The sequence below is a fragment of the Lithobates pipiens genome, unplaced genomic scaffold (genome assembly GCF_037356315.1).
Source record: "Lithobates pipiens isolate NorthernLeopardFrog02 unplaced genomic scaffold, aLitPip1_a1.2 Scaffold_22, whole genome shotgun sequence".
Taxonomy (NCBI): Eukaryota; Metazoa; Chordata; class Amphibia; order Anura; family Ranidae; genus Lithobates; species Lithobates pipiens.
This window is the reverse complement of record NW_027507784.1, coordinates 271733986-271806074: the sequence shown is the minus strand read 5'-3', so window position 1 is coordinate 271806074 and position 72089 is coordinate 271733986.

Sequence of the window (72089 nt, the reverse complement as noted above, 5' to 3'; positions counted from 1 at the left end):
CGCTATCGGTCCACAATACATAGGGTTGACGTGCACTACTGCTGACCGCTGCCCTATACTGCAGCAGTCCTTCAGCGGTATAGGGACTGACGCACAGTCTGCTAAACACTAACACACAACCTGCTTGGTCCACAAAAGTTCTTATAAGGACTGGTAACTTGGTATAGGGTGCTACGGTACATAGGCCTGAGTGCAGTACAGTCTGCTGTTCTGTAAGGACCGCTATCGGTCCACAATACATAGGGTTGCCGTGCACTACTGCTGACCGCTGCCCTATACTGCAGCAGTCCTTCATTGGTATAGGGACTGACGTACAGTCTGCTAATCACTAACACACAACCTGCTTGGTCCACAAAAGTTCTTATAAGGACTGGTAACTTGGTATAGGGTGCTACGGTACATAGGCCTGAGTGCGTTACAGTCTGCTGTTCTGTAAGGACCGCTATCGGTCCACAATACATAGGGTTGCCGTGCACTACTGCTGACCGCTGCCCTATACTGCAGCAGTCCTTCATTGGTATAGGGACTGACGTACAGTCTGCTAATCACTAACACACAACCTGCTTGGTCCACAAAAGTTCTTATAAGGACTGGTAACTTGGTATAGGGTGCTACGGTACATAGGCCTGAGTGCGTTACAGTCTGCTGTTCTGTAAGGACCGCTATCGGTCCACAATACATAGGGTTGCCGTGCACTACTGCTGACCGCTGCCCTATACTGCAGCAGTCCTTCATTGGTATAGGGACTGACGTACAGTCTGCTAATCACTAACACACAACCTGCTTGGTCCACAAAAGTTCTTATAAGGACTGGTAACTTGGTATAGGGTGCTACGGTACATAGGCCTGAGTGCAGTACAGTCTGCTGTTCTGTAAGGACCGCTATCGGTCCACAATACATAGGGTTGCCGTGCACTACTGCTGACCGCTGCCCTATACTGCAGCAGTCCTTCAGCGGTATAGGGACTGACGCACAGTCTGCTAAACACTAACACACAACCTGCTTGGTCCACAAAAGTTCTTATAAGGACTGGTAACTTGGTATAGGGTGCTACGGTACATAGGCCTGAGTGCAGTACAGTCTGCTGTTCTGTAAGGACCGCTATCGGTCCACAATACATAGGGTTGACGTGCACTACTGCTGACCGCTGCCCTATACTGCAGCAGTCCTTCAGCGGTATAGGGACTGACGCACAGTCTGCTAAACACTAACACACAACCTGCTTGGTCCACAAAAGTTCTTATAAGGACTGGTAACTTGGTATAGGGTGCTACGGTACATAGGCCTGAGTGCAGTACAGTCTGCTGTTCTGTAAGGACCGCTATCGGTCCACAATACATAGGGTTGCCGTGCACTACTGCTGACCGCTGCCCTATACTGCAGCAGTCCTTCATTGGTATAGGGACTGACGTACAGTCTGCTAATCACTAACACACAACCTGCTTGGTCCACAAAAGTTCTTATAAGGACTGGTAACTTGGTATAGGGTGCTACGGTACATAGGCCTGAGTGCGTTACAGTCTGCTGTTCTGTAAGGACCGCTATCGGTCCACAATACATAGGGTTGCCGTGCACTACTGCTGACCGCTGCCCTATACTGCAGCAGTCCTTCATTGGTATAGGGACTGACGTACAGTCTGCTAATCACTAACACACAACCTGCTTGGTCCACAAAAGTTCTTATAAGGACTGGTAACTTGGTATAGGGTGCTACGGTACATAGGCCTGAGTGCGTTACAGTCTGCTGTTCTGTAAGGACCGCTATCGGTCCACAATACATAGGGTTGCCGTGCACTACTGCTGACCGCTGCCCTATACTGCAGCAGTCCTTCATTGGTATAGGGACTGACGTACAGTCTGCTAATCACTAACACACAACCTGCTTGGTCCACAAAAGTTCTTATAAGGACTGGTAACTTGGTATAGGGTGCTACGGTACATAGGCCTGAGTGCAGTACAGTCTGCTGTTCTGTAAGGACCGCTATCGGTCCACAATACATAGGGTTGCCGTGCACTACTGCTGACCGCTGCCCTATACTGCAGCAGTCCTTCAGCGGTATAGGGACTGACGCACAGTCTGCTAAACACTAACACACAACCTGCTTGGTCCACAAAAGTTCTTATAAGGACTGGTAACTTGGTATAGGGTGCTACGGTACATAGGCCTGAGTGCAGTACAGTCTGCTGTTCTGTAAGGACCGCTATCGGTCCACAATACATAGGGTTGCCGTGCACTACTGCTGACCGCTGCCCTATACTGCAGCAGTCCTTCAGCGGTATAGGGACTGACGCACAGTCTGCTAAACACTAACACACAACCTGCTTGGTCCACAAAAGTTCTTATAAGGACTGGTAACTTGGTATAGGGTGCTACGGTACATAGGCCTGAGTGCAGTACAGTCTGCTGTTCTGTAAGGACCGCTATCGGTCCACAATACATAGGGTTGCCGTGCACTACTGCTGACCGCTGCCCTATACTGCAGCAGTCCTTCATTGGTATAGGGACTGACGTACAGTCTGCTAATCACTAACACACAACCTGCTTGGTCCACAAAAGTTCTTATAAGGACTGGTAACTTGGTATAGGGTGCTACGGTACATAGGCCTGAGTGCAGTACAGTCTGCTGTTCTGTAAGGACCGCTATCGGTCCACAATACATAGGGTTGCCGTGCACTACTGCTGACCGCTGCCCTATACTGCAGCAGTCCTTCAGCGGTATAGGGACTGACGCACAGTCTGCTAAACACTAACACACAACCTGCTTGGTCCACAAAAGTTCTTATAAGGACTGGTAACTTGGTATAGGGTGCTACGGTACATAGGCCTGAGTGCAGTACAGTCTGCTGTTCTGTAAGGACCGCTATCGGTCCACAATACATAGGGTTGCCGTGCACTACTGCTGACCGCTGCCCTATACTGCAGCAGTCCTTCATTGGTATAGGGACTGACGTACAGTCTGCTAATCACTAACACACAACCTGCTTGGTCCACAAAAGTTCTTATAAGGACTGGTAACTTGGTATAGGGTGCTACGGTACATAGGCCTGAGTGCGTTACAGTCTGCTGTTCTGTAAGGACCGCTATCGGTCCACAATACATAGGGTTGCCGTGCACTACTGCTGACCGCTGCCCTATACTGCAGCAGTCCTTCATTGGTATAGGGACTGACGTACAGTCTGCTAATCACTAACACACAACCTGCTTGGTCCACAAAAGTTCTTATAAGGACTGGTAACTTGGTATAGGGTGCTACGGTACATAGGCCTGAGTGCAGTACAGTCTGCTGTTCTGTAAGGACCGCTATCGGTCCACAATACATAGGGTTGACGTGCACTACTGCTGACCGCTGCCCTATACTGCAGCAGTCCTTCAGCGGTATAGGGACTGACGCACAGTCTGCTAAACACTAACACACAACCTGCTTGGTCCACAAAAGTTCTTATAAGGACTGGTAACTTGGTATAGGGTGCTACGGTACATAGGCCTGAGTGCAGTACAGTCTGCTGTTCTGTAAGGACCGCTATCGGTCCACAATACATAGGGTTGCCGTGCACTACTGCTGACCGCTGCCCTATACTGCAGCAGTCCTTCAGCGGTATAGGGACTGACGCACAGTCTGCTAAACACTAACACACAACCTGCTTGGTCCACAAAAGTTCTTATAAGGACTGGTAACTTGGTATAGGGTGCTACGGTACATAGGCCTGAGTGCAGTACAGTCTGCTGTTCTGTAAGGACCGCTATCGGTCCACAATACATAGGGTTGCCGTGCACTACTGCTGACCGCTGCCCTATACTGCAGCAGTCCTTCATTGGTATAGGGACTGACGTACAGTCTGCTAATCACTAACACACAACCTGCTTGGTCCACAAAAGTTCTTATAAGGACTGGTAACTTGGTATAGGGTGCTACGGTACATAGGCCTGAGTGCGTTACAGTCTGCTGTTCTGTAAGGACCGCTATCGGTCCACAATACATAGGGTTGCCGTGCACTACTGCTGACCGCTGCCCTATACTGCAGCAGTCCTTCATTGGTATAGGGACTGACGTACAGTCTGCTAATCACTAACACACAACCTGCTTGGTCCACAAAAGTTTTTATAAGGACTGGTAACTTGGTATAGGGTGCTACGGTACATAGGCCTGAGTGCAGTACAGTCTGCTGTTCTGTAAGGACCGCTATCGGTCCACAATACATAGGGTTGCCGTGCACTACTGCTGACCGCTGCCCTATACTGCAGCAGTCCTTCATTGGTATAGGGACTGACGTACAGTCTGCTAATCACTAACACACAACCTGCTTGGTCCACAAAAGTTTTTATAAGGACTGGTAACTTGGTATAGGGTGCTACGGTACATAGGCCTGAGTGCAGTACAGTCTGCTGTTCTGTAAGGACCGCTATCGGTCCACAATACATAGGGTTGCCGTGCACTACTGCTGACCGCTGCCCTATACTGCAGCAGTCCTTCATTGGTATAGGGACTGACGTACAGTCTGCTAATCACTAACACACAACCTGCTTGGTCCACAAAAGTTTTTATAAGGACTGGTAACTTGGTATAGGGTGCTACGGTACATAGGCCTGAGTGCAGTACAGTCTGCTGTTCTGTAAGGACCGCTATCGGTCCACAATACATAGGGTTGCCGTGCACTACTGCTGACCGCTGCCCTATACTGCAGCAGTCCTTCATTGGTATAGGGACTGACGTACAGTCTGCTAATCACTAACACACAACCTGCTTGGTCCACAAAAGTTTTTATAAGGACTGGTAACTTGGTATAGGGTGCTACGGTACATAGGCCTGAGTGCAGTACAGTCTGCTGTTCTGTAAGGACCGCTATCGGTCCACAATACATAGGGTTGACGTGCACTACTGCTGACCGCTGCCCTATACTGCAGCAGTCCTTCAGCGGTATAGGGACTAAGAGTTTTGTCACAGGGTGATTTAAAAAATGACAGGCAGAGGAAGAGGCAGGCCCTTCCGCAGGGGTGGTAGGGGTAGGGCAGGAGCAACAGCCTTGAGCCAAAGTGGGAAGTTGCAGAAGGTGCGTTCAATTACTTTAAAGGACGCACCAGACTTGGTTGAGTGGCTCACTCAGCCTTATTCTTCTGCACCCTCCTCATCCTCTCGATCTGCACCCTCTTCTTCACTCTCTGCTATGTGCACCCCCAAAGACACTACCACCAACAACACGACCACCACCACCACCACCACATACCTTCCGCTTGAGTCACTGGAATTATTTTCCGATCCATATCAAGAGGACATTTCTGATGCGCAGCCACTCTTGGTATTGGATCAGGAAGAGGAGGTAGCAACAAGCGCTACTCAGCAGTCTGACGCCAGTACCCAGATCAGCCCAAGGAGGAGGTTGGTCCCCGGTGTTGCTGCCTACTCTACTTATAGCGGTGGGGAAGGTGACGTTGATGATGACGTGTCTAGTGATGTCACGTGGGTGCCCACAAGAGAGGAAGAGGAGGGGAGTTCAGAGGGAGATATGGACCAGCAGATAGGGAGGAGAAGCAGCAATGACTTACATTGCACAGCAGGGACAAAGCAGACTGCAAATGTATCAGGAGCGAGTCATCGACCATGTACGGTCACATCTGGCGCTCCCAGGACACCGGCACATGGCTCCGCAGTGTGGGCTTTTTTTAACGTGTCCGCTGCTGACAATAGCGTTGCCATCTGCAATCTTTGCAGTCAACGCGTTAGTCGCGGTAAGCCCAATACTCACCTAGGGACGACCGCCTTAAGAAGGCACATGAGCAGCCATCACCGAGCCCAGTGGGAGCAACGGAACACACAAAGCCACACTGCAGGCTCTCACCGTCCAGCCTCGTCTTCTACTTCTCCTTCTCCTCTCTCCTCACAATTGTCCTCCACTCCACCTTCCATCACGCCAAGCTCACATTTTTCTGCAAAAAGGCAGGCTTCCGTGGGCCTAATGTTTGAGCGTAAAAAAATGATGACGCCGGATAACCCTCTTGCCCAACGGTTGGCGGCTGGCTTGTCAGAACTCATAGCCCGCCAACTACTGCCATATAAACTGGTGGACTCGGAGGCCTTTCGCAAATTTGTGGCCATTGGAACACCACAATGGAAGGTCCCAGGAAGGAAGTATTTCTCAGAGAAGGGCATCCCAGAGCTATATGGCCATGTTCAGCGGCAAGTGAATGTATCTCTGGCACACAGTGTCGGTGCCAAGATACATCTGACCACAGACACGTGGTCTAGCAAACACGGGCAGGGAAGGTATATCAGTTTTACTGCCCACTGGGTGAACCTTCTGACGGCCGTCAAGCATGTAACCCGTGGCACCCGTGTAGATTTGGTTTTACCGCCACGGATTGCATGCAGGCCTGACTCTTCTTCTCCTCCTCCTACTCCATCCTCCTCCCTCTCCTCCTCAGCTGCCTCCTCCTTTTCCGCTGCTAGCGTCTCTTCCACTGCACCGCCCAAGCTCCCCAGAACCTATTCCACATGCCAGGTGAGACGTTGCCATGCCGTGCTGCGTCTGTTGTGCCTGGAAGCAAAGAGCCACACTGGCCCGGCACTCCTTTCAGCTTTGCGTTCACAGGCAGATGAGTGGCTAACACCGCTCAATTTGACAGTTGGTAAAGTGGTGTGTGACAACGGTGCCAATCTGCTTAGCGCATTGAAACAGGGCAAAATCACGCACGTGCCGTGCATGGCACACGTCTTAAACTTGGTCGTGCAGCGATTCCTTGTCAAATACCCTGGGGTCCAGGACATCTTGCGGCAGGCAAGGAAAATCTCGGCCCATTTCAGAAGATCTTACACGGCCATGGCTCGCCTTGCTGACATTCAGCGGCGACACCATCTGCCGGTCAGACGTCTTATTTGCGATTGCCCGACGCGATGGAACTCAACCTTCTATATGCTTGATAGGCTGCTCCAGCAGAAACGTGCAGTTAACGTCTACCTGTATGAACTCTGCGAAAGAAACGGTTCTGGGGAGCTGGGTTTTTTTTCACCGCGCCAGTGGCTGCTCATGCGCGACACATGCAGACTTCTGCGGCCATTTGAGGAGATCACCAAACTGGTCAGTCGCAGCCATGGCGCCATCAGTGACATGGTACCTTATGCCTTCTTTCTGGAGCGTGCATTGCGTCGTGTCATTGATCAGGCTGTGGAGGAGCAGGAGCGGGAAGATGAGGAAGTCGCAATGCTGGATGAATTCCCAGGGGGGGCTACTCTATCTGAGACAAGTCAACAACAGGAGTCTGATGAGGAGTCAGAGGAGGATGGTGCCGGGGCGGATGAGCAGGAGCAAGAAGAGCATGCTTTAAACCTTTCTGGGATCCCTGTTGTGCGAGGATGGGGAGAGGAGAATGAAGAGGACGACATTATCCTGGATGATGAGCAGGAGCCAGGCCACCACACCGCTTCCACTTTAGTGCAAATGGGGGCCTTCATGCTCCAGTGTTTTAATAGGGACCCCCGTATAAAAAGCATGAGGGTCAAGGACCAGTACTGGGTGGCAACGTACTTAGACCCCCGGTACAAACACAAAATGGCGGAAATGTTACCGCCGTCGCAGAGGGCTGTCAGAATGCAGCACTTCCAGGCCTTGCTTCGAGAAATGCTGCATTCTGCTTTTGCGTGCGCTGGCAGAGGAGCAATTCCCACTCCCAGAGAAGGATTTGCGGGTACCAATCCAACAGCGCCTGCAAGAAGAGGCCGGTTTGAAGATGTGTTGGTGACTTCGGATATGAGGTCATTCTTTCAGCCGACCCATCGACAGGTGTCATCCGGATCCAGCATCAGGGAACGCCTAGACCGTCAGGTGTCCGACTACATTGGGTTAACGGCCGATGTGGACGCTCTGAGGAGTGATGAACCCCTAGACTACTGGGTGGGCAGGCTTGACCTCTGGCCAGAGCTTGCCCAATTTGCAATCGAACTGTTGGCTTGCCCCTCATCCAGTGTCCTGTCCGAAAGGACGTTCAGCGCAGCAGGGGGGATTGTGACCGATAAGCGTACTCGCCTAGCTCACCACAGTGTTAACTACCTCACATTTCTAAAAATGAATGAGGCATGGATCTCGGAGGAATTCAACACATGTGATCAGTAGACCATGTATATGTCTATAAACAATTTTTGGAATCAAGCACACAGACCTTCTTAATTCATTTGGCTCACTTCCCTGACCCAAAAAAGCACACCGTACTATATGCCCCTACCCTCCTCTTTGAAGAGGTTGAGCGGTGTCATATTTCTACTGGGGCTGCTTATTATGAGGGGTTCCCACCATCCCTGTGCTGTGCTGACTTCCTCCTGGGTGTTCTTATTATGAGGGGCTCCCACCATCCCTGTGCTGTGCTGACTTCCTCCTGGGGGTTCTTATTATGAGGGGATCACACCATCCCTGTGCTGTGCTGACTTCCTCCTGGGGGTTCTTATTATGAGGGGATCACACCATCCCTGTGCTGTGCTGACTTCCTCCTGGGGGTTCTTATTATGAGGGGATCACACCATCCCTGTGCTGTGCTGACTTCCTCCTGGGGCTGCTTACGGTGCTGCTGTCAGCGCTGTATGTCACGGAGCTGCTGTCAGCGCTGTATGTCACGGAGCTGCTGTCAGCGCTGTATGTCACGGAGCTGCTGTCAGCGCTGTATGTCACGGAGCTGCTGTCAGCGCTGTATGTCACGGAGCTGCTGTCAGCGCTGTATGTCACGGAGCTGCTGTCAGCGCTGTATGTCACGGAGCTGCTGTCAGCGCTGTATGTCACGGTGCTGCTGTCAGCGCTGTATGTCACGGAGCTGCTGTCAGCGCTGTATGTCACGGAGCTGCTGTCAGCGCTGTATGTCACGGAGCTGCTGTCAGCGCTGTATGTCACGGAGCTGCTGTCAGCGCTGTATGTCACGGAGCTGCTGTCAGCGCTGTATGTCACGGTGCTGCTGTCAGCGCTGTATGTCACGGAGCTGCTGTCAGCGCTGTATGTCACGGAGCTGCTGTCAGCGCTGTATGTCACGGTGCTGCTGTCAGCGCTGTATGTCACGGAGCTGCTGTCAGCGCTGTATGTCACGGTGCTGCTGTCAGCGCTGTATGTCACGGAGCTGCTGTCAGCGCTGTATGTCACGGAGCTGCTGTCAGTGCTGTATGTCACGGAGCTGCTGTCAGCGCTGTATGTCACGGAGCTGCTGTCAGCACTGTATGTCACGGAGCTGCTGTCAGCGCTGTATGTCACGGTGCTGCTGTCAGCGCTGTATGTCACGGAGCTGCTGTCAGCGCTGTATGTCACGGAGCTGCTGTCAGTGCTGTATGTCACGGAGCTGCTGTCAGCGCTGTATGTCACGGAGCTGCTGTCAGCGCTGTATGTCACGGAGCTGCTGTCAGCGCTGTATGTCACGGTGCTGCTGTCAGCGCTGTATGTCACGGAGCTGCTGTCAGCGCTGTATGTCACGGAGCTGCTGTCAGCGCTGTATGTCACGGAGCTGCTGTCAGCGCTGTATGTCACGGAGCTGCTGTCAGCGCTGTATGTCACGGAGCTGCTGTCAGCGCTGTATGTCACGGTGCTGATGTCAGTGCTCTGTATTACGGTGCTGCTGTCAGTGCTCTGTATCTCCTGCACCCTCTTGTTTGCCTACCCTGGTCCCTGACCTTCCCTCTCCTCCATTGCCTTCATTAGCTCCATAGTCCTGAATTGTCAGAACAATTTCCCAAATAAAAAAAAAATGCTTGTAGTTATCGATCCCAAATTCACCTCATACATGTATTATGCTATTGTCCAGGTGGTGGGACTACGTGCTACCCCCTAATAATTACCCCGTGGCCGCAAATTCGACCTAAAGGTTTGCGAAATTCGCCTCCCATTGAAGTCAATGGAGCCCGCGGCGAACGGTCGTTTTCGCGAACGTTTGTGCCCGTTCGCGTTTCGCGTTCGCGAAACGTCCCGTCGGAAGTTCGTCCATCACTACTCTTGGACACTACTTTATTTTAAAATTGAACAATATTTTTAAATTGTTTTTAATTATCTTTCCTGTTTCCCAAATACAGCTGTTTATGTATAGCTTTTTATACCCACTAATATAAGACATTTTTCCTTAGCCATTCTCTACCTCTCTTTGCTGGCCCAATAAGATATACTGATATCTATTGAGGTTCCCGTGTCTGGTGCGGTTCCGTACCTTATTTTTTTAATTTTAGCTTTATGGCTATTTAATTCAATGCTCCAGACGTTATTAAACCACCAAAAACATGGCCACTTGCATATCCAAAATTGAGCTCCAACAAAATGGCCGCCGGACGTGCTCTATTGCTTTTCAGCAGTCTAGTAACATATAGCAGGATCTATGACATAGCGCAGTCCGCAGTTATAACTCAAGCAGTTCGCCACACTCAGCATAATGTCCGGTCAAACCTCCCCCTCCCCCGCTCTTCCGTTTTGCCCCTGTATTCACTCTCCCCGCTGCGCTGTTGTTTAATGTTTTATTGAGATGGGAGGTCACCCAGAACATCTAAACTCATTCGGCCCGCCCCCCATTAGCATTACTATGGCTACACAGCGTTGCATCAGCATATTAATGAAATGGGCGGCGTAGCCCCGCCCAGTACACCTATAAGTCACTTCCTGTACCCTGTGTAACTATCCCAGTTGAAGTCTCCAAGACGTAACGCGTAGGAACCCGGAAGTGACGTCCATATCCGGTTTTACTCTAATGCTGTCTGTCTGATGTGTGTATATCAGCTTCGTTTGTGAGTAGTTTTAAAACTTGTTTAATAAAACTTAGATGTTTTAAATACTACACTATGGCGGTCTCCTTTAATCTATTCCTTTGAGTTTACCTGCCATTCACGAGGAAGTTAGAGAAGTCTCCTAAAGTTTGGTTTTCTGCAATCATCCTGGTGTTCATCATTTATATTGCTGTTTACTCACAGCAGTGAGGTAATTGCATATTATTTGCACTCTATTGCACGGATCATCACGGATGGATTGATTGCCCAGCACGTTGCACGTTTTACTTAGTGCATTTACCGAATTGCATGATCTGACTGTGTATGGGACATTTTATCTTCAATCACGCTGGTCACTTGAATTGAACATTTCATATTTGTTTAATTTTTTTAGTACCTGGTTTTGCTTCATTTTATACACTTTTTAAGTATATCCACTCTTTATATGTTTTTGTTTTTTAGGTTTTATATGACAAATCTGCGTTTTTTGCACATTTAGTCACTTTATGGTCCTTGCACTAGCTATCACTTCAACGTATACCCCGAACTTGTCTTTGTTTCACTATATACATTTTGCAATAAGTTTACGCACTTTATATATGTATGTATTTTAGTCTATATGACAAATTTGCGTTTGTTTGCACATAGAGTCACCTTATGGTTTATGCACTAGCTATCACTTTTATATATGCACAGAAGCATTATCTGACTAATTTATGCACAGTTGCACTTTGTATTTTATAATTGCATATTTGTGGCTTATCACGATTATTTATGGTTTGAAATTAGCGCAACACATTTTTATTTTTATTTTTCCAGTAGTGAGAGACAACTCATTTTAGTGATTGCTGCTTTTTTCTATTAGTTACTTTCCATTTTTCCATAGAGCGCAGAAGTTTTTAGATATACATACTAGACCTTCTACTACATGGTTTTGGTAAATCTGAAGGAAAAACTCAGCAGACAATCTGATAGTGTGTACGGGGCTTTAGATTCCAGAACCTTCTAAAATTTGTTCTGCGGGTGTCTGCCTCTTTCATGTATTTTATAACCCTATGCAAAAAAAGTAGGCAAAACAAATAAGAAAAGAAAAAATGAATTACCCCTTTAGATGGAGTGACCCCATCTATTTGTCAGATAACCCTGAATTTACCATTCTATGCCTTCAGAAACTTAAACAAGATTATTTTTCTATTTTCTGTTCCTTATGGCTGAAATAAAAGTAGCTTTCTCACAAATTGGATCAATTTTGATGAAACAAAGTCAATCGCTCTGCTAGTCTGGCAGTATAAATGTATCAACAGTTTATGACTTTTAAATTTTCTTTTCCAAATGAAGAACTATAAGATTTTATGACATTTGCAGCCATAATGACAGAAGAGCTTTAACACAGTCCATAAACCCTGAGAAATCGGCTCCTCCATAGTTTTCAGCCTCCTAAAGCTGCACGAGTGATAAGTGCAGTCAGTTCACATTATTGCACATCTATAATGAATGATTTAGCTTTCGGGGCGGTGTGAATTATATGAATATGTATTGTGAGTGTCAGGCCCCTTGTCTCGGTACAGACACTCTGCTCCTTGTGGTCTTTGTGGACTGATTTGAACTGCCCAAGTTTTATCCCACAAGAAATATTCTACTCTAAGTTTTTTAGAGTTGGTTTCTGAATTGTCCTTAACAAGAGGTGAATTCAGCGGATCATATAAGTTATGTGGTACTGTGATTAATGTTTAATCCTTCATTGCTTCATTTGATATTTCACATCTCTGCTAGCATAGTCATATATTTCTTTCTATATGATTGCTCTTTTTTCATAGAACGGTAAACTACACTGCAATCCTTCCTCTGGTGTAATTATTCATGGGAAATATTGGCATAGGGTTAACAATAAAGTTTGTTTCTTGTACTTATATCTGGAATATTGCTAGACACCAGGAGGAATCTGAAACCTTGAGTAAAAGATCATAAGGGGAATACAAATCTGATCTACTAAAATGGTTGAGAATCTTCACTCAATAAACTGGATGAAGAATTACTTTTGTTATCCAACCTTGTGAAAAACAATTGCATATTTATTCATTTCTACTGCACATAATTGAATATTTGAGGTGAACACAGCTAGAAATTATTAGGGGGAGTTCATACAGTGGCTGTAAAGGCTAAAGGTTTTTTTTTTACCTGAATTAATTTTCTGCATTCAGGTAAAAAACCTTTTAGGTGCAGTTCCCCCCAAACCCCCCTAAATACTTATATGAGGCAGATCTCGGTCCAGTGCTGTGTCCAAGAGTGCCCATTGCACAGAGCAGGTAAGTATTTGTTTGTTATCATTTTTAAAAATTAGCCTTCACAATCACTTTAACTCCTTGTAATCAGTAAATCAGTCTCATCACTCCATGGAAACCTTGAAGAACCCTTTCATTCATGGTACACAATAAAGTGTAATATGCATCTCTTAAGAAGCGTAGTTTAGCAAAAACAGGGTTGCAGAAAAGGAAAGTTATACAATGGTTGAAAGTTAACAAAGATGGATCTTCATAAATACAGAAACAAATAGCTTTTACGCCATCTCAACATTTTTGTAGCAATATACTCTGCAGCACTCTGCAGTGCTGTTGATGGTAAGACACGCAACAAAATTATTCAAGCACTTTTCTCGAGGAGGTGGCTAGTCTGACTCCTGATGCAAAATGTTTTGACCACTGTGTAACCCCATCTAGGAAACTATTTTTGTGTATGCCTAGGCTGAACCACACTTTTTAGAAACCCCTTTACTTTGCTCCCTGTATTTGCTCTTCTCTTGATTCAATCTATCCTCCCTATTAATATTAGTTATAAGAATGAGTTGAATTAAGTGAACAAAGATCTATATCAGTGGTCTCCAAATTGCCGACTGTCTTCCGCCCTTTGCTTGCCTATATCCAGCCTTTGGGGTACTGTTCCTCTCACTAATATTTGGCACTATTAATTCCACTGATACTAGGTACTATTCCTCACACGGATATCAATAATGTGGCACCATTCCTTTCACTAATTTAAACATTGAGGCATCATCATAGAAGAAGACTGACACCAACAGTGTGGCACTATTCATCCTACTGACACTAATGATGTTGAATAATTCCTCTCATTTATATAAATGGATGGGCACTATTCTTCCCACTGACTATTCTCCCTGACACCAGCAATAAAGCACCATTCCTTTCACTGACTTATGATAGGAGGCACCTTCATGGAAGGCCACTGACACCAACAGTGGGTTACAATTCCTCCCACTAATACCAATAATGTGGCATAATTCCTCCCACTTATATAAATGGCAGGGCACTATTTTTCCCACTGATACCAACAAAGGGGACACTATTCCTCCCACTAACACCATGATTGGGCTATATTCCTCCTCCTACTGACCACAAGTGCTATGTCATTTATTTTTACTCCTACTGATTACAAGACTAAAACATTGTATATTTCCACTGATGCTGGGGCATTTTCTACTTCCACTTGCCACAGGCCAGCCCTCCTAAAGTCTGAAGGACAATAAACTGATCCGTTATTTAGAAAGTTTTTTGAGACCCCTGTTGTATATCATAAGCACTAGCTATTCACAGGTATGATGTTTAATTTTAGACCTTTGCACAAACCAGTTCAGTTTTCTTTATCTGTTTTTTTTTAAAAACAGCTTTAAAAAATAATGCAATCTCTCCCTAGAATGCAATCTCTCCCACCCTAAAGCCCCATACACACGATCAGAAATTCTGCCAGCAAAAGTCAGATGTGAGCTTTTAGTCAGAAATTCCAACCGTGTGTATGCTCCAGTGGACTTTTGCTGAGTGCAGGTTCTCTATTTTCTGGTCAGAACAAGTTTTGATCTGAAATTCTGATCATCTGAAATTCCGATGCTCAAAATTCCTACTCATGCTCGGAAACAATTTGTCGCATGCTCGGAAGCATTGAACTTAATTTTCTCGGCTTTAAAGCTGTCTTTGAAAAAAGGGATAAAGAAAACTGAACTGGTTTGTGCAAATGTCGTAGTGTTGTATGTCACCGTGTTCTTGAAGGTCGAAAGTTCAGAGAACTTTTGTGTGACCGTGTGTATGCAAGCCAAGCTTGAATGGAATTCTGTTGGAAAAACCATTGAAGGTTTTTTCCGACTGAAAATGTGCTTGCGTGTATGGGGCATTAGATTACTATCAACCTGAAGACTCAATTATACAATACCCAGGGTTTACACACTATTTATTTTATTTTATTATTTACAGAAACAAAAACAATCCAAACTCTTGGTTGCACACAGTGGAAACCCCAGTGGAGTTAATTTTAGAACTTTGCTCATCTCTTAATACAAAGTGTGAACATTTCTTACCTGGACGGCAAATATGTGTTCTTAAATTGTTCTATCATATTCCTCGCATATATTGTTGAAATGACTTCTGACCCTAATTTAAAAAGTATTCGTAATATAAATGAATGTTCTGCTGATTAATGTTTCCAAGTTAATTTTGTTACGTTCTTTTTTATGCTACATCCGAAGTGGAAAACATAATTACACTCAGTACAGTTGCATAAGTTTATTTCTATGGAAATAACCTGCTGGCACTACTGTTTTTTTGTATAAGTACTAAAGTAAAAAAACGTAAAATTTTTAAAATACCTGCCTGAGAGAAGACCATTGTATCATATAGAATGCTAAAAGCAATGTTTATATAAGCACCTATTGACATCTTCATCTATTTTCCTGCTTGAAAATACATTTCAAGTTGAATTCCATTCATTTATCTATGACTAGTTGAAGTGATATTAAGCTGTCAGTTTTTTTAAGTATGCAGCTTCTTTATCTTTTACTCCTTGCCTACGATCTAGTTCCATACCTCTGAATGACATATGACATCCTGGGCTTTCAGTGGAGATATCTGAATGATGCCTGCAGCTACAAGCATCATTCAGATATATTTATTTTTCTGTCGGCGCAACATCATCTTTCACGTTATACAAAAAAATAATAATAATATTGGGCTAACTTTACTGTTTTTATTATTATTATTTTTTTATTCGTGAAAATGTTTTTTTTTCCAAATAATTACGTTTGAATAATTGCTGTGCAAATACTGTGTGACATAAAAAATTGCCATTTTAGTCCCTAGGGTCTTTGCTAAAAAAAAAAAAAAAAAAAAAAAAAATATATATATATATATATATATATATATATATATATATATATATATATATATATATATATATATATATATATGTATATATATATATATATATATATATATATGTATGTATATATATATATATATATATATTTGGGAGGAGCAACTTACTGACGTCACCGCGCACTATGTCACTATGTCCGTTGTTTGCAAGCACAGGTGTGTGTACTGCAGCCGGCCGGCCGCAATTTTTACTTATTGTTCCGGTTTTTAGACACCTACTGCGTTAGTTTTTTATAATAATAAATGTCCTATGGGTTTTACCTATGGTCATCTTATTTCTCTTTATTTGAGCCACTTTGCACCACCAATTTTTTGCAATGCTATTGGTTGCCAGTGGAGGATGTGTGTGCAGACACAGATCAGCCCAGGCTGACCCTCCCACAGATGCGACAACAAGATTGTGCACTGAAAAGGCCCTGGCTGGTAATAGCCATAGGCAACAAACATCGTATAGCTGGTAAGCACGCACTTCACTTGGTGGTGGGATTCATCCAGCAAAGTCACTTCAACTGTGGATTTATCACAAGCTGTCACTAAATATTGCACAAATAAATATTGGACACTGCTTAGAGCATTTTTTTTGGACATTAATTTAATATCACTATCACAAATTTTTCACAAGAATCTGTTATTTCTATTTAGAATATGAGATCATTATATTGACTTTTGTCCACAATAACATATTCACTGAATATCTTTACGGCTTAGTTTGGAGTGCAACCTTTTTTGATTTCTGTTGTATTTTTTTGTGTATTACACCTTGTGTTGCTGCTATTTAGTTTAATTTGTAATTTTTTTTGTCCAGCACAGTTTTTTCTTTGCTCTCTCTCTCTCTCTCTCTCTCTATATATATATATATATATATATATATATATATATATAGAGAGAGAGAATGTTTGGGGGTTCTGAATCATTTTCCTGCAAAAAAAATATGATTTTTACATGTAGGAGAGGAATGCCAAAATTCGCCCAGTATGGAAGCGGTTAAGCTGGTGCTATGTTCACTCTCCCAGGTGTTCTGTTTCAAGGCATCTCTTTTTACTTGTAGAATCCTATGGAGTCACCCTTGCTTGAATGGACTAGAAGTATATCTCCCTACATTGAGGGCATCAATAGAAAAACAGAGCCCCGTAGCCTAGAGTAGCAAGGCATCCTCTGCTCCCCCCCCCTCCTCTCCCTTTGCCAAGCTAACAGACGGGCTTGAGACTGCACTACCCACTGCTTCATGTGAAGACAGGAAGTTTAGGGAAGCAGCACCAAGAGGGCAGGATTCAAAGATGTAATCCACAAGTGCTGGGGTAAGAATTTTAACAAATAGTTCACTTTGAAATGTTTATTTTATTATGTTTAATATGTTAAGCATAAAACACACGGAGGGTTTAATAGTACTTGAAACTGTAGAATGTGTAGCTGAATCTTTTATATATTTTTTGGGATACTATAGGGGTAGGTGAAACTTCGGTTTATTTTTTGCTGTCTGTGTTCTGTTGGGAAGATTGATTTCCCCTCAATACATTACTAATAGATTACTGGATCTCAAGCACCCTGCTTTCCTGGGAGGCAGCATTGAGACACTGTGTATTGTGTTACTCGAGCACTATCACTTTAAATACGTGTAAGGAATAGAAAACAGAACAGCTACTATCACTAATAGCTTATCTGTGGCTAATATAACAAGCAATAAAATAATTTTTTTGCAGTGTTGAGACAAGTTTACATAACAATCGGCTCTAGGAAATGGAATTCGAGGCATTTAAGGTTTTCTTGAAGAGCTGCTTTTTGGCACCTTTTTTTTAATTTAATATTTAGGGGCTATCATTAAAGCAGGCCTTGCTTAAAAAAAAACATACTATATTTTCTGGAGGGAGCCTGATTGTTCCTACTGAACCTAGTATTCCTTTTCTTTGAGTGTGTTATTCAAAAAGATCATGAAAGCTTTATTCCTAAAAGTCAGGCTGGATATAACATCTGAATATTTATTTATTTGATACTTTCACTCAGAAATAGAAAGAAGTTGTTTGGATCTTTATTTAGATCTCATTCATTGCGTTTCTCTGCTAAGGATATGTTCATAACAGTTTGACATTATAAATATACCAAGGTTGGGCAGGATGATTGGTGAAGCAGGGTAGAAGGTCATAAACAGATTGATTAGATGGTATTTAGCACAAAATTGTATCATCTCACTAAACCCCACCTTATTATATTTTTTCATTAGGGCTTCATATACACGGGATGTTTTTACAACCTCTCCTGAACGATTTAACTTGACAGATAGTTACTCACATTTAAAACGTCCATTTTGCCACGTTTACATGCTGCGTTTAGCTGCGTTTTGTAGCATTTCACCGTGTTTGCATTTAGAAACTTTTTTTATTACATTTTTTTTAAATAGCCAAAAATGAAAAATGTCTGTAAATGAAATGCGTCTAAATGCAAGTTACCGCGTTTAGCCATGTTTAGAAGCAGTTGGTGCTTGAAATGCCTCTAAACTCTAAAGAGTTCAGGAGCAGTTGAAAAAAATGCCCAACTGCTCTTAAACATCTGTTTAGCAGCAGCAGTGTACATGAGGCCTTATGCCCCATACACACGATAGGACTTTCCGATAACAAAACAGTGGGTTTTTGCTCAAAGGGAGTTGGCTCCAACTTGTCTTGCATGCACACGGTCACACAAATGTTGGTCAACAATTACGAACGTAGTGACATACAAGACGTACATGGTATCTCCATTACAAGCGCTAGTTTTACAAGACCGAGCGCTTCCGGCTTCTACTTGATTACGAACATGCATGTTTGTACTTTGGACTTTTGTCCGACGGACTTGTGTACACACATCGGAAAGTCCTACAATGCACATTTGTTGGCGGAAAATTTGAGAGCATCTCTAACAAGCCCCACAGGATACTAGTAAACAAACTTAAACCTAGACCCTTCCAAGCATATCCTGATTCCCTTAAACAACCTGATGGTTCCCCCTCTTACTGCCCTCTCACCATGTCCAAAATATTTGGCCAATTCTACCATAAGTTGTATAACTGTTTACTCACTGATGATCAATACGCTTTCACAAAGGAGAAATTCAACTCCTTCGTGGAGTCATTGCCCCTTCCCAAGCTCTCTCCTGACCACCTCCCATCCCTGAACTCCGCTATCTCCCCTGAGGAATTAGCTGAGGTGGTGGAGAATCTTCCCAACCAAAAAGCCCCTGGCCCTGATGGCCTACCATATTCCTACTACAAAACCTTTCTTCCGTTTCTGAGTCCACACCTACTTTCCCTATTCTCCTCCTTACTGAAAGGCACCATTCCTGACCCCCAGTTTCTTCATGCCCACGTTTCTGTGATTCCGAAACCGGGTAAAGACCCCTCCCTCCCGGATAATTACAGGCCTATTGCCCTGCTAAATTCCGATTACAAAATCTTCACCAAAATCTTGGCAAATAGACTATCCCGTTTAATCCCACAGCTCATCCACAAGGACCAAGTAGGTTTTGTACTGGCTAGACATGCAGGGGACAATACTAGATGCACCATAGATTTGATTGACTTACTAAATAAAACGAACCGCCCGGCTGTGATACTGAGCCTTGACGATCAAAAGGTGTTCGATAGACTCAGCTGGCCTTTTATGTTTGCCACGCTCTCCCACTTTGGCATTGAAGGTCCCTTTATTGCTGCCCTTAGGACACTGTATTCCAGACCCTCTTCGCAAGTCCAGCTATCCTCCTACCTATCACCTTCCTTCTCCCTCAGTAATGGCACTAGGCAGGGCTGTCCATTGTCCCCCTTGCTCTTTATTCTTTGTTTAGAACCTCTGGCAGCTGCTATTCGTAGTCACCCTGATATTCGAGGGGTGCAACTACGCCAAACAGAGTATAAATTGTCTCTATATGCTGACGATATTCTGCTGACCTTGACCAGACCCCATATCTCCCTTCCCTCTCTCCATGCCCTCTTACACCAATTTAGCTCACTCTCTGGATATAAAATCAACACCAACAAGACAGAAGCTTTACCTATCCTTATTCCCCCCGCAGACCTTGTCCCTTTGAAGCGCAACTACACCTATCATTGGTGTACAGATTCCCTCAAATACCTAGGGGTCAACCTTACATCTTCCTACTCTAGTCTGTATCAAGCTAATTTCCCACCACTCTTTCGAGACATTGACCGACTCTTGCGACAATGGGACTCATATCCCATATCTCTCTTGGGTCGCATCAATGTCTTGAAGATGTCTATTATGCCACGACTCTTATACCTATTTGAAACGTTACCGATCCCCGTTCCCATGTCCCAATTTAAAGCGACCCAGAGGTCCTTCCTTAACTTCATCTGGCGCTATAAGGCTCACAGGATAGCTAGTTCCGTAGTGCTCACTCCCAGAGCTGGAGGTGGACTGGGGGCCCCGGACCTCCTTAAATATTATTTTGCTACACACTTGAAACCGATCATAGTATGGTCACATAGAATGTCGTCCAGTGTGTGGTCTGACATTGAAATGGGCATTACTACCCCGGTCCACCCCTGCTCGATGATTTGGGCAGGATTGGAAACCTCCATACACCAGCTTAAGAACCTTTGTCTGCACCCCATGCTCTTTACTCTTTCTATATGGAAGAAATGTGCCCAGCGTTTCTCCCTTGCCTCTTCCTGTTCACCTCTATTAAACATATTGTTTAACCCTGACATTTTAGACAGCCTGTCTTACTCGCGCATGCTCCCTTGGACACGTGCGGGTATCTTCCAACTTCGTAATTTGGTACACCCACTTACACATTCGCTCCTGTCCTTCGCTGATATCCAACGTAAATTTCAGGTCCCCAAAGGTCTATTTTACTCCTATCTTCAAATCAGACACTACTTTAGCTCCAAAAACCCCACCCTTACACTGAACAATCCTACCCCTTTTGAACTTCTTTGTTCCCAAGGTCCATACCAAACGCGACTCATCTCCGAGATTTACAAATACCTACAGGCCTCCCCCTCTCTTTCTGGCCCAGGTCACCTCTATATGCACAAATGGTCTCGGCTTCTTGGCCAGACCATTACCACCCCCCAATGGCTGAAAATTTGGGAGACAGCCTCTAAATCGTCTCGATGTGTAGAACAAAAAGAGACAATCTATAAAATTCTAATGTTTTGGTACAGGACCCCGGAGATCCTACATAAATAGGATCCCGGGGTTTCCCCACTCTGCTGGAGATGTCGGAAGGCTACTGGATCTCTTTTTCACATTTTCTGGGAATGTTCGGTCATCCAACCTTTTTGGTCCGCTGTCCATGCATATTTGCAAGACCTTTTCGACATTACCCTCCCTCTAACCCCAATCCACTTTCTTTTAGGCTTACCCTTTCCTGACCTGCCTGCAAACGTCCAGAAACTTTTAGGTTTTATTCTGCTGGCAGCGAGACGGGCCATACCAGTCAGATGGTTATCGCAGTCTCCGCCAACGCTCCCACAGGTATTACAAACTCTGGAACAGATCCGTAGAATGGAGCACCTTACCGCTGTTATTCACGACACACTACCTAGGTTCTTCCGAGTTTGGGACTTATGGGACCATTCCCAGCTTAATCCAGGACTCCCTACAGCCCCCCCCTAACATTGCTGACCCTCTTGAGCGGAGGTAGGAGAGGGCAGTCCCATTACCCCCCTACCTATAGACCGTTCAAGATTACTTGATGTTTTCCCTTACCCTCCCGCCTGTATATGTCTCTCCCCAAGGCTGCCTCAGTCTGGTATAGGCTCCTCCGGGAAATGAGCGTACCCCAGATCCGGTGGTTGGCTATGCTTCCTTTGCAGACACGTAGGTATCTGGCCTACCCACCCATTGGACCCTTTCCTACCCCCCCCCTCCTCCTGACACTTCCCCCCCGTCCTCCCTGTTATTGGGTGAATTACTGCTTTAATTGTGCCTGTGACTAGATATTGCCTGACCATCACATTTTTTGTGTTTATTTTCTTTTTCTTGCTCTTTGGCCTTTTGTCTGTAACATGGTTGACCCTGACAATTATTTGTTGTTGTACTTCCCTTTGTATATTCTCTCAGAAAAATTTTTCAATAAAAATACAATTGAAAAAAAAAAAAATTTGAGAGCATGCTAGCCAACATTTGTTGGCGGAAAGTCCAACAACAAATGTTCAGTGAAGCATACACACGGTCGGACTTACTGCCAACAAGCTCACATCCAACATTTTCCATCATAGAAAATCTGATCGTATGTACGCAGCATTACTGTCAATATTTGCCTAAATAATTCACATGTAGTATTCCAATATACCCAAAGTGCACAGTTTATTTGCTTTTAGTAAATCCACCCCAGTACAAATTCCATATTCGTAAATATGCAAAGCCATTAGGACATATTCCATTGGACATATTCCATTCAATGTCAGTAGCATGAATCCATGCTGCAGAAGTGACTCTTTGGAACAAGCATTTGTCCCTCACCACCCTGAAAACAGGCTAATCAATGTGGCATACAAATGGTTGTCTTTCATAAACTTCCATTCTGCAGGGTGAAATAGCGTTTTCACTGCTTCTGCTTGTGGTATTCTGAATTTGTATTTTTTTTTTCTGACTTATTTTTAATTTTATTTTCACCTGGTGAAACTGCTAATAGCACACTTGCTGTATTAAGGTCTCTCTACTCTCGATGCAGGAGCAATGAGACACCTTTGGATAGTAAAATTGTCAATCCAGGGAGAGGGTAATGTTAGATTAACTAGCAGATTTTGATGAACTTGACCAACAAATTAAAGTGGAACTCCAGCTAGCACTTTTTAGACATTTACAGCAACCATTTTTTTTTCCTTCTGGGATAAAGGTTTTACATAAATGAATAAAAGCTGACCATTATAAGCACCCTTGTCAGTGGTAAATAACTTGTCCCAACCCTTAACTGTCACTTTTCCTGTACAACTTGGTCTGTTAAAGAAAGTTGTAAAATAGCAGACTTAAGCCTTGTACACATGATTGGATTTTCAGCAGGGAATTGTTTGATGACAGACTGTTTGCCTACCATTAGTACACTCCATCAGACAATTGTTGTCCAATTTTCGGCCAACAAATTTTGGATGGCAGGCTAGTAAATTTTCGCCGGACAACAGTCTGTTGTCAGATTTTCGTCTCGTCTGTACACATGTCCGTCACACAAAAGTCCAAAGTCCAAATACGCATGCTCGGAAGCAAGGACGAACTGGAAGCGGTCGGTCTTGTAAACTAGCATTCTTAGGCCGCGTACACACGGGCGGACTGTTCGCCCAACCTTGTTCGGCAAACAGTTTCATCAAACAGTCCGCTCAAAATTAGCATGAGCGGACTTGCCCACACACGAGCGGACTGTTTGACGAACAAGGTTGGGCAAACAGTTCGCTCAACTTTTGAAATGAACGGACTCGCCCACGTAAGGCGGAGGCAAATCCGCCCATTTCGAGCGCGTGTACAGGTAGGCGGGGCCCGCGAAGGAGACGTCGCGGGCTCCGCCGCCTGGAATGGGCTTAAAGGGGAACCCCAACGCCGAAAAAAATCGGCGTGGGGGTTCCCCCCAAGTCCACACCAGACCCTTGTCCGAGCACGCTACCCGGCCGGCCAGGAAAGGGGGGCGAGCGAGCGCGCCCCCCCTCCTGAGCCGTACCAGGCCGCGTGCCCTCAACATGGGGGGTGCCTTGGGGAAGGGGGGGCCGCGCGGCCCCCCCACCCCAAAGCACCTTGTCCCCATGTTGATGAGGACAAGGGCCTCTTCCCGACAACCCTGGCCGTTGGTTGTCGGGGTCTGCGGGCGGGGGGCTTATCGGAATCCGGGAGCCCCCTTTAAGAAGGGGGCCCCCGGATACCGGCCCCCCACCCTATGTGAATGAGTATGGGGTACAATGTACCCCTACCCATTCACCTGTGAACTAAAGTACAATAAAAAACACAACACAGAGAAAAAATATTTTATTGCACAGCTCCGGGGGTCTTCCGTCTTCGGGGGTCTTCTCGCCGGACTCCTCCGCTATGTGTGTGTAGCTCTTTTGCTAGCGGAGGAGTCCGGCTTTCTTCCTCCCCGCCGCCGGCCTCTTCTCCCGACTTCGGGGGTCTTGTCCCCCTCTTCGGTTCTTCTGCCGGGCCACCGCGCCTGGTCCGGTGGCCCGGTCTTCTGTCGCCGTCTTCCGTTCTTCTGTCGCCGCCTTCGGTTCTTCTGCCGGGCCACCGCGCCTTCTTGTAGCTCTTTTACAGGCGGTGGCCCGGTCTTCTGTCGCCGCCGCCGCCTTCCGTTCTTGTTCTTCTTCTTGTTCTTCTTCTTCTCCTGGAGATGTTGACTCGACGAGCTCTCCGGCCGGAATGCCAGAGCCGCGCTGTGCGGTCACTTATATAGTGACAATGGGGCGGTGTCACATGGTATATGTCACATGGGTTGGTCACATGGTGTCCCCGCCCCCTTACGATGTCATAGTCCCCATGTGACATCAACCCATGTGACATATACCATGTGACACCGCCCCATTGTCACTATATAAGTGGCAGCGGAGCGTGTCCCTGGCATTCCGGCCAGAGAGCTCGTCGAGTCAACATCTCCAGGAGAAGAAGAAGAACAAGAAGAAGAACAAGAACGGAAGGCGGCGGCGGCGACAGAAGACCGGGCCACCGCCTGTAAAAGAGCTACAAGAAGGCGCGGTGGCCCGGCAGAAGAACCGAAGGCGGCGACAGAAGAACGGAAGACGGCGACAGAAGACCGGGCCACCGGACCAGGCGCGGTGGCCCGGCAGAAGAACCGAAGAGGGGGACAAGACCCCCGAAGTCGGGAGAAGAGGCCGGCGGCGGGGAGGAAGAAAGCCGGACTCCTCCGCTAGCAAAAGAGCTACACACACATAGCGGAGGAGTCCGGCGAGAAGACCCCCGAAGACGGAAGACCCCCGGAGCTGTGCAATAAAATATTTTTTCTCTGTGTTGTGTTTTTTATTGTACTTTAGTTCACAGGTGAATGGGTAGGGGTACATTGTACCCCATACTCATTCACATAGGGTGGGGGGCCGGTATCCGGGGGCCCCCTTCTTAAAGGGGGCTCCCGGATTCCGATAAGCCCCCCGCCCGCAGACCCCGACAACCAACGGCCAGGGTTGTCGGGAAGAGGCCCTTGTCCTCATCAACATGGGGACAAGGTGCTTTGGGGTGGGGGGGCCGCGCGGCCCCCCTTCCCCAAGGCACCCCCCATGTTGAGGGCACGCGGCCTGGTACGGCTCAGGAGGGGGGGCGCGCTCGCTCGCCCCCCTTTCCTGGCCGGCCGGGTAGCGTGCTCGGACAAGGGTCTGGTGTGGACTTGGGGGGAACCCCCACGCCGATTTTTTTCGGCGTTGGGGTTCCCCTTTAAGCCCATTCCAGGCGGCGGAGCCCGCGACGTCTCCTTCGTGGGCCCCGCCTACCTGTACACGCGCTCGAAATGGGCGGACTTTCCGAGCGGGAACAGTCCGCTCATTTCGAAAGTACAGCGGACAAGCCCACACACGGGCGGACTGTTCGCTCAAACACAGTTTCAGCGGACAGTTTTTCGGAATTTCCGAAAGACTTTGTCCGTCCAACTGTCCGCTGAAACTGTCCGCTGAAAGCCCACACACGAGCGGACTGTCCGCCCAAACACTGTTCAGCGGACAAGGTTGGGCGAACAGTCCGCCCGTGTGTACGCGGCCTAAATGGAGAATTAACATTCGTGACGCGGCAAATTATGAAATGTCGAAATGCAGAGCATATTCTCTCCTTCTATAATAGGATTAAAAATGAAGCTGCTTTTCTGGTGATACTGATGGAGTTCTGCCAAACATATTTTTTTTTTCTAGTGATATCAAGAATGATATTATTATGCTTGTTTTTTTTGGGCAAGTTACCACAACATCATTATCCTGGAGTTTTTAAGATCAAAGATGCAACTATGTTGGTGTCTCTTGATAATTTTACATTGTATTTTTTTAAATGTAATTGCCTACTCTCAAACTGTCATTTGAAGTAAAACACAAAGCCAAGTATTATTCTACATTTTTTTTAACCAAAAAGTGCATGCTATGCATACAAAAATATAGAATATACAACAAATAAAATCATTATTCCAAAACCAAAAGAAAAAGGAAATTGGTAATTGGCGAAGGGCTTAAAATCCCCAGTCCAGTGGCCTTGTAGAGGGTCTTGTGGCTGGTATTGCCAATGTCCGCCATACTGCTGTGGTGGGTGGGGTGGCTGTGAAAGTGGTGGGGGTGGGGCCTCAAAATCCAAAATGTATGTTTTTTCCAAAATTTGGCTCCTCCCCCCCTTGTTGAGGAGCTGAAGGATGAGTTCCTCACACCTTCTCCTTTGCTCAACATCCATCTCCATGAATTTGTTTGCCGTCAGACACCTATATGCCTCAGCCGCATCTGGGTCTGTCCAGATGGCAGTAGTGGCGTGGCTAAGGAAGGCAACTGAGTCTTTGTCCTAATTCCTGCTCTTCCTGGCCCTTTTAGCAGGAGGGCTAAGGGGGGGGGGGGGGGGATCTGGGACTGCGTCTGGCTGCTGGCCACAGGCTCCTCCTGACTGACACTTTCCTGTTTTTGAAAATGGGACATAAAAGCTTCACCGACTCAAGTAAATGGAAAAAGTCACACTAGTAAAGGTGCACAAACTCTAAATTAAAAAACAAAACAAACACATTATAATTCATTGACGAAATATAGTGTATAAATAATATAATAAAAAGTGACTCATAAAGCAATGTTTCTGAAAGGTGAAAACGTGAATAAAAGTAACCCACGAAATACTGTTTCTGAAAAATGGCAAGTAAGTCAGATTCTGCAGTGATATGGATCTGGAAAGAGGGGAAGAATTTTCGGAATTTTAACCGCCACCAAAGGAAAGTGATGGGTCCCTGTCAGGAACAGTGTTATTGCTTGGATCGCCTGCTGGTGTCACTGTTTCTTTCGTCATCAAAGGGTGCAGTTCTGGTGGCCACCAGCGGATGTCTCCCAGTAGACGGAAATTCTAGTGATCAAGCTGCACCTGATGTGAAATTGCTGGGAGTATATAAGCCGGCCCTTCACTGAGGCTCAGTGCTTCAGAATTCCTTCCTGAAAGCCTTGTCCCTGCCTGATCTGATGTGTTGGCAGAAACCTGTTCCTGATCCGCTTCCTGCACTGTCCTGGACTGTCCTGGACTCTGTTTCCTGTACCTGGTTCCTGAGGCTTGTACCCTGATTCCTGCCTTGACTCCCCCTTGCTTCTGCTTCCTCCATCTGGCCTCCTTTTCCCCTTGTCTCTCATCCCTGCCTTGTTGTTATATATGTGTTCCCTTTCCGTGTGTGTGTGTGTGTGTGTGTATGTATGTATATATATATATATATATATATATATATATATATATATATATATATATAGATAGTTAGGTAGATTAGGGTTTTGTGGTTTCTGTGTATTATTTGAATTCTTGCTTGTTCATGGTTTGCTGTGTTTGGTTTGCACGTGTGTCTTTATCTTTAACCACTTGGGATCCGCGCTATTGCCAAATGACGGCATTAGCGCGGATCTACTTTTCCGGGACGACGTCTATTGACGTCGTCCCGGGTACGAGCGGCCTGCGCGCGCCCTGAGGGGCGCGCGCGGCGCGCTCTGTGAACGGCGAGTCCGTGAGACTCGCCTGATCACCGATCCGTGTAAGGGGCAATACAGCTGACCACCTGCCCCCTGCCAGTGCCCACCTGCCCACCGCAGTGCCATCCTGAATAAAAGTAAGTGCCCCCCATCAGTGCCACCCAGCAGTGCCCATAGTGCCCACAGTGCCACCCACAGTGCCATCCAGCAGCGCCACCAACAGTGCCACCCACAGTGCCCACAATGTGCCTCAAAGGTGCTGCACCCCAGTGCCGCCCATCAGTGCCCAGCAGTGCCGCCCATCAGTGCCCAGCAGTGCCACCTATCAGAGCCACCTATCAGTGCCACCTATCAGTGCCCATCAGTCCCATCTATCAGTGGTACCTATCAGTGCCCATCCGTGCCACCCATCCGTGCCACTTATCCGTGCCACCCATCCATGCCATCTTATCTGTGCCCATCTTTGCCCATCAGTGCCGCCTTATCTGTGCCCATCGGTGCCGCCTTATCTGTGCCTATTAGTGCCGCCTTAACTATGCCTATCAGTGCCCACCAGTGCAGCCTATCAGTGCCCACCAATGCAGCCTATCAGTGCCCACCAATGCAGCCCATCAGTGCCCACCAATGCAGCCATCAGTGCCGCCTAATCAGCGCACTTCAATGAAGGAGAAAAATGACCCGTTTGCAAAATTTTATAACAAACTATTAAAACCTGATTTTTTTTTTTTTTTTTTGCATCTTTTTTTGTTTGTTTAGCAAAAAATAAAACTCCGAGCTGTAACTAAATACCACCAAAAGAAAGCTCTATTTGTGGGAAAAAAATGATAAAAATTTCATTTGGGTACAGTGTTGTATGCCCGCGCAATTGTCATTCAAAGTGCATCAGCGCTGAAAGCTGAAAATTGGTCTGGGACTGAGGGGGGTTTAAGTGCCCAGTAAGCAAGTGGTTAATAATGAATTAATTTAATAATATATATATTTTCACTTACCTTTCAGCCTGATTCCTTTAGTGCAGCCCATTGATCTGTTTACTCTGTGCTGGATGCATGTGTTAGGCATCCCGCCCATGAACGTCCCTCCTGAGGCAAGCACCGGAAGAAATAAAAACTCTTACCAGAAGGTGTCCTATCGTAGCAAGGTCACATACATCAGCAGATATAGCCCTCTGCGGGGTCTGATATGGATCCCGGTTCCAGATTATCGATGAGCCTTGGACATCATCCTCACTCAATAGGCCGCCATCCATCCAATTTCTTCAAAAGTTCAATCTCCCAAAAGGAGCATGGAGTAAGTAGAGAGAATAGAGGCTCCAAAAGTGCATTATTGGTTTTTCAAACACAGCTCATTTATTGTAAAAACGTTTCCATTGGGTATACAAAAACATCATAAAAGTACTTGCCGGCAATAAAAAATTCAAATGAACACCCGCACTTCCGGGGTCACGTGAGGCATGATGACAGCAGCGCATAGCTCCAGCCAATATGTTTCGTCATACGTGACGTTTTCCAGGGGCACGGGCGTGGTGCTGAGCCATCACCTTATATACAACCAATCCTCATTTTCGTACAGCGGACATATTGGGAAAAGGGGGGTGGATTCGAGCCTCACTTAGAGAGGAAACCAAACGTCTCTTTCACATGGCGGCCATATATAAAGATAGAAAGAGAACATTCAAGCCTCACTTTCAATTAATGGCCAGCTATCTAGTAAACAGAAACAGATCACTAAGCCCCATTCACCAATGGCAGCCATATTGAAAAGAAGTGAAAAGGGACATTCAAGCCCCACTTACACTTAACTACTTCCGGACAGCTGCAAGCCGATGTACGTCCCTACTTTATGGACGGATATTGTTTTTATGGCAGCAGTAAGCTGCCATAACCCTGGTATCCCCATGTTTGGCCGGTGGTCCGGTACAAGATAAAAGTGGTCTCTCTGGCGGATTCACCGTGAGATCACTTTTATCTCTCTGCGATCCGGTGCCCTCCGCCGCTTTCCGGGGGGATCGGCAGCGGCGGAGGCGATCGCGTCTGTCCCCTGGGCTGACATGGAGACGAGTGAGGGGAAGATGGCCCCCACCTGTCTCCATGACGCTGCAGGGCGGAAGCGACATCATAACATCACTTCTGCCTATAACTCTTAAAGGGCATTTCATTTTTAATTTTTTTTTTAAATTACACTTTTTTCTTATTGCATTTTAGTGTAAATATGATATCTGAGGTCTTTTTGACCCTAGATCTATTTAAGAGGTCCTGTCATGCTTTTTTTTTCTATTACAAGGGATGTTTACATTTCTTGTAATAGGAATAAAAGTGACAGTGTAAAAATAAAAAGTAAATGCTCCCCGTCCCGTCGAACTCGCACGCAGAAGTGAACGCATATGAGAGTAATGCCCAAATATGAAAACAGTGTTCAAACCACACATGTGAGGTATCACCGCGATCGGTAGAGTGAGAGCATAATTCTAGCCCTAGACCTCAAAATATGCAACTGGTAGAATTTTTTGTCAGGGTAAAAGTTTGTCACCATTCCATGAGCGGGCGCAATTTTGAAGCGTGACATGTTGGGTTTACTCGGCGTAACATTATCTTTCACAATATAAAAAGAAATGGGCTAACTTTACTGTTGTCTTATTTTTTAATTAAAAAAAGTAGATTTTTTTTTAAAAAGTGCGCTTGTAAGACTGCTACGCAAATACGATGTGACAGAAAGTATTGCAACAACCGCCATTTTATTCTCTCGGATGTTAGAAAAAAATGTATAATGTTTTGGGGTTCTAAGTAATTTTCTAGCAACAAAAACCCCTGTTTTTAACTTGTAAAGGACACATCTAAAAAAGAGGCCCGGTCTTAAAGTGGTTAATAACCAACTTCCAAGTTACGTGTGTAAATAATTTTCTATACACAAGAAGCGTATCTCACGTATCTCAATTTGGAGTGGTCTCACTGTACACCATATGTACTGTAATCCACAAGTTAAGAGGTAAACGGCATGGGTGGTAGAACATGTGATAAAGGACTTTATTTGAAATGCCTAATGCCCCGTACACACGAGCGGACTTTTCAACATCCAAACTCCGACGGACTGAGTCCGTCAGACTATTCGATCGTGTGTGGGCTGCAACGGACTTTTGATTCGCCAAAGTCTGACGGACTTTAGAAATGAAGCATGCTTCAAATTTTCCCGACGGAACTCCGCCGGACCCGGTCCCCTTCGAAAAATCCGCTCGTGTGTATGCTACTCCGACGGACTAAAACCGACGCTAGGGCAGCTATTGGCTACTGGCTATGAACTTCCTTATTCGAATCCAGTCGTACGTCATCACGTTCGACTCCGTCGGAGTTTGGTGTGATGGTGTGTGTCCAAGTCCGTTCGGTCGAAAAGTCCGCCAGAACTCCGCCAGAACTCCGTCGGAACTCCGGCGGAACTCCTTTGGAGGTCTGTCGGACATAAGTGCGGTACTGTTGGAGACAAATTTTTTGGTTTTCTTATCTCAAATGTTATTGATACTACATATAGCACATCTTTTACATTTATGGTATCCTACCAAATTTTGAAAGAACATCAATTTGGTAGATGGAGGATCACAAGCACCAGGGGCCAGTGAGTCTTTTAAGGAGGGAACTCCTTTAAAAACTACCTGTGGTTGAACAGGGAGGATAGGGCCCAATAGTATGTCATTTTTCAATATATACCAATGCTTACGTACCAATTTCTTGATCAGAAAGTGCTGATGGGTCAGCTGGTGGGTGTGAGATGTGAGGACGCAGCATCCGCCTGAGGGGAGGGGCCAGCCAGCGCTTACCACTGCGTGCAAGCAAGCAGGGGATGGAGGACGTGGCTCGGCGAGGGGAGGTGAGAGGCTCCGACCCAAGCAGACGTGAGCCCCCGCCGCTTTAGCACGGTGACGCGCGGACCAACACCCCCTCGCTACTCCCGCCGTTAGCGGGCGGGTCAAGGACCGAGAGGGAAGCGAGTGTCAGTGGCCGTCCAGGATCCGACCCCCCCTCTGACCCTACCCCCCTCCGCCGGCAACGAACAGACCGGATGGGATATGCCACGAGATTGCAGGAGTCCTGAGAGACACTGGGAAGACAGACAAAAAAAAAGGACGGTAACAGTTAACAGCTGCAATGTTTGTATTGCCCCACTGTGACCACCGTGTTCATGTTTACGGAATAAGGTGTCTAGGACAGTAAAGCGTATGCTATGCTTACATGGTGAAAAGGCACCCCTGTTCAAGGACAATCTCATATAGACAGGGCTGCAAGACTGAGGTACTTTCTTTAATGTTATCCCTGACACTACTGTGTACAGATTTACTCATAAAGTGACAGGTTATTGAGGATTGTCTTTATACATAGTAGAGAACCTGGACACAGCGGGACAATATTATAAAGCGTTTGCAGTGTTATCCTCAGGAAAACGGAAAGGGAATGCTGTATGGGAACATCACACATCTAAATATACAAGTAATCTTTTTGCTCAAATATGAGGTGCTGTTGAAAGCTGTCCCCGGTGGATTTCTCAGGCAAAAGGTGAAAGTTAAGCGTATGAAATGTTTACGTGGTGAAAAGACATTCCCGTTTAAGTCAAATCTCATATAGACAGGGCTGCAAGACTAAGGCACCTCCTTTAATGTTTTCCCCGACACTATTGTGAACAAATTCATCCATAAAAGGACAGGTTATAGAGGATCGTCTTTATACATAGTAGAGAACCCAGAAACAGCGGGGCAATATTATAAAAGGTTTGCAGAGTTATTTTCAGTAAAGAAAGAAAGGGAATGCTGTATGTGAACATCACACTCTTAAATACACAAGTGACCTTTTTGCTTAAATATGAGGTCCCTTTGAAAGCTACCCCCTGCGGATTTCCCAGATAAAAGGGAGAAAACACGAGTCAGGAGGCTATGCTGTAAAGGAAATTAACCAGACTATGATAATCATGCTATAACTGTGTCGTTAGACTGTTGAGGGTGGATCGCATGGGGAATCGCCCATATACTGGGCCAGGAATCGCATAAAATGTCTAAAGTGATGTGAGTGCAATATTTTGTGAATTCTTATTGTATATATATTTAAGGTTAAAACACACCGGGGTGGTCATATTCCTGGACAGGGTGTTCCAAGAACAGGAATTCAGAGTGCTCGCAAGGACCCGAGATTAGACGGGCAGAACTGCCTGGTGATTTATACCATATAAAACACGACCTGAGTAAGTTACCATGAGCAAAGCGGCGAACAAAGCCTCTAAAAGTGGGGCCTCGAGGGCCCCAAAAGAGAAAGGACTAGATATCACGATTCAACAATACATGACCCAAGGAGCAAGCCCTAAAGATCCCGGAACAGGCAAGAAACAGCTGTCCATGCAAGAACATAAGAAGGGACCAGGAAAACATAAAGGAGGAGGCGCCCACCAATCCCGAGATGACATAATAACAGACAGCGATTGGGAGAGCAGCAAAACCGATGAGTCGAGGGTTGAAGATCACCCCCCTACAAAAGGAGAAATGTTGGGGATGCTGTTGAAACTCGAAAATGCAATCAAAGCAGATATCAGGGGACTCCGGGAGGATCTGGGAAGCCTGTTAGAGAGAGTAGAGGCTACAGAGAACCGTATGGACCTTCAGGCCCAGGAATTAAGCCAAGTCAAAGAGCATGTAAAAGTAATACAACGCGCACAGAGAGATATCTTGTACAAGTTGGAAGATCAGGAGAACCGGAGTAGAAAAAAAAACGTAAAGATCCGTTCGGTCCCGGAGGTAAAAGACGAAGACCCGAGGACAATATTTGAAAGTATCTTCTCCCCTTGTTGGGTAGACGAGACAGGAGGTCCCCCAAAAATTGATAGGATTCATAGAATCGGGAAAGTAAGACACGCAGATACCGAAAGACCCCGGGATATAATTGTAAGATTCACCTTTTTCGAAGAAAAAGCAGCACTCTGGAGAAAGTTAAGGGGGAGAACCCCCCTACAGTATGACGGTCGGGACTTGCAAATATTTCCAGATATATCATTTGAGACGCTAGCAAGGAGGCGGCTCTTGAAACCGCTGTTGGCTGAGATACGCGCCCAGAATGTTAAATATAGTTGGGGTTTCCCGGCATGTTTAATAGGGAGCAAAGATGGTAAAACTGCGAAGCTGGGGGGGCGTGGCCGGAAGTCGAGGACATCGGACGTGTCTGGGGAGAGCTCCGCCGAGGCCTAGCTCAATCTTACCCCATCCTCGTTCACCGCATCCCTGTTTTGTCCACCGACCTCTCCATCTCGCCGGTGGGACATTGGAGCTCCGGACGGAGCCGTTATTTTTGTCGGATCCGCCGCCGTTATTGCCCTGCGGCGGCGGGCGACGCGACAGGCTGGACGCCGCCATCTTGCGGCCTACACCGCTACCCGGAGCCTCCGGATCGAGCATCCTGGGTCCCCCCTCAGCCGGGATCGCAGCAAGCGCTCACCGCGGACCCCTCGGGACAGCCTCTCCTGAGCCAGACCACCGCTAATCACCGCTTGGATGCCTGAGGGGACTCCCGGACCCCAGCTAGACAGGTGAGCTCCGGCGGCCATCTTGCTACACCCGAGGCCTTCAGCAACGTGCCTGCCCTCTCCTGCAGCCGGATTATTGCTCCTGCCAGCACAGGCATTGCCCCTGCATCAGACTAACTTGCTAACCCTCCTGAGTGCCTGCCTGTACTCCCCGGTCACATCCCCCTGTACTGCACTTATCCCAGGCCTACTCAGCGGCCATCTTGGTCCACTCATCGCCTTTCCCAGCTGCCTGTGGCCTACATTGGCCTGCTACTCACCCTGGTTTTTGTGCCCTACTTTGTGCCTCCCCCCTTTGTTTCAACCAGTGGGGCAGTGGTGTCCGGATTTCATTCACCTGGCTGTTTGGAACTGCTGCGGCCTGCACTCCTGCTTCATCCCCCCCCCTCCCCTCCCCCCCACGGTTGATTTGGGCCTCCTGAACGGCAGCTTACTATTTTGGGGTCTCATCTTGGGTCCCAATTGTTTGACAGCCATGTGATCATCTCACGTAGGCCTTAGCCGCCTTCCAATGCTCCCGTGCTGCTCACAGCTGCAACTTTCCTATGGGAATCACCGCATGTAACTGAATATACGCCTAGTCCCAACGCCTCATGGTGAAATACGGGCCGAAACACCTTCCTCAGTCTACGTCCCCGGATTTGCGGCCCTCACAGACACAGACTCTGGATCGATTTTTAAGCAGGCCAGTCTCCCCAGCCCCTTCTCCAGGTTCTTTCACATACGCACAAGTGGCGTCCCAAGCACCGGCGCACGACAGTCCACAATCCCTGTCACACAGCCACTCAGACGCAATGTCCGCCCCGGTCACAGTTGATGTACTTGACGACAAACTGCGAGCTCTCCTACAAGACTTGACGAGTAATGTTTCTAAGGAAATGGGTAAGCTGGCCCATGAACTGCGGGGAGAGCTTGCCCAGATTGGAGAACGGACTGATGTCCTGGAATCCAAATTTGATGACCTGATACAATATGTCCACGTTCTGGAAGAAGACAACGCCGGTCTGAAACAATCAGTCTCTCAGCTCCAATCCCAACAGGAAGATTTGGAGAATAGGGAACGTCGCCAAAACCTTCGGATCAGAGGCGTCCCGGAGGCTATTGGTGAGGGGGAGATCAGACCATACCTACTCAGCCTCTTTAACGTTGTTGCCCCTAAAGTCCCGGACATAGACTGGAGAATGGATAGGGCCCACAGATCTCTGGCCCCAAAACCACCGGCCGGAGCCAATCCCAGAGACATTATCGTACGCTTCCATTACTACGATAGCAAAGAAGCTTTGACCATGGCCACCCGGAACAAATCCCGTTTGGAGTTTAAAGGAGCCAAGATACAAATTTTTAGTGACTTATCCCCTATTACTCTTGCCAAACGTCGCAGCTTCCGTCCCGTGACTGCCCACCTACAAAACCATCAGTTTCCGTATCGTTGGGGGTTTCCTTTCCGCCTTTCTGCTACTAAGGATGGGATTCAATACTCTATGAGAGATCTTCAGGAGAGTGAAGCTTTCATACGTAACCTGGGCCTACCACCGCTTCCAGACGAAGACCCCATGCCGCTTCCGACGACGCCCAGACCCTCATCCATTCCTGCTCGGATCTGGACCCCAGCACGCCAGAAGCCGCAGAAATCCTTTTCTACTCCTCAACGTAACCTGCATCCTAGACTCCCTCCCTGATGGCAGCTTCCATGAGTTATGTTTGGCTGATCCTGGCCTCGGCCCCTATCTCACCATGTTTCCTCTTTAACAAGGGATTTTTGCAATTTTAGTTACAGGTTCTATTTTACACCGCCCCTGTTTTTTGGTTGTTGGGACTACAGTGTTTTGCTCTCATTTCCTGTAGATATTGCTGGAAGGTGGCGGGGTCTCTCCAGATGAGCTGGAACCCCTGATGTGCCTTCTTTGGTTCCATGGCTACGGCTGTGGACTCCTGGGTGGTTTTTACCCCCCAGGCTTTTTTTCTTTTAGTAATGTTTTTTTTTCTATTTTCTGGGCCTTTTTTTTGGCCTTTTTTTCATCTTTTGTTCAATTTGGATACACTCTACTACAATTCATAATTGCATTGTTGTTATTATATGTCTTCAGTTGCCTTTTACTTCTAGGACACACCACGAGTCCCGATTTCTTCATGGTTGGTATGGTTATGTCCGTTTTTTATGTGTATATTACGGTTGTCTTAAGCTTTCTCTGATTTCTAAACGATGGCTTTGAAGGTACTTACCTACAATGTTAAGGGCCTAAACTCAATCCATAAGCGTTGGTTGGCTTTGAAGGAGTTCAAGTCCTCTAACGCGGATGTGGTCCTAGTCCAGGAGACCCACTTTCGCCCGGGGGGATCTCTTAAATTTGCGGCCAAACATTTTCCGGTCTCTTTTATGGCCTCCGACCCCTCTGGCAAAGCAGGGGTGGCAATACTGATTAAAAAGACATGCCCGCTACGGGTTAAGTCCTCATTTATTGATCCTCAGGGCAGATAGATTCTCCTGGACTGTGACTACTTATCTCGTTCTCTTACTATAATCAATGTTTATGCTCCTAACTCAGGCCAGATTCACTTCCTCAGTGAGGTCTTGGACGGCCTGGGCACCTATGCCCAGCCATTCATGATCCTTGGCGGGGACTTTAATATGGCTATGTCTGCTAGGAAGGATAGGCAGACCCTGTTTTCAGACAATCCCTCTTTAAAAACGGAACGTCAATCTGCTGCGTTTCGCAAGCTTATTAGGTCTCATAACTTTTTAGACACCTGGAGGATTAAACACCCTACACATCGGCAATTCTCCTTTTACTCTCCCCCACACAAGATGTACTCTAGATTAGACTACATCTTTGTTTCGGCGCCTCTCCTAACGCCGGTAGTGGCCTCGGAGTTAAATCCCATGACGTGGTCTGATCACGCATCGGTACAGCTCGATCTCGTCCTCACCCTCTCCACACCTAAGACCTGCCACTGGAGATTCAACGAGTTCCTCCTCCGCGATCCAGTTACCGAAACTCATCTATCTCACGGGTTAGCCGAATTTTTTCAGCTTAATGAAGGGTCGGTGCGGGACGTGTCCACCCTTTGGGAAGCTCACAAGGCTGTCTTTAGAGGATTATGTATCTCGGCTGGCTCTCGCCTAAAGCGTGACTCGGCAGCGCAGAGACTGAACCTCCTCTCGCAATTGCAAAGAGCTGAAGCTCTGCTTGTGTCCTCCCCATCGGTGCCACGTCTTCGCACAGTGACCTCTCTCCGCGAACGGTTAAAGTCTTTAGACATGCACAATTGTTCTAAGGCTCTGCTTTGGACTAAACAGCGGTTCTATGAATTTGCCAACAAGCCTCATAGGATGTTGGTGAACAAGCTTAAGCCCCGTCCGTTTCACTCCTATCCTGACCTCCTGCTGCAGCCGGACGGCACTCCGACTTACTGCCCCTTGACGATGACTAAAGTGTTTGGCACTTTTTACAAAAAATTATATAACTGCCTAGCTTCTGACCCCAATCATGAGTTTTCCCAAGGTAGCTTTGATGACTTCTGCGCCTCCTTGAAATTACCAGTGCTGTCTTCCCCACAAGTAGACACCTTAAATGCCCCCGTTACACCGGAGGAGCTGGCTGCGGTTGTAAAAGACCTTCCGTCCCATAAATCCCCGGGTCCTGATGGGCTTCCTTATGTTTATTATAAAACTTTTCTCCCGACACTAAGCCCCCACCTGCTTAATCTTTTTACCTCCCTGCAAAGGGGCAATATCCCGCATTCTCAGTTTCTCCACGCACATATCACAGTTATCCCGAAACCGGGTAAATCCCCTACACTGCCAGATAATTACAGACCCATAGCCTTACTCAACTCCGACTATAAAATCTTCACCAAAATTTTAGCTAATAGGCTTTCCTTATTGATTCCTGCTCTGGTTCATAATGACCAGGTGGGATTTGTGCTGGGCAGACGGGCTGGGGATAATACCAGGCGTACCATTGACCTCATCGATCTACTCGATAAAATGTCTCGTCCGGCCATTGTTTTGAGTTTAGACGCACAAAAAGCCTTTGACAGGCTGGGATGGCCCTATATGTTTGCAACGCTTAAGCGCTTTGGTTTTTCTGGTTCTTTCCTATCAGCCCTACAAGCCCTATACTCGTCTCCCACGTCCCAAGTCCAATTGGCATCTTACAGATCCCCGTTATTCACACATAGTAATGGTACCAGACAGGGATGCCCCCTCTCCCCCTTGCTGTTTATATTATGCTTAGAACCCTTGGCTGCAGCTATACGGGCGGATTCGGACATAAGGGGAGTCTCCCTCAGACTGAAAGAATACAAGCTGTCTCTTTTTGCAGACGACATTCTCCTCACACTGACGAAACCCCTAACCTCCCTTCCCAAACTTCACACTATTTTAGATTCCTTCGGTAGGCTCTCGGGTTATAAGGTAAATGTGTCCAAAACCGAAGCGCTCCCTATTCATATCCCCCCCGCACTTCAAGCTTCCTTGGAATCCACGTATCCCTACCGTTGGTGCCCCGTTTCTCTCAAATATCTTGGCATTAACCTGACCGCCAAGTACGGCTCCCTTTATGAAGCTAACTATACATCTTTAATAGCGGAAACGCATAGTCTACTCAGAAGTTGGTCGTCCTGCCCCCTATCTCTCCTGGGTAGGATTAATGTATTGAAAATGTCCATACTCCCTAAGTTTTTATATCTTTTTGAAACATTGCCAGTTGCTATCTCTATGCCTCAGCTTAGGAATATTCAGCGAGCCTTTGCTAAATTTATATGGGGGAATAGGAGGCATCGGATTGCCCAAACGGTGGTTTTTGCTCCACGATCTCATGGAGGACTGGGAGCCCCCGATATCGTGAAGTACTACTATGCGTCGCACCTGGTGGCGGCTATCTCCTGGTCGTCGTATTTTGCTACCAGTAGATGGTCGGAGCTAGAAATGAGTGTGGTCACCCCGGTCCATCCATGCTCCATGCAATGGTCTGATTTGACCTCCTCTATGGCGCAGCTTAGGCGTATATGCCTGGGACCGATGCTTTTTACTCTCTCCGTATGGAAACAGTGTCACAAACGGTTCTCTCTCTCTTCTCCATGCTCACCCCTGCTGAATGTCATTTTTAATCCGGATATGCCTGACAGCCTCTCGGTGAAGAATATGTTTCCTTGGTATAGGTCTGGCGTCTTTCAACTCCGCCATCTGGTGCATCCAGTATCTCGCAAATTCCTATCCTTTTCTGAGCTTCAGAACAAATATGACATTCCTGATCGACTCTCTTTCTCTTACATTCAATTCAAACATTATTTCCACTCTAGATCTCCTGACCTGATTCTGGCCAACCCTAACACCTTTGAAACTTTGTGCTCACAAGGCCCGTGCCAGAAAGGACTTATATCCTCTATTTATAGTGTCCTCCACAATTCGACCTCACCCACTACGGACACACATCTCTATATGAGAAGATGGGCTGCGGTTTTACCTTCCCCCTTAACCATTTCCCAATGGCAGGACATCTGGACCTCTACCTCTAGAGTCTCCAGATGTGTGGAGCAGAGAGAGACGGCCTACAAGATACTAATGTTCTGGTACAAAACCCCTGAAATGTTACATAAATATGATCACTCCGTATCTAAGTTGTGTTGGAGATGCCAACGAAATGAGGGCACCCATTACCATATTTTCTGGAGCTGCCCTTTGATTGTGCCTTTTTGGTCCATGGTCCAATCCTTACTACAATCTGTTCTGGAGGTAGATATTCCATTAGACCCTAAACATTATTTGTTAGGCCTGCCTGTCGCGGCGTTATCTAAACACGCCAAGAAATTGACAGCCTATATTCTTCTAGCTGCTAAGAGAACGATTCCCACTCTTTGGTTATCCACCTCCCCTCCGTCCCAATCGCAGCTAATCTCGGCTATTGCATATATACGCAGAATGGAACATATGACTGCGTTGGTGCAAGATACTCTACCCAAGTTTTCTAAAATATGGGACAGGTGGGATATTTCCATGGTTAACCCTGAGACTGTACCTTAACTCTTTTGACCATTTACTCTAGGGAATGGTTTTCTCAGGTTTGGCCCTGGGACTTCTACTCCACAACCCCTTCCACAATGATATATATATCCTTTGGTTTTTCTATGTGTTCTTACTGGTAGACTCGTGGTGTGTCCTTTTTTCTTTTTCTTCTTTGATGTGCTGTATTGAAATGTTCACAGTCCATTTCCCGCCTGCGGCGGTTTTCTTTGGTGATGTTACATTATCAATAAGTGACTATTTGTATCGCTGTGTACGAATTCACCTGTTGTATGGAAAATTTTTCTTCAATAAAAAACATATTTAAAAAAAAAAAAACTGCGAAGCTGAGTTTCCCGGAAGACCTGGTAGATTTCTACGTCAAATTAGACTTAAGCACCCCGATCTTCCAGGATGGATGGGAGAAGCAGTAGGATCGTCATAGTCTGTGGAATTCCCTGGTTGGAAGCCGGTGGAGGGGGGGTGATGAGGGGGGGGAGGGGGAAGGCAGCGGGGGTAAGCAGGAAGCTCTAGGGGATGCTGGCTAGGTATCCTTTCACCTCCTCCAATGGGAGGAGGCGGAAGAGGCGCAGGCTAAAAGAGCCCCAGGCCCTCATAACAAGTTGATTGGGAGATGGTAGGGGCTTATACGACCATTAACCAAACAAGGGCCGAGAATAGGCCGCATAGAGGGGGGAGGCGGGAATGGGGGGTGGGGGAGTTGGGAGGGGGTGGTGGGGGGTGGGAGGGGAGGGAGGGACAGGTGAGGAAAGGAAAAGCTGTGGACCACCAGAGTAAACGAAGTAAATGTACCCGTGTGGGGCAAGGGAGGTGACAGGCCAACTGAAGGTAATAGTAAGATGAGTGGCATGAATTTCATGTCATATAACGTTAAGGGCTTGAATACCCCGATAAAGAGACACAAGATTCTGGCTGAACTAAAACGGTATGAAGCTGATGTAGTTGCTCTCCAGGAGACACATATCTCCCTCACATCAAATATTAGATTATATTCTAAAAACGTCCCCGTTTGGTATTACAGTGACACAATATCTACGAGAAGTAGAGGGGTCGCTATAGGTTTTTCGAAAAAAATGAGGTTTCATTTAAGTGATAGAATGTGTGATGTGGAAGGGAGGTATCTGTTTCTGAGGGGTACACTGGAGGAGATGGAATGTACGTTAGTCAATATTTATGCCCCTAATAGTAACCCGATTGGTTTTCTAAACAAGATATTAAATAAACTCATGAAGTTCAAAAAGGGATATGTGATCATGCTGGGAGATATAAACTTCTGTTTAAACCCGGAAGTGGATAGCTCGTCCGAGGTACAGAGGGTGAGAAATGAATCGCAAAAAAATATATTACAAAAATTATATACCAATCAATTGGTGGATGCATGGAGAGTCATGAATCCGAGGGTTCGTGACTACTCGTTTTACTCAGCAGTTCATAGGATATACTCCCGCATTGATTACATATTCATAGACCATGGGTTGCTGGATTATGTAATAGAGGCCGGCATAGAAGTGATCACCCTCTCGGATGGGGCGGGAGATGCTCCTCGCCGTGGCGGATTAAGGAAGATCTGCTACGGGATGAGGAGGATAAGGCCAGAATTGGCAGTGAAATTGAACAATACTTTGCATCAAATGAAACAACGGAAATCGCAGGTCACATGTTATGGGATGCACATAAAGCCTATATCAGGGGAATATTGATATCACTAGGGTCAAAAGGAAAAAAAATGAGAGCCGAAAAGATTAAAGTATTAATGGAAGAGATATATATATCTTGGAACAAGAGCATAAAAAAGGACAGAATCAAAAGGAAATAGTGTATAAAAAATGAATGAACACAAGGGATGAACTGAAGGGTCTGTTGGAACAGGAAACTAAGAGGGTGTTTAATGGCCTGGCCCGTGAACGGTACATATGGGGAGATACGCCGAGTAAGTATTTAGCTAGAATGCTACAAAAAAAATTAAAAAATTATTGGGAAAATGCAAAATAAAAAAACGGTAGCATGGTATTTACAACCAAAGAAATCGCGGAAACCTTCAGGAAATACTATGAGGGGATATACTCAGATAGATACCAGGGATTACCGGATAAGGCCAAAGATAAGAGGATCGTGGCTTTTTTAAACAAAGTTAGATTACCCAAAATAAGCTCTATAGATAGGGAGATGCTTGAAAGGCCAATATCAGAAGAGGAATTAGATAGGTCACTGTTAAAATCAGCCCCGTGAAAATCCCCTGGGCCAGACGGGCTCACAACATTGTATTACAAAACATTTAGAGAATCCCTTATCCCAAAAATGTGTAGGTACATGAATGGGCTGGGAGAGGAATACAAAATGAGTAATGAAGGCCTAATGGCTACAATTACCTTAATTCAGAAGCAGGGGAAAGATCCAACACAATGTACTAGTTATAGGCCGATTTCGTTGTTAAATACAGACACAAAACTATATGCTAAGGTTTTGGCAGAGCGGATGAGGGAATTAATGATGACCTTAGTCCATCCAGACCAGGTGGGGTTCATACCGGGGAGGGAAGGAAGAGATAACGGGATAAGAACACTTCTCTTACTCCAATAGATGCGACGGGGAGGGACCCCCAGTCTGCTCTTGTCGACGGACGCGCAGAAGGCCTTCGACAGGGTAGACTGGGGGTTCATGCTCCAGACAATAGAAAGGATGGGGATAGGTCCTTAAATGCTACAGAAGGTGAGAGTGTTATACAATCAACCAAAGGCATGTGTAAAAGTTAATGGACAGGAGTCAGCGTATTTTGTAATGGAGAGGGGTACAAGGCAGGGGTACCCGTTGTCGTCCCTGCAGTTCATGCTGTCGCTGAAACCTCTCCTCGCGGCAATTCGGGAAAACCCAGAAATTGCAGGTGTAAAAGTCGAGAAAGAAGAACACAAACTTTCCGCATTTGCAGATGATATACTATTTTATATAAATAACCCTAAGATGTCTATGCCAAATTTAATAAGGATGTTGGAACAGTATGGGGATGTATCCAACTTTAAAATAATCCTGCTTAAATCCGAGATATTGAACATTAATATTAATAGAAATGAGGTGCAAATACTGCAGCGGGAATGGAGTTTCCCGTGGCGGAATGAACTTAAATATCTGCGAATAAAGCTGGCGAAAACCGAGAAGAAACTGTACCGGATTAATTACATTCCATTACTAGATGAGATTCAGGCGGAATGCAAAAGATGCAGCAATAGACCATTATCGTGGTTAGGGCGTATGAACACAGTAAAGATGACAATATTCCCAAAAATTTTGTACAAGTTTCAGATGCTACCGATACCACTCCCCAATGTTTATTTGTTGAAATTGAAATCGGTACTAATGAAATTTGTATGGAAGAATAAAAAAGCAAGAGTAGCCCTCGCCAGTTTACGACAACCAAAAAATAGGGGCGGGTTAGCAATTCCAGACATACAGATTTACTACAATGCGGTTTCTTTTGTCTAGGGTGAGTGAATGGACTAAGAGGGATAACACAGAAAACAGGTGGGTAAACCTTGAGCACGTTACTTGTAGAGCACGATTAGGAAAGCAAATATGGAATCCCCCACACATGAGGAGACTGTTCCTAGCAGGGAATAATATTACACGAAACACTTTTCGAATTTGGGATAAGGTATATAGGCAAGTTAATGGGAAATATAATTCACCTCTTATAGCACTAAAAGAAAATTAGTATTTTTTACCAGGTTGTCAAGAGATAGGAGGTAACTGGGTGAAGGAGGATGCACAGTTAAAAGACGTAATTAGTATGGGAGTTATTGCACCTTTTCACGAGTTGGCACAAAAAAAAGAGATGATGTCGATTGATGGATGGAGATACTCGCAGCTCTCCCTCTTCGTAAAAAAAAAAAAAGATACAGCGTTAGGGCATCTAGGGAGGGGAGGGATTAGGTTTTGGTCCTAGTTTATATAGAGGCGGTAAGCATATGACATTTTGAATGGAAAATAACCCAAAACAATATCTTTGAAAAAAAAGAAAGGGAAGGTAAATTGCCACAATGATGTGAAGTTATGAGAAGGGATTCTGAGCATTAAGCTGATTTGCGTCTTATGGCTATTATTGGTTTCACTGAGTTGGCAAAAAAAAAAAAAAGAAAGTGCTGATGGGAATAATCTGTGACAAAAGGCCAAGCAAAGTAACTTCCTCACGGGCATCTCAACCAGAAGCTGACTTCTGTCCATTTGTTCAACCTCAACAACTTTTTTGCTTAAGAACTTGGGCTGAATAACCTTTCTCCAGAAACCTATTGGTTAAAACATTAGCTTGCCTCCTAAAGTCCTCCATCTTAGTGCAATTGCATCACAAGCGCATGTATTGGCTTTTTGGAACAGAATCCAGCCATGAGTGATGGTGACAACTATCACAGGGGATGAAGGTGTTCCTATCAGTAGGTATAAAATAGGTGGAAGTAAGGAACTGACCCCCTCCCACTCATACTTGTAAATCCAAAAAGTTAATGGTATGTTGATTTTCCTCATACTTGAATTCTATTCCCCTATCATTATTATTCAAAAACTCCATAAAAGTATATAAAGACTCCCTTGAACCGTTCCATAGGAGGAGGACGTCATTGATATACCTAGCCCATAAGACCAATTCAGGTCTGCGATTGTTAAAGACGATGTCCTCCTCCCATTTCCCCATAAACAGGTTAGCTAGGCTGGGGGTAAATTTTGCCCCCATAGCCACATCCCTGTTTTGTAGGTAGAATTTGTTGTTAAACTAGAAAAAGGTGTTCGTAGTTGCAAACCTTAGAAGCTCCATGATGAACTTCCTCTGTTTAGCAGGTAAACCTGAGTCCCTATCGAGGAAATATTTCACTGATGAAATCCCCCAATGGTGAGGGATTACTGTATATAAAGACATAATGCCTGCAGTAACTAACCAATAGCCCTCTCTGTATGGACAATCATTTAATAAACTGATAGTATGTTTACTGTCTTTATATGCTTGTAAATACTTAACCAAGGGTTGGAGAAAACCATCAATATATTTTCATGCACGTGAGGTGATGGAGTCTATGCAACTATCAATGGGACGACCCAGGGGATGCACTGGGTTTTTAAGTTATTTTGTGTAAATAGTATATAATAGGGGTACTTGAAGAAGTCAGAACTTTTTATTGAGTATACCACAGGAATAGCCCTGTTAAACAATACCCTCCATTTGTTTCCCACTATACTATCCAATGCTTTAAGATAGTCACACTTATCTAAAATTACAATACCCCTTTATCCGCAGGATGGATAATTATTTTGTTCTGTTGACAAAGTTAAACTAAATCCAATTGTAAAGATTTGGCCATTTGAAATTTCTTGACCTTTATCTTATCAAGATCTCTCAAGAGGACATCCCTGAATACCCTGACTGATTGGGTCAGGCTTCCAGAGGCCTGTTCTGAATTACACTGATCCCTGGTTCCCTGACATCCTGACTTGTCTGACTATCCATTCTGGTTACCAAATTCTGGCTATGTTCTGACCAGGTTTGCTCTGTTTACCTTTTACCATTATTATTATGAAATAGTGTGATTTTTACTGCACTTCTGTCTCAGTCTGATTCATGGTTCCTAACAAAATGGCCAGAACTGATTTTTAAGATTATGCTCCCTTTGATTTCAGTGAGGTTCAAAATATTGTTCAGAACTTCCGCATAGTTCAGAAAACCTTCTGCAAACCAAACCCAGGTAAGTTCAGCAAATTCCTACTTGCGAATAAGTTACACTTACTGTAACATACAGCACAAAGTGACAGTTCCTACATGTGAAGCAGTCTTGGTAGAGAATGAGTTAATTATTTTTGGTCTATGATCATTATTATTTTGGTTAAATACGCTGTGATAAGCTTTAATAGGCAGACAGAAGCTGGGGTGTAATAATGCGGGGGTTTGTCGCAGTGACACTTCACTATTGGTTTTTAGGTGAACTTAGGTTAATAAGCAATCATTGTGGTGTACCAGGTATCAATAAATATGTCAGTACTCAGACTCCAAAATTAGTTCTGACCTGATATCAGTACTGCAAAGGTATGCTCCCTATACAGGCAAACAACCATGATAAATTGTACTGTCCAAGATCCTTAAGTGGATAAATTATTAACCATTTACAAGTGGTAAAAATCTAACTAGGATTGTCTAACTAATGTAGTTTGGTGCCTCATGCAACCACACAGGTCAAGCATAGCTAAGGCCAAATATAATGAATGAATTGGTTGCTATGGCAATAGTTCAACTGTTAATAGGGGTCATGCTAAAATTTTAACAGCAATGAAAGAGAAAATGTTTTACTTTAACTCTAACCCTCAGGAGACCAAACAGCAGTTCTAAATATACATATTCAAAAATCACAAATGCTTTATTATCTCAACCTTAAAAAATAGAGGCAAGAAAAACACCTCAGATGTAGAATAGTGAAATTTATACAGAAAACAGAAATAATTTGTTAACATGTTTCACAAGAGTTGCTTCGTTAGGACAGAGGCAGCAATCTCCACAGTGTTGAGATACAATAGATATTGAAATAAAATTAACACATACACTGAAACAATGCAGAAAACAATATACACATACAGTGCATCCAGAAAGTATTCACAGCGCTTCACTTGCAGCCTTATTCCAAAATGGATTAAATTCATTAATGACAACGTGAAAGAAGTTTGTTTGAAATCTTTGCAAATTTATTAGAAATAAAAAATGAAAAACAACCCATGTACACAAGTATTCACAGCCTTTGCTCAATACTTTGTTGAAGAACCATTGACACCAATTACAGTCTTAAGTCTTTCAGAGAATGATGCTACAAGCTTGGCACACCTATTTGTGGGCAGTTTCTCCTATTCTTCTTTGCAGGACCTCTCAAGCTCCAATCCGGTTGGATGGGGAGTATCAATGCGCAGCCATTTTCAGATCTCTCCAGAGATGTACAATCAGGTTCAATTCTGAGTTCTGGCTGGGCCAATCAAGGAGATTCACAGAATTGCCCCATAGCCACTCCTTTGTTATCTTGGCTGTGTGCTTAGGGTCCTTGTCCTGTTGGAAGATGAACCTTCGCCCCAGTCTGAGGTCCACACCGCTCTGAAGCAGTTTTTTTTCAAAGATGTCTCTGTACATTGCTGCATTCATCATTCCCTCAATCCTGAAAACCATCCTCACAAAAGGGAAAAAAGAAAAAGATCACGTATTAGACTGTCCTTAAACCCATACTAGAGAGTTCTAAGTGGATGGAAATTGGGCCGGCAGATCCTGAACCAGCAGAATATCGCTGGGCCCAACAACACCTCCTAATACTTCTTGGGTGGGGGGGTGTGCGGCCTAGACCGGAATAAGTATATGTGTTTTATCTGCAAAAGGGGTCAAAGAGTATTAGGGACATAAAAAGAACATAAATATAACAGACATACAAGGGCAAGATCAAATAAGGACCTAAAGCAAAAGAAGAAGGGAGAGGTCTAACATCATAGTGAATACTATATGCCCAACAAAAAAGACACAGGGACCCCCTCAATATATATTTTGTTTAAGTAGCATGTAAGGCTGAATTTTGGGTGTATAACAAAGGAATAATAGGACGGAGGGGTATAGTTAGCCCCCTGTTACTCCTCCAGTCTCTCACTGCTTCCGCGGCGCTGGGGAACAGAGACAGGGGGGGCAGCGGGAGGAGACGGGGGGAAGATAAGGGAAGGAGAAAGGGGGAAAGGGAAAGAGGAAAGGAAGGGAAAAGGAAAATGAGAGGGAAAGCAAAAGCAGGTAAAAATATACCGCCGGTGGCCAGTCCGGGAGGCATCCAGCGGTATATGGCAAACATGGCTAGCACATCAGAGGAGGGACAAAGTAGCCCAAAGGCAGGATCAGCACGCAGATCAGGGCCAAATAGACAGAAGGCCTTAGAAGAAGGTAAACCTAGTAGATCTACAAGGACTCAACACGAGAGAGAGGAAATAAGAGAGGCAGAAACAGGTACAGGTGGGGTAGGAGGGGGTATCCCACCACCCCAGGAAGCAGAATCAGCCTCAATTAAGGAGTTGTTAACGGAAATGTTTTCTAAAATGGAGGAGTCAATAAGAACAGAGATAACAGGAGTAAGGGCAGATATAGGGCAGGTCCTAGGAAGAGTAGAGGAACTTGAGGACAGGTTGGATAAACAAGATGAAAGGTTGGATGAGATAGCAGAACAAGTGGTAAACTTGCAGAGAACAAATATAAATCTCCAGTATATAATTGAAGATCAGGAAAATAGGGGGAGGAGAAAGAATGTTCGTATTAAAGGTCTCCCAGAGAAATATAATTCCGGGGTCCTGGGAGACACATTACAAAAACTTTTCAACCCTTTGTTAGAGAGGGACCCCTCTGATCTTTTAAGATTGGAGAGAGTTCATAGGATTCCCAGGGGGAGGACAGCAGGAGAGGAGGCTCCAAGAGATGTAATAGCAAGGTTCCACTATGCAGAGGAAAAGGCGCAAATAATGGGGAGGCTGAGGATGCTCCCAGACTTGTCCCTGGATGGGGCAAACCTGCAGGTGTTCTCAGACCTAGCCCCAGAAACACTTTTAGGAGAAGGAGATTATTAAAACCTCTCACTCAACAGATGTCTGCCCTCGGAATAGTTTACCAATGGGGCTTTCCAGCCTGTCTAAAGGGGAAAAAAGGATGGCCGCTCTGCAGTACTGCGTTTCCCGGAAGACCTTAGAGCCTTCTGCGATAAGCTGGATATACCCCAGCCTCAATTACCAGGGTGGGGAATAGAAGCTAAGGAGGAAGGACCGATACAAAGGAGGGCAAGATGGAAGAGGGGGCGAAGAGCTGACCCCAATGAGGGGGAAACAGCTAGAAGCTAAATTAAAGAGAATATAGGACTGGGGGAGGACGGGGGGATGGTGGGGGGGTGGGGGGTGGGTGCCTCTTGGAGGTCTACTGGCGTGAGCCCCCGAGGTAAATATGGGAAGGAAAAGACACCTCGAGGTGATGTTTCGACCCCATATGATTAACGCAGAAAGGGGGGTCCTCCGAATAACCTGTTTAAGGGAAGCGTTGCGGAGGGGGATTGGGTGGGTGAGGTGGGTGGGGTGGGGGGGAGGGGGGGGGGGGGAGGTATGGGGATTTTTTTTTCCTTCGTCCGCCAATCCCGATCTGTCCTCTCGAAAAATGTCTACTGGGTCGGTGTAGGTCTCTAAAAGAAATTAATATTTAATGGCACTAATTAATGTGATAACATATAATGTGAGGGGGTTAAATACAAGAGAAAAAAGATTCAAAATTAATGAGGAACTGCAGTTTATGAGGGGGAATATAATCTGTCTACAGGAGACGTATATAACCAATGTCTCCGGAATAAAAATGTCATCAGTACAATTTCCAGTATGGTATTATGGAGACTCGCCATCGGCCCACTCAAGAGGAGTAGCCATTGGCTTTGATAGACAATTAAGGTTTGATATTCAAGACCGTTTAACCGACCCAGAGGGCAGATTTCTGTTTATAAAGGGAAAAATGGGGGCAACGCAATATACAATAGCAAACATCTATGCTTCAAACAGAAATTCAGATAGATTCCTAAGGAAAATATTAATAAAACTTGAGGAATTCAGAGAGGGCAAAGTTGTACTAGCAGGGGATTTAAACTGGTGTCTAGACCCAAAGATGGATTCCTCGGGGGGAGGCTTAAGAGCGTCGCAACAGAGATATAGGGGGGTAATTAAAGCATTGTCAAAGGCTCAGCTTCTAGATGCTTGGAGGATTAGTCATCAAAAAGAGCGTGACTATACCCATTTTTCGGCAGTCCATAAAACTTTTGCTAGACTGGACTATGTTTTTATAGAACATCGACTTGTGACCAATTTGAAAAAAGTTGAAATTAAGCCTATTACCCTATCAGACCATGCCCCGATAGTAGCTCAAATAGAAATGCAGGAAGAGACAGCGAGGGAGATAAGCTGGAGGATGAATGACTCCCTTATGCAGGAACAGGGGCCCAGTCGACAAATTGAAAAAGAGTTGAGCGATTTCTTTGAGCTAAATGATACGAAGGAAATATCTAGAGCGACCTTATGGGAAACACATAAGGTAGTAATAAGGGGTAGGCTGATTGGGATCAGAGCAGGAAGAAAGAAGGAAAAACAGAAAAGGAAGGCCCAACTATACAACGAGATTGAACAAATGGAACAGAAAACAAGACCTAGAGGGATCCAGGAGAGTCAGGACCTACAAAAAAAAAAGGGAGTTAGAAGAGTACCTAGACCAAGACAGGAGAACAAGGTTTCATGAGATAAATAAGGAAAGATACCAGTGGGGGAATAGACCAGGTAAATGGCTCACAAGAAGGGTCAAGGAACAAAAAAAATAGGACATTCATTCCCAAAATTAGAAATAAGAAGGGGGAGTTAAAGTTTGCCACCCCAGAAATTGCAGAGAATTTTCATTCCTACTATAGTACCCTTTATAAATTGGGAACAGTTAGTAGTAAAGGAGGAAAAAGGAAGGAAGCGATTAGGGAATATCTCAGGAATCTCGATTTCCCAAGAGAAGGGAGGGAGGAGATGGAGGCCCTAGAGGCCCCCGTCTCAACTGGGGAAGTTGAGAGAGCAATAAAGGAAATGCCACTAGGGGGCAGCCCCGGCCCAGACGGGTTTTCCAGTGTGTACTACAAGAGATATAAGACCCTGCTGGTACCAAAACTATGTGAGTATTTTAACGCAGTAGGTGAGGGTCTACCTTTCCGTAAAGAAGCACTTTTAGCCCACATTTCCCTAATTTTGAAGGAGGGTAAAGACCCAGCTGCTCTAGAGAGTTATCGTCCGATATCGCTACTGAACGTAGACATAAAGATATATGCAAAAATAATAGCTGACAGATTAAAAGTGCTCCTACCGTCATGGGTCCACGCCGATCAGGCGGGATTCATGCAGGGACGGGAGGGAAGGGACAACTCGGTGAAATCCATCATCTTGATCCAAGAAGTAAGTAAAGAGAAGACGCCAACAGTACTGATGTCAGTTGACGCCAAAAAGGCCTTTGACAGATTGGACTGGGAGTTTATGTACGAGACCCTAATTTATAAGGGGGTAGGGGAAAGAATGATGAGATGGATTAAGGCGTTATATACTCATCCAACTGCCAGAATAAGAGTTAATGGATCCCTGTCTCGCCCCCTTGAGTTGTTCAACGGGACGAGACAGGGATGCCCTCTCTCACCGCTCCTGTTCGTTTTGAGCCTTGAACCCCTCCTAGTGGCAATACGCAGGAACCAGGATATCCAAGGTATTAGGGTTGGAAGGATAGAGTATAAACTATCTGCATTTGCAGATGATATATTATTATATATAGTCAACCCAAGAACATCGATCCCCCCGGTCCTGAAGGAGCTGGAGCATTATGGAAGGTTATCAAACTTCAAGATAAATCTCACGAAGACAGAGATCTTAAACTTGAATCTACCCGAGGTAGAACAGAGTACGCTCGCATCAAGCTTACCTTTTAAATGGTGCAAGGGAGAATTGAACTACCTAGGGATAAAATTAACGCCACAAAGACAAGGGCTTTATGAGGCAAACTATATCCCTCTCCTTAATAAAATCAAAAATATAATGAAAAATATGAGGTATAAAGCAGTATCCTGGATGGGTAGAGTAAACGTAATAAAAATGACCATTCTCCCTATTATAAATTATACATTTCAAATGATTCCCGTTCCGGTCCCAATGTGTTTCTTTAGGAAATTAAAAACATTAATGATGACCTTCATATGGCCCCGGAAACATGCACGTATACCATACAAAGTATTAGTAAAGGGAAAAGACAAGGGCGGAGTAGCATTACCAGAAGTTAAGAAATACTATGAGGCAATAATAATAGCCAGAGTAGCAGACTGGATACATAATCAGAAGGAAAAGGGTTGGGTAAACCTGGAAACAAGACTGAGTGGAGTGCCTCTGGAAAAAATGATATGGATTCCATCGGAGCAGCGGAATTTAGGAGAAAACACAAGTAATTTAACGAGACACACGTTAAGAGTATGGGATAGTATTAACAGGGCACACAACTGGACTCACAATTCACCTTTAATGTCACTTTTGGACACAGATTATTTTTTACCAGGTAAAGAGGAGCGACTGTATTTTAGTAGATGGGCAAGTAAAGAGGAAATAAAATTAGGAGAAATCATTAAAAGTAATGGGTTATATACATACAGGGAACTTACACAAGAATGGGGACACAAACCGTTAGATAAATGGAGACACGCCCAAATTTTACACTTTTCACAAAGTTTACCACACCCGTTACGGGGATTAGAGTATTTGAGACCTTTGGAGAATTTACTGAAGGACAACAAATGTTTAGTTCGAAAAGTATCAAAAATGTATAAAATATTAAGACAGGAAACGGATTTAGAATTTCCGAGATTTTTAGGGAAATGGGAAGAAGATTTAGGCTCACTAAGGAATGAGGAACACAGGATAAAAATATTTAAACTGACTCACTCAGTAGCAAGAGAAGTCCGTATGATAGAGATGTCTTATAAATTATTATCAAGATGGTATATGACCCCCCAAAGTATGCAGAGGTTTACAGGGGCACAGCAGGCACTGTGCTGGAGGGAGTGTTCGGAAGAGGGCTCCCTCTCACATATTTGGTGGGGCTGCCCCAAATAATCCAGTTTTGGGATAAAATTGTAGAAATCATAAACACGGTGACACAAAAGAAACTTAAGAAAAACCCCTGGACATGCCTTTTCCATGACACCGAACTAGGAGTAACACAATATAGAAACACGATAGTCCCCCATCTCCTGAATGCTGCTAAAGTGCTGATTCCTCGTTATTGGAAATCCAAACAAATCCCAAAAATAACGGAATGGGTACAGAGGGTGGAGCAAATGAGGATAATGGAGGAATCAATACATAAATTACAAGAAATAGAGGTAGAGGATCACGTGGAATGGCAACAATGGCTGGCATTCTTGGAGAGGGAGGACTGCCGTGAAATAATTGAGGGATAAGGGGACAGAGAGGGAGAGGACATTGAGTGAGAAGTGAGGGGGACAGACCCTCCCACTCAACAAAAAAGAAAGATTTATACGGGATAGTTTTTTTTTTCTTCGTTTTTGGGAGGGGGAGGGTTAAGGAAATTAGGGAGTATAAGTAATTTCTTGCAATGTATTTATATATGTTTAAATGTAAAATTGATAAAGTATAAAAAAAAAAAAAGGAAGAGAAAGAGAAAATAAAAAGGAAGGTTATTAAAGGTAATGAAAAGAAAAATAAAGATTTGCCATAATGATGTCAAAAGGAGTAAGCGGAGATATGAACATTGAGTTGATTACACTCCGCGATGATAAAGTAACGGACTGAGATGGCAAAAAAAAAAAAACTTGGTACAGGCCTGTGGCTGTGTGATGAGAACCGGAATGATTCCAGGCAGGTCCAGAAGTGAACTGATATCTGAACAGCGAGATCTCTTTTGCTGTATTGCTGGGACTAATGAGAACACACTGTTGCCAATAAGCTGCTGCTGCTAGCAGAGACTGAGCACATAAGAGCTGGCCATTTAACTAACAATGTTATTTACCACATGCAGACTTTACTGGGATTGTACTCAGGCACATCACTGTAAAGACTGGGGCCCAACGCTAGCTGGCTGAAGATCTAGGGCTACAAAATGCTCATTAAGATAGCTGCTTTACAAGAACTTTGCCTATTGGCCATAGTAAGTACCTCCTTGTGGAGTTTTAAATTTAATTGCTGATATTCATATATAGAGTGCACTGTAAAGTGTGTTTTAGTCTGCTGTTTACAGAGAAGATATTGCAACATTTAATATTATTGCTGTTGCTGTTTTTTAATGCCTTTGCTTATCGCTGATTTTGTGGATACCAGGTTTACTCTAATTTAGCTGCATAGAACTCCATCATATGCCGCTATAGCCTAGTGAACATATTGTCTAGTGAACTGTGAATGGCTTAGTCCAGGGGTGCCCAACCAGTGGCCCGCAGAGCCCTCTGATGTGCCCTGTGACCTCCTTCTCTGGGATGGTGGGTTGGCAAGCCCAGATTGTGGTTTGTCAACCCGCCATTCCCAGAGCATCAGTGTTGTGAATGAATACGGTGATAGAAGAAGCAAGCAGCTGCAAAGCAGAGCTGCATAAGCTGCTGATACCTGTATAGTGTCAGTTCCTGTCACACGCGGAGTGATACCAAATGCACTGCAGGATATAATAGAAATCTTTGGCAAAGTGTAGCTAACCCGCTGGAAAGCCAGAGGTGCACTGCGCTGCACCCACGGTGTGGGTATACCACAGCGCATCAGTGTGAAAACAGCTTTAGGCCCCTTTCATACGATCAGTTCGACCCAATTGGACCCTCCGTTTACCTCTATAGAGCAGCAGATGTAAACAGACTTGTGTCCATTTACACCTGCCTACCTCCAATCTGCTAAAAAAACAGAAGAGTATCTGTCCCCTTGCATATGGGCAGATTAGGGGGCCCATATTGTGGCCCATGACCGATTACCATGCCACTTAAAGTGGAAGTAAACTCCCCTATCGTTTTCAGCCAAGGAAGTTGCCATCTTTGCCTCTGTTTAATCTTCAACTGCTATGGTGCTGCACATGTGATTCGTTATGACACCAGCCATTGGATGGTTTGATAATTTGGCTGAGAGCACAGCCAATGTGCAGTTAGCATTCCCGGCATGCATTTTTTTTTTACTGTTTAAATCAATGGGTTTACTTCCACTTTAAGTGGCCCTCACTCTTCAAAAGGTTAGGCACCCCTGGCTTAGTCCTTTACTTACTCATGCATGTGCATACTTCTATTTACTGCAACACTTGACAATATACTGGGCTCATTTACCACCAACCAATCTGATGTTTGTTTTTTGATATTGACAAAAAATATATAATATATATATATATATATATATATATATAATTCCACATTTTGTCATGTTACAACCAAAAACATAAATATATTTTATTGGGATTTTATGTGATAGATTAACACAAAGTGACCCATAATTGTGAAGTGGAAAGAAAATGATTAATGGTTCAAAATTTTCTACAAAACTAAAAATCTAGTGGAACCAATTGCCTTCAGAAGTCACCTAATTAGTAAATAGAGTACATCTGTGTGTAATTTAATCTCAGTATAAATACAGCTGTTCTGTGAATCCCTCAGAGGCTTGTTAAAAAATCTTAGTGAACAAACAGCAACATGAAAGCCAAGGAACACACAAGACAGGTCAGGGATAAAGCTTTTGAGAAGTTTAACCAGTTTAACAGAGCCTTGTTTTGAGATTTGGTATTTACAGGTTAAAATATTTTTTTTTTGCCAGGAAATTACTTGGAACTCCCAAACCTTATATATATATATATATATATATATATATATATATATATATATATATATATATATATATATAGACACCTTTGAGAATAAAATGGCGGTCGTTGAAATACTTTATGTCACACCGTATTTGAGCAGTGGTCTTTCTGGGGAAAAATACACTTTTTTAATTAAAAAGTAAGACATTAAAGTTAGATCAACTTTTTTATATTCTGAAAGATAATGTTATGCCAAGTAAATTGATACCAAACATGTCACGCTTGAAAATTGAGCCCGCTTGTGGAATGACGACAAACTTTGACACTTAAAAATCTCCATAGAGGGGGCGTGACCGGAGGCCGACGGGAGCGGACGTGCTGAGCCAGAGCTCCGACACAGCTGCCGCTTCATCCACCGACATCAGGATGATCCGAGCGGGGAGAGAGCCCTGGACTCTCCCCGCTGGATGCCGGAACCCTCCCGCATCATCCCCGGAGGTTTTTTGTGCCTTTGCCGGCCGCTCGAGCCCCATCCAGGCTCGCGGCCTACTCCTGCCCGCCGGACCGCCGCGGCCATCTTGAGGCCTACTGCATCCCCGGACATCCGCGCCATTCAGGGCCTTGTACAGCGCCGCTGACCTCCCCTTACAGCCTTCGGAGGTAGAGCCCGCTGGCGGAGGTGGCCTGAGACGACTCTGGAGGATCCACCCGCACTGAGGCCTGCTGCGGAGCCCCTTCCACGCGAGGCCGGCCGCCATCTTTAGGCCTCGGGCCTACGCCACCCACCCACCCAGCGGAGGTGCTGGCAGCTGCTGCAGTGGAGGTCTGGACCCATCCTCACCCTCCATTGACCGGAGATCCCTGGTAGACACCGGACTGCTCTCCTCCTCCACTGTGAGTGACCTCCAGCTGGACTCACCAATACGCAGCGCAGTGTTCCTGCTACCTCCACAGGTACCTACCTCCAGCTACCCCCCTCTTCATCCCCCCCTGTGCCCCTGCTTCCCCCCGCGTCCACCTGGGCTGATTGTTCTGCCCCCACCCCCCCCCCGAATTGCCCTATATATCCCCCTGCTCCCCCCTTCAACTCCTGTGCCCACGTGTCCGGGCCTATTGACTGCTAGACCATGTGAGAACCCCTCTACCATGACAGCCATGTGATTTTGGGGCCATGTCCCCATCCCCGCCTCCCTGAGGCTCCTGCACAGCGTTTTACAGCTTTACTACCTCTGGGAGCCACGTCCTCACCCACTCAGCCCAACCGTGCACCCCATGGGGAAGATAGGAGACCAAAGAAAGTCCTACGCTTCTGTACTTCTCCCCCATACTTAATCCACCATGGACCGTTATCTACACAAATCCATCCCCTCCTCCCAACCGGAGGGAGACCCCGCACCAGACCCTCAAATTCGTTGTGAACCAGATTTCAACTACCCGGCCACTCCTTCACCCATCCTGGACCAGGGATCCCCCACTTTGCTGACGGCAGATGTTCTAGACGCTAAGCTCCAATCCCTGCTCATAGCTATCACTCACTCCATATCTCAGGAAATTGGGAAACTTGCCAAGGAGCTGAGGGGTGAGATCGACCAATTAGGCGGCCGAACAGACACCCTAGAGACTAAATTTGATGAACTGGCCCAATATGTTCAAGTGTTAGAGGAAGATAACGCCGCTGTTAAACTCTCTGTCTCTCAACTTCAAACGCAACAAGAAGACCTTGAGAATCGTGAACGTAGGCAAAACCTGCGGATCAGGGGCATCCCCGAGGTGGTGGAGGACAGGGATCTCCGCTCATATCTTCTAAGCTTGTTTAACGTGGTGGCCCCCCAAGTTCCAGATATTGATTGGCGAATGGACAGGGCCCATAGATCACTGGCGCCCAAACCCCCTGCAGGTGCAAACCCGAGGGACATGGTGGTTCGGTTCCACTATTTTGACAGTAAGGAAGCACTTACACTCGCTACTCGCAATCAATCCAAGCTGGACTTTAAAGGTGCCAAGATTCAAATATTTAATGATCTCTCGCCCATTACCTTGGCAAGACGACGGAACCTTCGTCTCTTGACGCTTCATCTCCAATCCCACAAGGTCCCATACAGATGGGGCTTCCCTTTCCGCCTCTCGGTGACCCGAGAAGGCACTCAATTCTCTCTTCGTGATCTACATGAAAGCGACGCCTTCCTGCGCAGTCTTGGCCTCCCTCCTCTTCCAGATGAAGAACCTGCTCCACTTCCCTCTACGCCTCGGCCGTCTGCACTTCCTGCCCGGATCTGGACTCCAGTTCGACCAAAGCCTTCCAGGTCCAACCTCACCCCCACGACGGAGACCTTCCTTTAGACCCCCGACCTGAGGGACGCTGAATCGGGACGAGACTGAGCCTATTTACCCCCCTAGATGGGGCCTTGCTGGATTTTCCATGGTGCGGTTTTTCTGTTATTATACCATGGTGGATCCCCCACACTTACCCCCCAACGCCCACGGGGTGCACTGTTTATTGTTCAATGCTCTTTTTTCCAATGTTTGCAACTTTAATCTATTGTCTTTTGACTGTGATATTATTATTCATTCTGTTGCTATGTTCACTTTTTGACAAATTGGCTGAACTAGTTTTTTCCAGTTATGGTAGGCGGGGGGTGGCCTATGGGCACATCCCCCCCCACATTAGGTGGTCCTTGCGACCCCTGTTTTGGTCCCGGGCTCGAGCCTGGGCTTCCTGGAGGTTATTCTCCTCCGGGTTTCTCTTCGGATGTCTTTTTTATTTTTGTTTTTTTTTTCTGGCTACGGCCCATGCAGTCTCCCCATAGGCTGTTTTTTTTTTGTTCTTTTTGACGCTTTTAGATTTTGTCAACAGTATTTTTTCGGTGCTTCACATATTCTTGTGACACCGCTCACCTTTACACAAGTTTCTCTTGGGAAGTTCCTTTTAGTCAGACCTTGGTCTCCTTGGTTTTCCTTGGTGATCGACAACCACTTTTTTATAGATATATGTCAATATCAATGTTATTGTTGCACCACTATTTACCCGAATGTCAGGCTCTCTCTGTTTCTCTCCCTTTGTTTCTATCTCTCCTCTTGCCTCTACCTCCCTACTGCTTGGGACTCAACCTCCACTGACTGATTTATGCTTTTTTCTATGCTCTCTCACCAATCTCCTTTGATATGTCGTTGACATTTTTTACCTGTAATGTGAAAGGTTTAAACTCTGTTCGGAAGAGGTGGTTAGCTCTGAAAGAGTTTAAAGCTTCTAAGGCCGACGTGATACTGGTCCAGGAGACACACTTCCGTCCTGGGGGTTCCCTTAAATTTGCCAGCAAAACATTTCCGACCTCCTTTCTGGCCTCAGATCCGTCTGGCAAGGCGGGCGTGGCAATTCTGATTAGCCGCTCCTGCCCGTTACGAATCCAATCTACTTATTTGGACCCCCAGGGCAGATTTATTATTCTGGATTGCATGTTTCAGTCCCACCCTGTCACGATTTTAAATGTATATGCTCCCAATTCTGGTCAGGTTCGCTTCATTAGTGCTGTTTTTGACGTGTTAGATAAGTATGCACACCCTTTCACAGTGATTGGCGGGGATTTCAATATGGTCATGTCCCCTGGTAAAGACAAACATGTTTTGTTCCCCTCTAAGACCCCCTCCACTGTAGACTCCCTCTCCAAATCGTTCCGCAGACTTATCAGAGCCCGACGTTTCTTAGACATATGGAGAATCAAACACCCTACTCAGAGACATGATACTTTTTACTCCCACCCCCACAAACTTTTTTCTAGATTAGATCATTTTTTCATCTCCACGCCCCTTTTGACGGCTGCAGCATCCTCGGAAATTAATCCTGTCCCATGGTCGGATCATTCCTTAGTCCACTTGGAACTCTCCCTATCCTCGGCCTTCCCCCGCTCCTGTCACTGGCGGCTCAATGAGACTTTTCTACGTAACCCTGAGACTAACGTCCAACTGACCACATGCCTTGCTGAATATTTTGAGCTTAACGTCGGCTCCGTCTCTGGGCCCTCGACACTGTGGGAGGCACATAAACCTGTATTCAGGGGGCATTGTATTGCAATCAGCTCCCGACTTAAAAAAGACGCCGCACACCAAAGAGCCTCGGCTCTTCTCAGACTTCGCAAAGCTGAAGACCGTTTGTTCTCTTCTCCCACGGTGTCAGAGCTCAGGACTGTTGTCTACCTACGTAACCTCCTTAGATCACTTGATATGCAGAAGATAGACAAATCCCTCCTATGGTCCAAACAGAAGTTTTACGAGTACTCTAACAAACCCCACCGGATACTAGTAAACAAACTTAAACCTCGACCTTTCCAATCCTATCCTGACTCCCTTAAACAGCCCGACGGTTCCTCCACTTACTGCCCTCTCACAATGTCTAAAACATTTGGTGACTTCTACCATAAGCTGTATAACTGTTTACTCACTGACAATCAATACACTTTCACTCAGGAGAAATTCAACTCCTTCGTGGAATCACTGTCCCTCCCCCAGCTTTCCCCTGACCACCTCTCATCTTTAAATTCCACCATCTCCCCTGAGGAATTAGCTGCAGTAGTGGAGAATCTTCCCACTCAAAAAGCTCCTGGCCCTGATGGCCTTCCTTACTCCTACTACAAAACTTTCCTTCCGCTGCTGAGTCCACATCTCCTTTCCCTATTCTCTTCCTTATTGAAAGGCACCACTCCTGATCCCCAGTTTCTCCATGCTCATGTATCTGTGATCCCGAAACCAGATAAAGATCCCTTCCTCCCAGACAACTACAGGCCCATCGCGCTGCTAAATTCCGATTACAAAATTTTCACTAAGATATTGGCTAATAGGCTGTCCCGTTTCCTACCGCACCTCATCCACAAGGACCAAGTTGGTTTTGTGCTGGCTAGGCATGCAGGAGATAATACTAGACGTACTGTAGATTTGATTGACTTACTAAACAAAACGAACCGCCCAGCTCTAATACTGAGCCTTGACGCCCAGAAGGCGTTCGATAGACTCAGCTGGCCATTTATGTTTGCCACGCTTTCTCATTTCGGCATTGCAGGTCCCTTTGTCACCGCCCTGAGGGCACTGTATTCCAAACCCTCCTCGCAAGTTCAACTATCCTCCTATTTATCGCCATCCTTCTCCCTCAGTAATGGCACTAGGCAGGGCTGCCCATTATCCCCCTTACTCTTTATTCTCTGTTTGGAACCCTTGGCTGCGGCTATCCGTAACCACCCTGACATTCGGGGGGTACGACTACGCCAAACAGAGTATAAACTGTCTCTCTATGCTGACGATATCCTACTGACTTTAACCAGACCCCACACTTCCCTCCCCTCTCTACATGCTCTCCTGCATCAATTTAGCTCGATCTCTGGATATAAAATTAACACTAACAAGACAGAAGCCCTACCTGTTCTTATTCCCCCCGTAGAGCTTGCCCCTTTGCAGAACAATTACGCTTATCGTTGGTGTACAGACTCCATTAAATATCTAGGGGTTAACCTTACCCCTTCCTACTCTGGCCTATACAGTGCTAATTTCCCACCACTCTTTCGGGACATCGACCGGCTCTTGCGACAATGGGACTCATATCCCATTTCTCTCTTGGGTCGCATCAATGTCCTGAAGATGTCTATCATGCCACGACTTTTATACCTGTTTGAAACACTACCGATCCCCGTTCCCATGTCCCAACTTAAAGCAACTCAGAGGTCCTTCCTGAATTTTATATGGCGCTATAAGGCCCACAGGATAGCTAGTTCTGTGGTGCTCACTCCTAGAGCTAGGGGTGGATTGGGGGCCCCGGACCTCCTTAAATATTATTATGCTACACACTTAAAACCGGTCATAGTATGGTCACATAGAATGTCATCCAGTGTGTGGTCTGACATTGAAATGAGCATTACTACCCCGGTCCACCCCTGCTCGATGATTTGGGCAAAATTAGATGATTCCATACATCAACTTAGGAACCTCTCTCTGAGCCCCATGCTCTTTACTCTTTCTATATGGAAGAAATGTGCCCAGCGTTTCTCCCTGACCTCTCCGTGCTCGCCATTATTAAATGTATTGTTCAACCCTGACATCCCGGACAGCCTGTCTTACTCGCGCATGCTCCCTTGGACACGGGCGGGCGTTTTCCAACTTCCTAACCTGGTGCATCCACTTACACACTCGCTTCTGTCCTTCGCTGATATTCAACGTAAATTTCAGGTTCCCAAGGGTTTGTTTTACTCCTATCTTCAAATCAGACATTATTTTGGCTCCAAATGTTCTGGTACAGGACCCCACAGCTCCTACATAAATACGATCCACGGGCTTCCCCACTCTGCTGGAGATGCCGGAAGGCTGTTGGATCTCTTTTTCACATATTCTGGGAATGTTCGGTCATCCAACCCTTTTGGTCCTCGGTCCATGGATACTTGCAAGATCTTTCCGATACTGTCCTTCCTTTAACCCTGATCCACTTTTTGTTAGGCTTACCCTTTCCTGACCTGCCTGCTAATGTCCAGAAACTTTTAGGCTATATTCTACTTGCTGCAAGACGGGCCATTCCAGTTAGATGGCTGTCACAGTCCCCGCCAATGCTCCCGCAGATATTGCAAACTCTGGAACAGATTTGTAGGATGGAATACCTTACCGCTGTTATTCATGATACTCTGCACAGGTTTTCCCGAGTCTGGGACTTATGGGATCATTCCCCGCTCAACCCGGGTTTCCCTATAGCCCCCCCTTAAGGATTACCTGATGCTTTTCCCCATCCCCCTCCCAATATATGTCTTTCCCCAAGGATGCCTTAATCTGGTATAGGCTCCTCCCGGAACTGAGCATACCCCAGATCCAGTGGTTGGCTATGCTTTCCTTGCAGACACATAGCTACCTGGCCTACCCACCCATTGGACTCTTTCCTACACCTCCCCCTATTGACTCTTCCCCCCCGCCCCCCCCCCCCCCGTTAGTGGATGTATTACTGCTTTAATTGTGCCTGTGACTTGATATTGCCTGACCATTAGATTATTTTATTTTTTTTCTTGTGTTTATTTTATGCTTACTTTCTTTTCTTACTTTTTTGCCTATGGCCTGTAACATTGTTGACACGGACGACAGTTTTTTTTTTGCTGTTATACTTCCCTTTGTACATTCTCTCTGAAATTTTCAATAAAAAATACAATTGAAAAAAAAAAAAAATCTCCATAGGCGACGGTTAAATTTTTCTACAGGTTACCAGTTTTGAGTTACAGAGGAGGTCTAGTGCTAGAATTATTGCTTTGGCTCTAACAATCACGGTGCTAAAGCAGCTATTAAAAAATCTACACACCACTGTGAAAATGTCAGGTTTCTGTGATGTGAAAAAATGAGACAAAGATAAAAGATTTCAGAACTTTTTCTACCTTTAATGTGATCGAAAAACTGTACAACTCAGTTGAACAACAAACTGAAATCTTTTTGGTAGAGGGAAAAAAATAATAATATGGTTGCATAAGTGTGCATACCCTTAACTACTTGGCCAGGCGGCGCAGCTCGTGTGGCGGGAGGGCGTCATATGACATCCTCCCATTTAAACAGGGAATGTGTGCAATAGTGCGTGTGCATCCCTGTTCCTTCGGTGGCGGCGTGTCACAGAGACACTGCTCACCACAGAGGGGGGTGAACAGCCATGGGGTATGACTGTTTACCACATGATCGGCCATAATGAAGTCACGGGCGATCACAGATAGTTACACCCCCACTGTGCACGGCACATGCACACAATCGCGAGCGCGCTGCACATGCACATCGGTGGCGGCATGTTCCCGGGAACACTGCTCGTCACCGATGCTGGTAAACAGCCATTGGCCGGCTGTTTACCCATGTGATCGGCTGTGATAATTTCACAGCCGATCACTAAATGTAAACAAACCGCGGTAACGAGATGTTACCGGGTTCTCCTCCTCATACATGATCATGTGTGAGGAGGAGATTGTGGTAACATCTCGTTACCGCTTACAGTGTACACACCAATCACACTGATTGCCCCCCATAAAGAGTACCTGTCACAGCCCATCAGAGTACCCGGGTACCTGTCACAGCCCATCAGAGTACCCGAGTACCTGTCACAACCCATCAGAGTACCCAAGTACCTGTCCCAACCCATCAGAGTACCTGAGTACCTGTCCCAGTCCATCTGAGTACTCAAGTACCTGTCACAGTCCATCTGAGTACCTGTCACAGTTCATCTGAGTACCTGTCACAGTTCATCTGAGTACCAGAGTACCTGTCACAGTCCATATAAGTACTTGAGTACCTATCACCGCCCTTCAGAGTACCCAAATACCAGTCACCAGGCCATCAGAAAACCTGTCACCAGGCCATCAGTTTACTCAAGTACTTGTCACCAGGCCATCAGAGTACTTAAGTACCTGTCACCAGCCCATCAGAGTACCAGAGTACCTATCTGCAGCCCATCAGAGTACCCGAGTACCTATTTGCAGCCCATGCCTCATAGAATATAATTTGGGGTGTTTGCTTTCCAAAATGGGGTCATTTTGTGGGTAATTCCATTGTCCTGGTGCTCCAGGACCTTCAAAAGTGTGATAGGTAGGAATGAAATGAGATGTGTCATTTATGCTCCTAGAACGCCTGAAGGTACTACTTCAATGTTCGGCCTCTCTATGTGACCAGGCTGTATTAAAGTCCTACACATGTGGTATCGCGATACTCAGGAGGAGTAGCAGAATGTGTTTTGGGGTGTAATTTTTGCAATATACATGCTATGTGTTAGAAATATCTTATAAATTGACAACCTTGTGTTTTAATTTTTTTCCACATTTTCCAAAAACTTCTGGAAAAAAAATGAACTGTTCTAAAGACTCACTATGGGGTAATTTTATGGGCAATTCCATTGTCCTGGTACTCCAGGGCCTTCAAAAGTGTAATAGGTGGCTGTGAAATGAGATGTGTCATTTTTGCTCGCAGAACGCCTGAAGGTATTACTTCAATGTTGGTGCTCTGTATGTGGCCATGCTTTGTAAAAGTCTCACACATGTGGTATCACCGTACTCGGGCAGAATGTATTTTAGGGTGTAATAACCTGATAATATGACAATTTTGTAAAAAAATAAAAATAAAAAATAAATTTTCATTTTGCAAAGAATTGTGGGAAAAAATGACAACTTAGTTAAGCTACTTACTTAATACCTTGGAATGTCTACTTTCTAAAAATGGGTCTTTTGGGGGGTATTTGTACTTTCCTGACTTGTCTCAAGAAATGAGATACACCTGATATACTGAAGGCCTTATCAGATGTGATACATTTTCAGTGATTGGCACCATAGTTTGTAGGCTATATAACTTTCACAATGACCAAATAATATACACTAATATGGGTTATTTTTACCAAAGATATGTAGCAGTATAAATTTTGGGAAATTTATGAAGAAAAATTTCTAATTAGCAAAATGTTATGACAGAAACAAAGAAAATGGCATTTTTTTAAACAAAAAAATGTAGGTTTTTTTTAATTTATAGCACAAAAAAAAAAAAAACCCACTAGTGATTATATACCACTAAAAGAAAGTTCTATTTGTGTGGAAAAAGGGACGCAAGTTTCATATGGGTACAGTGTTGCATGACTGAGTAATTGTCATTCAAACTATGAGAGCGCTGAAAGCTGAAAATTGGTCTGGTCAGGAAGGGGGTGTAAGTGCACCGTATTGAGGTGGTTAAACTAATACTTTGTTGAAGCACCTTTTGATTGTATTACAGCACTCAATCTTTTTGGGTATGAATCTATTAGCATGGCACATCTTGACTTGGCAATATTTGTCCACTCTTCTCTGCAAAAACACTCCAAATCTGTCAGATTGTGAGGGCATTTCCTGTGCAAAGCCCTATTCAGATCACCCCACAGACTTTAACCGGGTTCAGGTCTGGGCTCTGGCTGGCCCATTCCAATCTTATTCTGGTGAAGCTATTCCTTTGTTGATTTGGATGTATGCTTTGAGTCTTTGTCATTCTGACGCTCTCATCCAATCTGACAGAGCTTGAGCTATTTTGCAAAGAAGAATAGGCAAAAATGTCACTCTCTAGATATGCAAAGCTGGTGGAGACATACTCAAAAGACTCAGGGGGGATGAATACAAATGCATGCCACACTTTTTGCATATTTATTTGTAAAACATTTTGAAAACCATTTATCATTTTCCTTCCACTTTACAATTATGTGCCAGTTTGTAGGAAAAATGTTGCAGCACTAATAAGTGAACAAAACTGATTAAAAATAAAAAGGACATTAGGCAATTAAATAGATACAAATACACTCAAGTATTTGAAAATCAAATAATAAGTGTAAACAAATGAAATTATAAATAAAATTCATAAAAAGTCTGTGACTGGTGTAAGGTAGAACTTCTTCCACTATAAATCAGATCACAGCAAAAAATCTGTGAAACAAATGTACATAATGATAGAAATCAGTGACAATTCCTCCTTCCTTCCTCAACCAGAGTGTGAACACCACAAGAAATGCATGCTTACCTAATGGAAAGCTAGATAAGCTTGCGATCAATAACCCGGTCAGGGCCTTTATCCAAAGATGGAAACCGGTGCCTCCAGGTGATCCGTGGAATATTGCCAGCAAAACAATACAGATTACCAGCACGATAGTCAGATGGTGTCCAGAATAAAAAAGGAACTCACCATAGGGTAATTCCGATGATAAACCGTTTAATCAAGTAATAAAAATGTTACACTTACAATGTAAACAACTTTAACATTGTAAGTGTAACATTTTTGTTTTGTTCACTTATTAGTGTTGCAACATTTTTTCCTACAAAGTGGCACATATTTGTGAAGTGGAAGGAAAATGATAAAGTGTTTTCAAAATGTTTTACAAATAAATATGTTATTAGCTCTGTATTTTATATTTGTTTATGTGCCACTTTGTGTTGGTCTATTAGATAAAATCCCAATAAAATACATTTACATTTTTGGTTACAACATGACAAAATGTGGACAATTTCAAGGGGTATGAATACTTTTTCAAGTAACTGTATGTATATATATATATATATATATATATATATATATATATATATATATATATATATAAACATTTGCCAATTTCAATATCCCTTAATAAATGAAACATCAAAATGAGCACTGTGGTTAATAATGTAACAAAAATGAAAAAAAAAAATTTCACCCATATTCAACTGTCCCACTTTTAATTATTGCAGAAAGAAGACATAGATAATATAGTCATTAAGCCCAGGTTTTTGTTTCGCTCTTAATTATAAAATCCATTTAGTTTTGATTTGTAACAAAACTTTTAGTGCCGGCTATTGCAAAAAACGTAATTGTATCACAACTATAATAATGATAGTTGGAAAATTGCCTAGCAAACGGGATCTCAATATTAATAAAAGTCCATATACAGCGCTATTTCAGGTAATCAATCTTTTCAAGAAGGGGTAGATATGAAGGAACCCTTCACCAGCTTTAGTGTGTATGGAAAGACACACCACACCCAATGTGTATCCAATCTGCTTACCAGAAAATGATGATAAATAGGCATGTGTTATTCAATCACAACATATCACAGCATCGCTCTGCAAACACTGATCATAAATGAAAATGATCCAATCATAGAACACAACTTGTAACGGTAACTGCTCCCATAAAGCCACCAGAATCACAGTGGCTGCCTTATTCTCTCATTTTGGTATTGCCGACCTATTGACTGGATGACTACATTTACCCTGTCTTTGGAGTTTGTGATTCTAGTGCCTTTATGGGAGCAGTGTCCATTACAAGTTGTGTTCTATGATTGGATCAAGTTGTGTTCTATGATTGGATCATTTTCATTCACCATTAGCTATTAGTTATACAGTGTTGGTTATTTTTATAGAAATAGAAAAAAAAAACAAGATTTTAAAATCACTTTAACATGGTGGTGTTCGGCCCATCTCTAGTCCTCTTATTAGGATAGCATGCAAATTTAAGGACTAGGTTGAGAGGTTGTGTTTTTACTGCCCATCCCTTTGTGTGGGCCATTTTACTTCCACCTTGCTCCCCTGATGCATTCTAGTGTGGGTGCCTCAGAATTGTTTTAGAAATCCCTGCGTTTCCAATTTTGCTTCATTTTTGGTGACACATTTCTGGTTTTGTGTCACACATGGTTGAGCCTCATGTTGAGTTGCATCCTTTCCTCCTCTGGCTGTGTCGGATGTCGTGAGGTTGGCCTCCCCGTTGCTTATAGCTCCATGTGGTTGTGCCTCTTATACTGTCTATATATATTATTTTTTTTGCATTTATGACTTTGTGAAGTTTCCTAGATAATGTTATTATGTATAACCATTTGGCCTTTGTGTGGTAATGTTTTCATACCACAGGTTCTTTCTTGTCTGTGCAGGCCAAAATATATTGTGCTTTGGTGAGCCCCCACCCACATTCTTCTTGCTGTGACCTACATAAATGTTGAGTGCTTTCAATATATAAGCATACCATCTTGTCTATGACTACATTGTTGGGTTGTGAGTGAACTTTTACCTGTGATTATATACTTTTGGTAAAACCTACCACCTTTTTAGTTGTATTCCTTTAATTTATCCTTACTTTTTTAACCATATTTGAGATAAATATTTGGGGTCTTTCTTGAGTTTTCAACCTTGAATTTTTTTCTGAGTTGCAGAGTTTTGTTGCAGAGTTTATATGTTTCTGCTCCTGTAACCCCCCTCCGGCTGGTATACAGCGGGCAAAAAAAGTATGCAATACATAAATATAAAAAAATAAAATAAGTTCAGAAAGTTGTGTGCAATAAAATGGAATGACACAAGCAAAATGTATTGAACAGGCTAACTGAAATGTATTTAATACTTCATACAAATCCCATTGTTGGTAATGACAGCTTCAAGAAACCTCCCGTATGGATTAACTAGTCGCATGCATTGCTTAGATGTGATTTTGGCCCATTCTTCCACACAAATAGTCTTCAAACCTTAAAGGTTCTGTGGGCCTCTTCTATGAACTCTAGCCATTCTAGCAGCTTTCTTTTCTTTCTTTGAAACCAATTGAAAATTTCCTTGGCTTTGTGTTCGGGATCATTTTCTTGCTGAAATGTCCACCCTTGTTTCATCTTCATCATCCTAGTAGATAGCAGCAGATTTTTTATCAAGAATGTCTTGATACATTTTTACATTCATTCTTTTTTCAATGGTATGATGTTTGCCAGTAGGTATGCTGAAAAACAGCCCCACACCATGACGTTCCCACCTTCAAACTTATTAGCACTAACACTATTGGTATGATGTTTTTGGGGTGATGTGCAGTGACATTTGACCTCCAAACATGGTTTGTATTATGGCATCCAAAGAGTTAAATTTTGGTCTCATCTGACCAAACTATATTCTCCCAGTATTTCGCAGGCTTGTCTAAATGTTGTGCAGTAAACATTAAACAAGCTTTAACATGCTTTTTCTTCAGCAGTGGAATCTTGCATAGTGAGTGTGCATACAGGTCATTGGGGTTGAGTGCATTACTTATTGTTTTTTCCAGATCTCCAGAAGTGCTTCTTGGCTCTTTGACAACATTTCTGATAATTCTTTTCATTCATATGTCAGAAATCTTGGGAGAAGCACCTGGTTATGCCCAATTTATGATGAAATTATGTTCTTTCCACTTCTGGATTATGGCCCCAACAGTGCTCACTGGAACATTTAGACGTTTAGAAATCCTTCTGTAATCAATGCCATTAGTATGTTTTGCAACAATAAGGTTGATAAAGTCTTGAGAGAGCTCTTTGCTTGTACCCATCATGAGATGTTTCTTATGTGACACCTTGGTAATGAGATACCTTTTTAAGGGCCATCAAGGGAGACTGAATCAGCTGATTTTAATTTTCTCTGACAAAGGGAAGGATTGCTTTCTAATGACTGATAGATTTAAGCTGGTGTCTTGGCTTTCCATGCCTTTTTGCACCTCCCTCTCTTCATGTGTTCAATACTTTTTCCTGTGTCATTCCATTCTTTTCACACATACCGTATTTATCGGCATATAACATGCGCCGGCGTATTACTCGCACCCAGAGTTTAGGAGGAAATTTAAAAGAAAAAACTTTTAGGAGGGAAGTTTAAGGAAAAAAACTTACATTTAAATGCCCATCAATGCAGCCTTATCAGTGTCATTTGCAGCCTTGCATTGCAGCCTTCCATTGCAGCCTTGTCAGTTGATTGCAGCCTTGTCAGTCGTTTGCAGCCTTGTCAGTGTCTTTGCCATTTTAAGAATGGTACCGCCGAGATGCAGAGCGAATGTCCTGTGTATCTCGGCGGCGCTCGTTCTCGGCCGTTCTCGACGGCTTTTGGGTCTTTTCGGCCACACTCAGGTGTTCTCGGCTATTTTCGGCCCTTCTCGTCTATTTTCGGCCACACTCAGCCATTCTCAGCAGCTTTCCGGAAGCTGCCGAGAACGGCCAAATGTGGCCGAAATAGCCGAGAGCGGCTGAAAATAGCTGGGAATGGCCGGATATACCAGAGAATCGCCGAAAATACATGAAAGTTGCCGAGAGCAGCAGAAAAGATTAGGAACGGCGTGGGATCGGCATATAACACGCACCCCAATTTCCCCCTGATTTTAGGCGGAAAAAAGTGCATGTTATACGCCGATAAATACGGTAACTTAATTTCTGAACGTATTTGTTTTGGTTTCTTTGTATGTATAGATTACATAGGTTGTTAACGACGTGGTGTCATGTCAATAGCACCTTTAGAAGTATATTTACCTAGAAAAATGGTGACATGTTCAATAAGTATTTTACCCGATATATATATATATATATATATACACACAGTGGGGATGGAAAGTATTCAGACCCCTTAACATTTTTCACTCTTTGTTATATTGTAGCCATTTGCTAAAATCATTTAAGTTATTTTTTTTCCTAATTAATGTACACACAGCACCCCATATTGACAGAAAAACACATAATTGTTGACAGTTTTGCAGATTTATTAAAAAAGAAAAACTGAAATATCACATGGTCCTAAGTATTCAGACCCTTTGCTGTGACACTCATATATTTTACTCAGGTGCTGTCCATTTCTTCTGATCATCCTTGAGATGGTTCTACACCTTCACTTGAGTTCTGCTGTGTTTGATTATACTGATTGGACTTGATTAGGAAAGCCACATACCTATCTATATAAGACCTTAGAGCCGGTTCACACAGGGGCGACACGACTTTCAACACAACTTTTGGACACGACTTGAACACGACTTGGGGTGACTTACAACATGACTTTAAGTCGCCCCAGGCCAGGTGACTTTTGCCGTGGCCAATCAGAGAATAAGCTCTTAAGGGGGAACTCCACGCCAAATAAAAAAAAAAAATGGCATGGGTACCCCCTCCGAGAGCATACCAGGCCCTTAGGTCTGGTATAGATTCTAAGGGGAACCCCCTATGCCGAAAAAACTGCGTGGGGGTCCCCCCCAGATCCATACCAGACCCTTATCCGAGCACGCTACCCGGGCTGGCCAGGAAAGGGGGTGGGGACGAGCGAGCGCCCCCCCCTCCTGAGCCGTACCAGGCCGCGTGTCCTCAACATGGGGGGTGCCTTGGGGAAGGGGGCCCCACCCCCCCATGTTGAGGGCACCCAAAAGCACCTTGTCCCCATGTTGATGAGGACAAGGGCCTCTTCCCGACAACCCTGGGCGTTGGTTGTCGGGGTCTGCGGGTGGGAGGGCTTATCAGAATCCGGGAGCCCCCTTTAATAAGGGAGCCCCCAGATCCTGCCCCCCACCCTATGTGAATGAGTATGGGTACAATGTACACCTACCCATTCACCTGTGAAAAAAATGTACAAAAAAAACACAACACACAAGGGTTAAAATAGTTTATTGCACAGCTCCGGGGGTCTTCCATCTTCGGGGGTCTTCTCGCCGGACTCCTCCGCTATCTTCTGCTCTTTTGCTAGCTCTTTCACTAGCAGAGGAGCCCGGCTTTCTTCTTCGCCGCCGCCCTCTTATTCCGACTTCGGGGGTCTTGTCCCCCTCTTCGGTTCTTCTTGCCGGGCCACCGTGCCTTCTCCTAGCTCTTTTACAAGCGGTGGCCCGGTCTTCTGTCGCCGCTGCCGCTGTCTTCTGTTCTTCTCTTCAGGAGATGTTGCCTCGTCGCTGTCTCTGCTCACAATGACAGGGACGCGGCATGCGGCGACTTATATAGGGACATCCCGGATGATGTCCCCGTCCATTATGATGTCACAGTCCCAGATGATGCTCCTCCTGCAAGACACATAAAAGCTCACATGGAGTTTGCTAAAAAAAAACTGAAGAACTCCAAGATGGTGAGAAATAAGATTCTCTGGTCTGATGAGACCAAGATAGATTTTTTTGACCTTACTTCTAAGTAGCATGTGTGGAGAAAACCAGGCACTGCTCATCACCTGTCCAATACAGTCCCAACAGTGAAGCATGGTGGTGGCAGCATCATGCTGTGTGGGTGTTTTTCAGCTGCAGGGACAGGACGACTGGTTGCAATCAAAGAAAAGATGAATGCAGCCAAGTACAGGGATATCCTGAATGAAAACCTTCTCCAGAGTGCTCAGGACCTCAGACTGTGCTGAAGGTTTACCTTCCAACAAGACAATCATCATAAGCACACAGATAAAATAATGAAAGAGTGGCTTCACA